This window comes from Enhydra lutris, unplaced genomic scaffold, assembly GCF_002288905.1.
Source record: "Enhydra lutris kenyoni isolate GAN:26980312 unplaced genomic scaffold, ASM228890v2 scaffoldscaffold17, whole genome shotgun sequence".
NCBI classification, from domain to species: Eukaryota; Metazoa; Chordata; class Mammalia; order Carnivora; family Mustelidae; genus Enhydra; species Enhydra lutris.
Window position 1 is genome coordinate 29171066 of NW_019154101.1, and position 72089 is coordinate 29243154.

The 72089-nt window shown below is 40.8% G+C and overlaps 1 protein-coding gene across 8 annotated transcripts; it reads left to right on the plus strand.

The window, feature by feature from the left end:
- The first annotated feature begins 25406 nt into the window (after nt 1–25406).
- On the plus strand, nt 25407–58841 carry LOC111147604 (MYB proto-oncogene, transcription factor). Of its 8 annotated transcripts, none has more exons than XM_022503748.1 (16): nt 25407–25615; nt 29959–30076; nt 31906–31977; nt 33505–33597; nt 33844–34064; nt 35794–36028; nt 37339–37419; nt 37890–37994; nt 39304–39558; nt 40465–40827; nt 42359–42501; nt 43722–43836; nt 43928–44053; nt 45265–45375; nt 47494–47601; nt 58166–58841. In XM_022503748.1, exons 1-16 carry the CDS (start codon nt 25593–25595, stop codon nt 58280–58282), a joined length of 2286 nt encoding a protein of 761 aa, XP_022359456.1. In that variant the 5' UTR covers nt 25407–25592; the 3' UTR covers nt 58283–58841. The 8 variants fall into 8 exon arrangements, with proteins under 8 accessions (XP_022359456.1, XP_022359459.1, XP_022359458.1 ...); XM_022503751.1 differs by having other exon boundaries at nt 39304–39510; XM_022503750.1 differs by having other exon boundaries at nt 37890–37985.
- The last annotated feature ends 13248 nt before the right edge of the window (nt 58842–72089 follow it).

Genomic DNA, 72089 nt, shown 5'->3' on the forward strand with positions numbered 1-72089 from the left:
CCCCAGGCGCCCCTGAGGTTACATTTTCACTGTTAAGGATAGCTGTGTCCTGGTTCTAGGACCTCTCATAACTAAAAGCTCAGAGCCCAACGTTAGTCATCAGTTTCAACTTTTGACCCCAAACTCACCCTGGACCCATGTAAACCAGAGACCCTACTTAAAGCTGTAATGGGAGGCCAAGAAAACACATCTTTGCCACAGTACTTAGAACCCAAGCCAGGACTGGCTGCCAGGAACATTAAACTCCATTAACAGTCAGACTTCTCCATACTCATGACCATGCATCATCAGAGTCCCGTTCCGGTACGCCTTAAAAGAAAGTGTTGCACTTTAATTTAGGTCCAGAATCTGGCAGTGTAGGCAGCTGTTGTGTACAACGCGTTGACCTTGCCCTGAAGCGCTGATAGAGAACAGAGATACTGTTCCTTCGAGTCCCTTCATTACCCCATCTCAGCGAGCAGAGAAGGGGTGAGTGTGGGTGCTCTGGGATAGGCAGCTGTGGCTAAAGCAATGCCCATAGCCATGGCTGTGAGGACAGGTAAACAGCAGGTTACAGCTTAACCACATCCTTCTGGCATGAGGTCACCCTGACTTGGCCCAGCTCTGCATACAACTAGGTAAAGGTCTAAGGATGTGTTCCGATTTGTTTATTCTACCTGTGCGTGTCAATTTATTTTTAGCGAGACTGAATCCTATTTAATGCTCAGACTGGGAAGTCAGTGACAGTCTTTTTAACAGTGCAGAAAGTTCCAGCCCAGTGCCCAATTTACACAATTACATCGGCAAACACATGTGGAGGTGGTGGTAATAGAGTTGTCCTATGGTTCATTTAATTCCTGAGTGCTTGATTAACTCCAATTGTAACTGCAAACAAGTATTGGATCTACTCCTGTGCACGCTATTTCTGTGAGAAGAGCTAACTCCAGAATTTGTTTTAAATTGTTTATAAAAGTCAAGGGTGCCTGAGTGGCCCAGTCGGTTTAAGGGTCTGACTCTTGGTTTCAATTCAGGTCATGATGTCAGGGTTGTGAGATCGAGCCCCAGATCTGGCTCTGCTCAGAGCGGAGTCTGCTCGAGATTGTCTCTCTCCCTCTGCGCCTCCAGCTTATGCCCTCTCTCTCGCTCTCTCTGTCTCAAGTAAATGATAAATAAAATCCTTAAATTTAAAGTAAGTTATTATGAATATTTTCAAGAAATTAAAATAAATCTAATCATCATGGCATTTTTCCTACATAAAACTGTTCTATTGTTCTCAGTTACATTTAAAATGGAGTCCAAACTTCCAAGATAAGGAATTAGAGAACTTTTATGAAATATCTCCAACCTGTCTGCCCCTCTTTATCTTTTACAATTCTCTACCATCTCAACAACACCCCCCAAACATCCGCCTGCTCTTGCTACCCAAAACCAACCAACTCTGGGGTGTATTATTTGCTACACAGATTGTTAGCGGGAGGCCTATCCTACAGACAGGTTTTGTTTGGGCCTTAGAGTGTTTAAAAAACTGTTTGTTTAGACATTTCACAGGATTTCTATCTTCTTGTGAAAAATGTAGGATTTGCCAACATTGTCCACATTTTTGTATGGCAGTGACTTGCTGACCTAAGTAATGGCTTTCTGCTTTAGACGTGGCATAAAGTCTCTATCTTTCCATAGTCCTCACCCCTTTCCAGTGAGTCACCCCTAGCCCACTCATTCATGTTCTTTATCTGCCTGGTCCCCACAGAGCCATACCCTTTTTACTTTATATTTCCATGTTTTTCCCTTATCCTTGTTCCTCTTTAGGAGATGTTCTCCTGTGTTTCTCTCTGGCAGACTTCTACAAGTCCCAACTTAGTATCTCCTCCACTGTAAAGTCTTTCATCTGTAATCCCTTATACACATTGCTCTCATAGGCCTGATCACAATGTGATAACGTTCATTACAAACATCAACCCCCTGACCACCTGTCCCTTCAAATCCAAGAACCAGGATCCATTCACTTCTTCATGGCCAGTATTTAGCACAGGTGCCAATGGATGAATAAGTATTCAAAAGAGTCATGACATGTTATAGGAAAGAGTGAACTGATTGCCATGACATTGGAGTAAAGAATGACTTCTTTCTGAGTCAGGCATCAGCTGTGTTGACAGCGGTTGAAAGTGGGGCAAAAAAGTAGGGTAGCAAGAAAGTTAAGAGCACAAGCAAAATCCTTACTTAAGAACAAATTCAGAAAGCAGGACACGATAATTGCCCATGCCTTGCAAATGCAGAAAGGTGATGAACAATAATCAGAGTAATAGTATAATTGAGGAAAATTGTAAAGGGCACATAAAGACCCCCAAATTATCTGTAATTATAGTCTCCAATCATGTTGTTCTTTCAGTTAAGAAAGGACAATTTCTGGAATTATTTATAAAACTATTTTTCTACATTATCAAGGTAAGAGGTTCTACCTTTCTAAATGTGTTATGGAAGAAAAGACAAAAACAAAGAGTAACTCATTTTTCTGAAACTTTCATTTAAAAAATGAAAAGAAAGGGGGGGAAATACTGAATTCGTTAACATCTTAAAGGTTTGAACAGTAGGTAGACCAGAGGTCAGCTCCATTTTTCCAAAGCAATATTTTCCATTACCTGGTCATTAGAGCTCTTGTGCTTGCATCTTAAATGAATTCTGGTAAGAAAAAAAAAATGGGGAAACAGTTGAGTAGTCATTGCCTGAATGAGCCATATGAAAAATAAAAATTATTTGTACACATCATAACAAGACTAATACCGTGTGCTAATGAATAGCCATAGTCTGGTTTGTGTAATGGAGTCTTCTTCATTAGTCTAAGCGAGACACATGCTCTCCTGTAGAATTCTAGAGCATTTCCTTTAGCTTCCAGCTCAAGTACTCTGACCAAAGTGTGCCTGCACACATTTGAAGTTATCTTTTCTATTATCTATTATTAGTCTACTCCTACTTCTTTTCCATTAGCTGCTTAAAAGGAAGAATGAAGCATGTAGTAATTGACCTAGAAAGAAGAGTTGCCAATTTTTTAAATGAAAGAAAGGAAGTGTAGTGTCTCTAAGGTGACAAGTTTATGTAGGAGTGTTACTCTGAATGACTTCAAGGAACCTCGTATTTTTCTGGTATAACACCAAGTTAGTGGCATGCTCCTACTGTTTAAAAAAGTGTTCTCTGTCTCTTACAAAATCCTGTTGAAGAAATAAAACATCCACTTCTAAGTATAAGATACTAATTTCAAGTCTCTTCTATGAAGTTACAAAACCCATGATGAAATAACAACCTCTTTAAACATGTGTTCAGTATCTCTGACTTCAGTTTATGCCGTTAGAAGGTCCCTGGCATCAGAGCTTCTGTTCTCAATCCCATGCCCCTCAAGCCCTGCCTTATAAGCAAATAAGGAGTAGAAATGTTAAGAGGGGAAGAACTGAAATGTCTTATTCTGTGAGGAAGAAATTATGCCTCCACGTTATCATTCTAAAACATCTATTATCTTGGTCAAATCCTTTCCTGTCACCAGCTTTCTAAATTAAATGTTTTATTTTACTTGAATGAACAGCAAAATGTGTCACCCTCACAGTCAATAAATACATTAAAAAAAAAAAAAAGAACTAGCTTCTTAAATTCATTTGCTTGATCCTAGGGAGCTAAATGACTTCCATTAGAAAACTGACTAAAATGTCACCAGAATATTTAAGACAAAATGACATTAGTTATAGTCTTGTTTTCTTCTATTTCTATTCTTTAGCCTAGGAGAAATTGACCTTTGACTTTTAAGAAAAATGCAAAGTTCATTATCTCTTTTTCAATTAGTCAGCATGAGATCTTGCCTATCATTTTTCATTGAAATAAACAACCTTCTGAGTCCAGCAGTGCCTACTATAATTCGAATTACTTAATTGAGCATATGTTTTTAAAAGAATGTTTTATTTAGTTTCTGTAACTTTATTCTATATTTGGGCTCATTATGTTTCCCGGTAACATGTGGTCTAAACCATTTTCAAATCATCCCATTTTTACACATCTATACTAAATATACAAAATATAGACTTAGGGAAATTAGGGATGAGAGCCATCTGAGACCTTTGGCTCTACTACTTGCTCTCTGTATGACCTTAAGCAAATTTCTTAACCTCCTTAACTCTTCATTTCTCCATCTCTAAAGGAGGACAATATCTCCATTCTAGTGTTGCTGTAAAGATTAGATGGAATGCTGTATGTCAAGCTGTTGGTCTAGTCCCTGGAACATAAAAGCATGGTCAGAAAGTAATAATGGTATTGTGATGATGATTAGAAAAAAGAGAAGAGAAGTGTCTGAGCTATTCCATACCCAGCCCATGTGTACCAGATAAAATTCATGAATTCTTTACAGAGGAAATGTTGGGAAAGAAATGGAATTTTTTAAGCTGTTCAAATGATATGGAGAGATGAGAGACAGTTTATGACAGGTTGTGGCAAAGTCACTGTGTCTTCCTTATTCTCTCACTCGTTCGTTAAATATTTACTGTGTTCCCAATATATGCCAGGCACTTTTCCAGGCAAAGGGAATACTGCTGTGAAGAAGTAAAACAAGCAAACAAACAAAGAAACAAGTCTTTCCCTCTTGAGCTTATATTCTAGTTCAAGAAGAGGCAATTACAAAGATAAATCTGAACATATTGTATATCAGATATATTTAACTGCTAAGGAGAAAAATTCAGCAAGCAAGGGACATTAGGAACTTGGGAATGGGGAACTGAAATATCATATTAGATGGAGTACACAGGAAAGTCTCACTGAGAAGAGAAATTTTGATGAAGACCTAAAGGAAGGGAAGGAGCAAGTCATATGGATGGAAGGAAGAATATCCAGACAGATGAAAAAGCAGGCCCTAAAGTGGGAGCACGCCTAGAATATTCTGGGATCAGCCAAGTGGTCACAGTGATTAGAGTGTCCTGAGCAAGAACAATAAGAAGATATGGTGACAAAGTTGGTACAGGAGGCAAGAAGGTGGTGAAATATACTTATGTCATTGTAGCATCTTGGGCTTTTACTCTAAATTGGAAAAACATCAGGTTTTAAGCAGAAGAGTAACATGGTCTGATTTATCTTTTAAAAGGATTTTTGGGGCATCTGCACCCTGATGTTTAAAGCAGCATTATCAACAATGGGCAAATTATTGGGGCACCTGGGTGGCTCAGATGGTTAAGCATCTGCCTTTGGCTCAGGTCATGATCGCAGAAGTCCTGCGATCAAGTCCCGTGTTGGGCTCTTTGCTCAGCGAGGAACCTGTTTCTCCCTTTGACTGCTTCTCATTCTGCTTGTGCACACGCTCTTGTTCTCTCTCTCTCTCTGACAGATAAATAAAAATCTTTTAAAAAATAGGCAAATTATGGAAAGAGCCCAAATGTCCATCGACTGATGAATGGATAAAGAAGATGTGGTACACACACACACACACACACACACACACACACACACAGGAATGTTACTCAGCCTTCAAAAAGAAGGAAATCCTGCCATTTACAAGGACATGAGCTAGAATCTATTATGCTAAGCAAAATAAGTCTGTCAGACAAAGACAAATACTATGTGATTTCACTCATCAAATATATGAACATAAAGGAAGAGAAAAGAGAGAGAGAGAAGCAAAGCTTAAGAGACACTTAATGATAGAGAACAAACTGAAGGTTGATGAAGGGCAGTGAGCAGGAAATGGGCTAGATGGGTATTAAGGAGGGTACTTGTGATGAGCAGTGGGTGTTCTGTGTAAGTGATGAATCACTAAACTCCACACCTGAAACCAATTTTACCATATATGTTAACTTACTAGAATTTAAATAAAAAATTGAAATTAAAAAATTGGTTTATCACTTAATAATTAAGCAGTGTATGAAAAATTCTCTCTCTAAGCCACAGAAATATATTAAAGGAATACTCAATACCTCAGGAAAAGAAAAAAAAAGAAGGATTGGGCTGTTGTACCCAAACTAGACTGAAGGCAGCCCATTAACATAGTATAATATTGTAGGTGACAGATGATATGACAGGGGCCATTAATAGAGCTATAGCAATGAGAATAGTGAGATGTGGTCACATTCTGGATATGTTTTACAGATAGAGCCAATAAGATTTCTTGAAGGATTATGAAGAGGGAAAACCTCCAACTTTTATAACTGGAAGAATGAAGCTGTCATTTAATGAGAAAGGAAAGACTTGGAAGGATCCAGATATGAGAACCAGGCATTTAGCTACATGAGTCTGGAGTTCAAGAGACAGATCCAGACTGGAGATAAAATTTCAGAATTATAATTATATAGAAGGTATTTGAAGCCATTTATGAGAAATTTTAAAGCAACAATGTAATAAACACTTAAAATAGACTTTGAATAAGCAAAACAGAGGATAGTGGAGGAAAAAAACCTATGAAAATGGAAGGGAATTTGGGTTTGCTGCAAGGGGCTTTGGGATCAAGGGAGCCATGCACAGCTCACTGTAACAGGAAACTGGTCGTCGGGGCAGGGCTGTGAACAAGATGAGCAATTCTGTCTCGTCTTTGCCCACCAGTGGGTCCTGATGATCTCACCTCACTGTCAGTTCTTACACCTCAGCCTACTTTCCACATTCAGTTAAGTGACACCTGTTTCATTTTAATCCTAACCCAATTTTCCTATTAAACAGATAACAACTCACCAAAAGACTTACTCTACACAGAAATAATGTAAGAAAAAGTTTAGAAAAGGAATGTTTATCCATTCACTTCATATGCAAAGAAAATGCCATGCTTAGACTGACATTTGGATGTGCTTAGTAGAAATCATCCCTGTTGGGAAAAAAGAAAAGAAAAGAAAAGAAATCATCCCTGTTGATTGCTTAAAGCAAGATCTGGGAATGGGCTATCCCTAATTCTCATATCTCGGCCTGTGACACCTTGAGTTCCTGGGCCTCTTCTGCCCATACTCTGCTCTTGGTATAATTCCTCCCACTACCCTAGTGACTCTCCTCTTGGCCTCTTCTCTTTCCTGTCCTGTACTCACTCTCTCTCTCTCTCTCTCTCTCTCTCTCTCTCTCTCTGAAAGCTGAACACCCTACACAACCCCACCCATGGGCAGGTGATGTGGACGTTTCTTATATTTCCATCTTCTGGTACTAAGTCAATCATACTTCACTGGGCATCTCCCATCTCTCCCATCTCTCATAAGCATTCCAAAGGCCCCCAAATGTTCTTTTCTCCTCAAACCTTGTCCTCCTTATCCAGAATCACCTCTCTCACAAGATGCACCATCCTTTATGAATTCTTTAGGCCAGAAACCTAGGAGCTACCTAGACCCCCTTCCCAACCCCCTTTTCAGCCCAACATTCAGTTAGTCTTGTTAATTCTATAATTTAAAGGTTACTTCCTTCCCCACACCACTTCTGTAATTCCTGCATACCTTTTTTTTACTAGAATACAGTATTCTATTTTGTTTTGTTTTTTCTAATGTTCAACTTTGTATCTAAATTCTAGTTAGTTAACATATGGTGTAATCTTAGTTTCAGGAGCAGAATTTAGTGATTCATCACTTACATATCACACCCAGGGCTCATCACAAGTGCCCTCTCAAAACTTATCTCCCATTTAGCCCATTCCCTGCCCACCTCCCTCTAGAAGCCCTCACTTTGTTCTCTATAGTTAAGAGTCTCTATGGTTTGCCTCCCTCTCTCTCTCTCTCTTTTTTTTTAGCTTCCCCTATGTTCATCTGTTTTGTTTCTTATATATGAGTGAAATCATGGTATTTGTCTTTCTCTGCCTGACTTATTTTGCTTAGCATAATACACTCCAGCTCTACCCATGTTGCTGCAAATGGCAAGATTTCATTCTTTTTGATGGCTGAACCGTATTCCATCATGTATATATTTATATCTATTCATCTCTATGCCACATCTTCTTTATCTATTCTGCATACTTTGATCATTGTAAGATTTAGCAATGATTTATCTCTATGCCTGCATCTCCGATTAGCCTGTGAATTACTCAAGGGAGGATACTGGATCTTGCTATGGAAAAGAATTGACTAATTGCACATTCGTCAGAGTGTGCCTAACTGGTAAGGGTAAAGCTAGAGACATCAGTGACTACAGCAAGCAGCAGTGAAAAGAAAGGGCCCGACATGACAGTAAAAAGTATTGCAAAGCTGATGTTCAATGGTGCCCCCTAGCATTGTGCATACCCAGCCTGCACAGCCACATGCAGATTAAACACACTTGATTATTACACTTGACTCATTCATGGGAATTCATTAAATGCCTGCTGTGTAACCAACACTGTATTAGGCCCCAGTGGGGCATAAAGAAGTACCAGACATAAGCTTCCTTCCTTCAAGAGGCTTCCATCCAACTGGAGAGAAGGGATGGATGCATGGTGCACAACAGTACAGAATTAACTGATTTACATGCATAGACTGTGTCCTGGAAGAGAAAGAAATTGAGGCTAATAGTGAAGGGCTTCATGCAGAAGGTGAACTCAAGAAGGACCTCCAAAATGGGTAAAATCCAGTAGAAAAGGAGACTGAAAAGGAAAAAAAGAACACACGCATAGGTTCTGGAATGTGTTCACAGGACACTCAGGAGACTGGCAGGGCCATGGGAGAGGCTTCCTGAGCTGAGACATTGGGAATGAGGCAGGGCAGGTAAAAGACTGAGAACAGGCAGAGGGTGAAAGTGCAGAGCATGTAAGAGTCACTCGTTGGAGCAAATTGTAATAAAATTTGACCCAATACACAACTTAAGGTTGATACTTCTTTTGGCTCCGTTGAATTTCCTTACGTCTTCTTACCCAAGAAGGACCAGGACATGGGTCCCCAGCAGGCCAAGGCAAAGGCAGGGAGAGGGCGGGCCCGGCGTCAATCCATGGAAACACAGCAGCTGATTAAGGAGGGGCATTATTTCGCTTTAAAAGCAGGCTCTTTCTTCCTCTCACGGACTAAAAGACTGATCACTTCAGTAGGAAAGGCAACATCAAAAGGAATTGAGCCCTGGGCAAACCAGAATTAGAACTACACAGTAGAACATCAATGACAGACTCTCCAAGGATGTGTTTCCCTACAGACGGAGCTCTGAGATCCTGATCCAGAGAAATGTCTTTGTGTATGAGTGTGATGGATGAAAACAGAAGATATCAGTTAAAGGACAAGAAAGGAAATGAAAAAGATGTGTGAGATCTGTCAACCTCTTCCCTAAGTACCCTTCCCATCCTCAGTGAGCGCAGGATGCGACCAACGTGACAGAAAACTCATCATGAAACTCGAGCCAGTGGCAGAACAGAATGAGCAATTTCATAGAACAACAACGGACATGAGGTCTGCAACTGAACTACAAAAGGAAGAAAAGTTAACTGTTAAACCTCTACCAGTTATGTTCTGCCTGGTTTGGGAACAACAAAATATAGAGGCCATGTCGTCTTAACTCTAATCCCCAGATGTAAATGTTTTCCTTTTCTAAGCTTGCTTAGAAAATGAACACGCTAGACTCCAGGAGACTTTTTTTCTGTAATTTGTTGTGCATTATCAGCTATTTACATAATTACTCTAATTAAGCTAGTTACAGCAGTTCCTGTAAATATGTGAAAGATCACTGAAACATGTAATTATGTCCTTATATCATTAATTAAACTGTATCAGCTGGGAAAATTACGGTAAATATGTCTGGAGGTGTGATTAGTCTGTGTAATGGAGACATAGAATTCTTTATTGAACTACAATAATGTGCTCTGCACCCATAATACATTTAAAACACCACTTGTGATGTTTAAAGTCTAGGATATCAGGCATAAAAGAAAAATGCATCTTTCATAGCTGTAATAGTTTGAAAAACTGATACAGGTTTTAGATTTCCTACATTACCAACTCAGGGAGAATGCAAATTGACAGGTGGGCCCTATGCCCCAGTGGTCATTCCTGGAATTGCAGCAGGAGCTGGTGGTGCCAGAGCCCTGAGCTCTTTTCCGGGAAGAGGGCCAGCCAAGGCCCCACCAAGACCCCGGTCCCCATGCTGCCTCCCATGCTGAACCAGCCCCCGTTTGTTCCCTCCTGGGTTCTCATGACCCTGCCAAACAACTTCTTTCCTTACCGTTTAGTACCCTCATTCAGTCATGAAAAACTGCAGATAGCTCTGCCAGGGGGTGGCAAACAATGACCATGGTAGCCCTTAGTGGTCCAAAGGATGGTTGCTGTGAAGGAAAAGGTAACTAGGACTAAAGAGATGAGGGGATCCCCAGAGCTTCAGAAAGACACACAGGAAACCCCCTCCCTCAGAAAATAACAAACAGAGAAAGCTTTCAGTTCTTCAAGTGCAAAAAATAAGAGCTTATGACTAGAATTCTGACTGGCTTCAGTTTAATGTTTATTTCTGGGGAGAGGAAAAGGTTAACTCGGTTCTTATACTCAAATGTTACACAAGGGCTCATCTTTTTTGGAAATCAAAAAAAGGCCCAATTCTTTGAAATAGAATTTTTTTTAAGTTTTGGAAGAAAGTACATGATTTTATTTTTAATGATTATAAAAATAATATTTCCACTTGTCTCTCATCTGTGTATGTAGCAGATGACATACTTGACTATAGTTCCACCAAATTCACACTTATGGACTGAACAGTTATTTAAAAACTAGATTTGGATTAGGATTTCTGCCTGCTTTCCAATCCATGCCCTGAGACAGAATTAAATTCATTCTATAAAACAACACATAATCAACTAGCTCACTTGTAGGGTCGGCCAATGACTTTGTGAATCAAATAACTGTGGAAATTCTCCCCTTAAAAATGAAATGAATATATTCATTATAATTTACATGGAGTTTAATGTGTCCCCTCAAGTCTACCCCCAGACCCAGGTCTGAACCCCAAAATAAATTTTGAATGTTTAGTATTTACTAGATTGCAAGTGTTCTCCATTAGGAGCTCTAAAGTAAGGTGAAAAAAAATCAACCAAAAACCTTTCATGAAAGAAAGTCATGGTTGATAAAAATATGTAAGACAGCATCCTGGTAGTATTTTAATATAAACACTGGTCAGGAAATTAGATTGTACACAAATACTATGCATACGGCTGGTTCCACTCCCCAACCCCTCCTTCCTTCAATGAATTTTCATACAGGCTCAGAATACTTTATACAGATAAGCTATCTGCCATCATACTCCTAAGGTAACGTTGTCTTTCCAATCATGCTGGACTGTCGTATGTGACCCCGAAGAGAAGCACCCTCCACAGATTTCTCAGTTGGTTCAGGGTTGTCAGCTTTCTGTCTTTGCCTCCGGGTTCACCTACCTTCAGATGACCCCAGTTTTCTCAAGGGGAAATATGTCTCCAAAGGCAGCTTCCTTTCCAAGTCAACCCCAGTCCAAACGGCAGGGCTGGGGAATGTGAAGAGAAAACAGGACATAGGCGAGATCTTGCTAGGTTTCTGGATCCCTAGGAGCACCATCCCCAAAGTTGTAACTTGCTAATCAGAACAGCTCAGCAGGAGGGATAGTGCGCCAACCCCAAAGACGAGACCAGAGTCCCCTAAAAATCCTTCTCTTCCTCCTGGTGACCGCCAAGCTATGATCTCATTGGAAAGCTCTCCGTTAAACTGTTTGGTGCTACTTCCAAAATCAAGGTCCTTTTAGAGTTCTACTGAGATGGAAAAGCAATGTGAAAATGGCATTTTCGTATTGACCCAAAGTTTTATTCCTTCTGGCAAGTAATTGCAGAAGCTAATCTCTTGGTCAGCCAAAGTAAATAAGCCTTTGGGATCACATGCTTGGACATGGAGTTCATCCCAGGATATGGAACAACACAGAGAGGTCCTAATACCATCAGTGGATTAATGCTCCTCACTTGGGTAAGTTGCTCTCACAAGGGGCATCGGCATGACTTCACAATGAGGAAAACAAGAATCCAATATGTAATTTTAAAGATGTCAATGATATCCCAAAAAAGCATATGTGTTTGAAGAAAATGGTTTTTAAATTTATTTTATTTTATTGTTTAATTTTTTTTTAAGATTTTATTTATTTAAGAGAGAGAGACAGAGAGAATGGACTGGAGGGAGAGAGGGAGGATCTGAAGCAGACTCCACACCGAGCACAGAGCCCAACACCAGGCTTGATCTCATGGTCCCAAGATCATCACGGGAGTCAAAACCAAGAGCCGGTCGCCCAACCGACGGTGCCACCCCAGACGTCCCTGAAGAAAATGTTTTTTAAAACATTTTACAATGTGCTATCATGTGCACATTCTGGTTACTACATTTATTGGAGGCAGACTAGGACCTAAGCAAACCCAAAAGGGCCAGGATACCTCTTAAGTTTCTTCCCACGTCCTCCCAGTGGGCTGCGCTCACTAGGATTTATTTCCTACTCAATGAGGCTTTCCACTCCAGTGTCTCACCTGGGCCTATTCTTTCCCAAACCCCCAAATCAAAAACAAAACCACACTACAGGGTACTAGTTATAAATGGATCAATATGCTTATTTAATTCAAGGCAATAGTTGGAAAAGGAGTCTGATAGCACCCCAGGATTACAATGTGCAGGTGGACGGGGAAAGCATCTGGACGGGCCAGTCGACTGAAAACACATTAGACTGGGCTCTACAGGGCAAAACCTCTCCAACATCTTCTCTGGTTGTTTTATAATTATGCATAACCTGAGCTCTCTCTCAGGAACATAATGCACATGGTATGATAATCACTGCGTGCTGGCCTTCCCTCGCTAAGCTCTGTCAGGGCAGAAACTTGTCCCATTCATCTTTGTCGCTAACGCTGAAGGACTTGCTGGTGGCCGCTCCCTGCTGCTGATGTTGTCCCTGCTGACAGTGAAGGAGGTCCTCAAGGCTTTCCCACTGTGCTGCCCTCTTGGCTGCCTGGGAAACAGCTGAGGTGAGGGTGAACAGTGGAGGCTGGCCTGCCTGGCACCCTGGAGAAGGAGCTAGGGCAATGGGGAGACTCTTTTCTGAAGAGGTGATGGACAGGGTGACCCCATCTACCACGGCCATCACAGAGTAAGCCCAACGTTTGCTGGCCTCCAATGAAGTGATAGGATGCTCTGTTTATTTGAACACAGCGTGGCTAACATGATACTCTGCTCGCTGTGAAACTTGAAAAATCTTTTCAATCCCTGAAGAAAAAATTGACAAATACGATTTATTTCTATACACAAAAGCAACATAAATTTTGTAAACCACACTATAAGAAATGCCTTACCTCCTTTTGGGAGCAAATATGGGCTCAAAAGGGTGTCTAAACTATGTGACCTATCAGAGCCTGGCCTTTCTGATTTTTGGAAGTAGCCGACTTCAGCGCTGGTCACCTCTGATGGTTTGAATGTTTACTGTTGATTCCCTTTCTTCTCTGAACATCATGTTATATATTCCATAAAGGACAAGCATGTAGATTTACATGAAACCTGACTGCAGTACTGCTGAAGCCCAGTTGTTTTCTTTAATGAGCATATGTCTAATCACTGCCAACTCATTCCTACAGCTCCAGGCTTGGCTCAAAGCCAGAAATGCCAGTAATTACCAACCTCAGAAGGTCATGTATTCCTTCTCTGGGAAATTATCTGGAGTAAATCCTTATTCAAAAATCTCTGTGGGGTTATTCTTCATTCTGTTTGCTGCAATGGGCTAACCCTTGGATAGGCCTAAAATTCCACAACCACTCTCAAAATGAGTTATATTCTCAGCTCACTCATTATTTCCAAAAATCATCATTGGATTATCTTATTCCATCAATTGAAAAGAAATGTAGGGACCTTACCTTTCTTACTGGGGGTGAGGGGAGGGAGGGCAGTGGAGTTAAAGTTTCTAGGAAAGCCCACAGTGTTGGGATCAAAAATGCTTGGGTTAAAATTCTGGCTCTGAACTTTAAAGGTCATGTAAATTTGCACATGTACTTAAACTCTAAACTGCTCTGTTTCTTTCTCAGTCAAACAGAGATCATATCACCTACCTGGCAAGGATGCTTTCGGAATTAAGTTAGCCTACAAAATGCCTGCCATATAGCAATTGCTTAATAAATGGTAGCTACTAGTGTAGTGTTTCAATTAAATGGTTGTGAACCATATTTGTGTTCTAAAAATAAGTTATCCAAAGTTTATGAAATACTTTGAAATATATTAACCACTTGATTCTCACTTTGATTCTGGAGGGTTGTGCATAAAATAGGTGTCATCTCCATTCTATAGATGAAGATACAGGCTTAAACATTAAGCATTTTGTCCAAACTTGTACAGTTTGTTTGGGAGTGTTGGGAAAACTCAGGGTCTCGAACTCTAAATCAGATATGTATTTCTGCCCTCCTGCTACCCTGCCTACTGTCCCTGACCCAGTCAGCCTATCAGTCTTTCAAGGTAAAATTTTAAGTATTTAAGTAAAAGTCTAATGTTGAATAATTAAATGGAACCTATTAGAAAAAGTGAAATCTGACCCTTAAGGAAACAATGAAAGCAAGTGTGAATAGTTTGAAGATAGCTTATTGATAAGTATTTGACCTTGAACAATTCCATGCTCCGTAGCCATTAGCTACATACAGCCATTGAGCAATTGAACTGTGTCTTATGTGAGCAAGAAGCTGCAGTTTAAATTTTAGTCGTTCTTCATTAATTTAATATTAAATTTAAAATCTAACTTTTGCTTCAGCTACTAAAAATTTTTTAAGTATGTTCGAAACAACTGGATATGTAAATTTACTTTTTGAGTTGTACATTTTATGAAATCTATAAACAGAACAAATATTTCTGATGAAAATTAGCATTTGAGTTGAGATGTGCTATAAATATAATATGCAAACCAGATTTCAAAGACTTAGTACCAAAACAGAATGCAAAATATCTTCTTAATAATTTTTAATACTGATTTATGCATTGAAATGATAGTATTTTGGATACATTAGGTTAAATAAGATACATTATTACAATTAAGGATATCAGTTTCTGTTTACTTTCTTAAAGCATAGCCACAAAAATTTTTTAAAGCAGATCCATGGCTGGCATTAAATTTTATTTGGTGGCAATGTTCCACAGGAAACCCAATTATCTATGTAGCTAGGGAAAATCACAGATAATATCACATTTCATTTTATTGATAAATTTTAATTGTTCACTGGCCTGAGTCTCAGTTTCTTAATTACTAAGATCTTTCAAGGTGCTCCTACTTCGGAGACAGCCAGAGAGAAGGCAGGAATTTTTTTGGTAGAGAGGCAAGCAAAGGACCCCCCCCCCAATCCTGAAATTGACATAACCACTGAATTAAAAACTATGTTGACTCGAATTCAGTGCCTCAAATAGTTACGGAATGTCTGTGAAATGAAAAGGACCTGTTACATAGAAGGTACTCGAACCCAAAACTGATCTCTGAGGTGCCTTTGTCTTAAACCACAACGTCAGCATCAGCATCACCTGATTCTGCCTATTAAAAACGCAGATTCCTGGATCCCAGCAAGGCCTCTTGAGTCGACTCTGAATGATGGTGATTTAGGAGTCTGCACACTGAAGGGCAGTTCTTAGGCTTCTAAACTGTGAGACCCACTGGTCCAGCGGACGAGGGAGAGACATGAAACCAAGTTCAAACCTCACATAAGCACTCTGCTAGAGGCCCTGAGACATTCGCAGCATTCCGTGGAAGATGTTCTCGAGCGGAAGGCCTCTAAACGGAGGCTGGAATGACAAGCAGGAATTAGTCACTATAAGAAGGAAGCAGGGAGAGGGCTAGCAGAGGATCAGAATGAGCAAGGTATTGGAACACAGATCCCACGGCACGTGGGGTGGCACAAGCAGTGGTCTCTGACTTGGGCTTCAACGTCGTAGGAGGCTGTGATTCCTCCCCTGTAGGCAGGTTGTGCTTTAGGGTGAAGGAGACACTGGCAGAGGCAGGGAGGCATGTGTCCTCTGAAAACACTTTCTAGATGACCCTGATAGTCTGGTCCACAAGCAGGATTTCAAGCCAAGGATCAGGTTGTCCAGGTCTCTGTTTACAAATTTGTCTGCCTGACAACTGTGAACAGAATGACTTTTAAGGAAGTTAACTAAGCTTCTGGGGTAGATAAACGTCTCGCCGGAAGTGGTGGTAGGAGGGATTCAAAGGGAGAGAAATCATTGGCTGTTAAAGACGTACACTTGGCAGGAATTTGTGCTTGACTGGATCTTGGGGCAGAGAAAATTTAGGGTGACTCCCAAGTCCCTGCTTTGACTCACTGAAAGGGCGGCTGTGCCATTTGCTGCGAGACGACACCAACAACCAGTCCGGGTCTAATTTCAAAACTTTGGCATGTTCTTCTGAATGAGTCATTCTATGCAAAACCTGTTGACGGTCTTCAAAAGGACACAATAAATCCATCACATGGCACAAGACTAGAGACCAGCACACAGGAACTGTATCGGGTTTTGCATGAAGAAAATCTGTTCCCATGCTACGTTTTCAAAGGAATCTATCTACTCTTTGGGATTTGAATCAACATTACCATCATGAACATTCTGAAATTCACAGACTTAAAAGTACCCCTAAATACATTGTAATGAGGGTTTTTTTTTAAATTTGAAACATTAGTAACACTTCCTTCATATATCCATATAAATCAAATTGTTAAATAAAAGTGCAGAAGTCTAAAGATTAAAAGTAAGTTCTTTCTCAAGGCAGTTTGCATATGTACTTGTTCTATGAAGATATCTTTAATTCTCAGGTATTTAAAAGAAAGAAAAAGCACCAACAGGGCTTTCAGAAAAGAAACTATATATAATCCTGACTAAAAAAGAAATTAAAACTTTTATAGGAGAACTTTGATGTACCTAATATTTTTCAACAAAATATTACCTTCATTACAAAAGTTCTCTCACTCAGGCTGACCCTAAAACAGGATCAGATGAGCTTCCCCACATTCCCAAAGAGCTATCACTTTGGAAGTTTTTCAGAAGTTTAATCCAAAGGATTAGAAGCAATTGGACAAATTTTTTCTAAAGGATATTTTCTTTACGAAAAGTAAAATGTTTTGCTTAACACAAATATTTAAACCAAATTAAGACAATTCCGAGAATGGCTTTTTTCATAGGCCAGTTAACTATTTTTATTTATTTCCTAGAACTAACAATGAAAAGTAAGTCAAAATATGTAATCCTCATAGATGACACAACATTGTAGTATTGGTTTTACACTTCTACAAATTTTTTATATTGCTAGCAATACATTTAAATGGGAAGAGAAGAGTAATGATATACTTTATCCTAACAGGTTGACATTGGAAATTATGTAGTCCACTTGATGTGATGGTAATAACAATAATAACTATCCTAAAGCTATTCCTTTCTTACTTCCTCCCTTCCTTCCTCACTTCCTCCCTCCCTTCCTTAGACTACGGGTTCGGATAAGGATAAGGCAGGGGAAGAGAGAGGAAGGACGCTCTTCAATTTATTATCTGTGTGGTCTTGGGTAAATCATTTCACCTCTCTCAACTTCAGTTACCCCGACCCCAAAATGGAAAAAGTAATATCTAGAGGGAAAACAAAAAAAAAAAACAAAAAACATAGGCAGAAAGACAAGAACTGCTATAAGGATTGAGTGAGGTAATATATGGCAAAGCCTGTTGCAAACTCTAAAACCCAAAGGTAAGGCATTTTTAAGTGTATTTTAAACACACACACACACAACAGCTCCGACTAATTCCTCACCAATTGTTATTGCACAAAACATTTATGTGCATATTTGCATGCAAGACCCAGTCCTAGAACTAAGCATATTGAAAGATAGAAGAGGGGCGGCTGGGTGACTCAGTGGGTTAAGCTTCTGCCTTTAGCTCAGGTCATGATCCCAGAGTCCTCGGATCAAGCCCTGCGTTGGGCTCCCTGCTCTGCGGGGAGTTTGCTTCTCCCTCTCCCTCTCACTCTGCCTGCCGCCCTGCCAACTTGAGCTCTCTCTATCAAATAAATAAATAAAATCTTAAAAAAAAAAAAAAGAAAGAATGAAAGAAGAAAAGAAAGATAGAAGATACTGTCTCTCTGCTCTAGCTGATAATCAAGACAAAAGATGAGATAAGGCACATTATAATAATTAAAGACAGAGATAAAGGAAGTAAATAACAAAGAAAGGTCATAGAGTCAGATGCTCAGTAAAAGGCAGGCAAGGTGGGCTTTAACAGGACTCACAGGTGGGAGCAGTGACTGTGGAGCAGGGAAGCCTAGGAGAACTTCAGAAGGCATTTTGGGCTTCAGTGGAGCCTGAAAGATGGGGGGCATTTAAGTAGCAAGGAGGAGCAAAGAAGGCATTGCAGGCGGGAGGCATGGTATAAGTAAAGACCCTGAGATTGCTGATGGCTTCTTGGGGAGGAAGCAGAATGAACCCGGCCTGGTAGAAGATAAGATTGGAAGGGAGCATGCGCTGTACAGCAGAAAGACATTGAGCCCGTGTCCCCCAGTAGAGCTCTCCAGGGTGCCTGTGGCCGCAGCCCACTTTGATTGGTCAGTACCTGAACCATCCCAGTTACTACATACCACCACCCCTGAGGGTAAGGCTGTGTAGGCACAGAGGCCAAAGCCAGCTCAAACCCGAAAATGCCAAGTTAAAGAGTTCGGATCTGATCTTCCCAACATTAGGGGCCAGTTAAGGATTTTTAACCAGATGACTAAACTGCCAAAAGGGGTTACAGTGAGCTTGTGTTGGCAGAGAGGTGATGATAGGTTGGGGAGAACGAGCTCAGAGGGGAGGACATTAGTGCGGGGGTGTTGTGCTAGTTTAGGGTGAAGCAATGATCGTCTGGAAGGAGGTGGTGATAATGGACATGGAAAAGAGGCCCCGAATGTGCAAGAATTCTCGAGCAAAGGCCCTCTCGTGTCTGCAAGCCCGTGCTCGCACGGGGGACACTGAGTAGATACTCTCCATGCGTTTACCAATAAAAAGGAACTGCAGAAACACTGTCCAGTAGATAGAGGTAAAATGGGCTGCCTAGGTATTTTAGGGAGAAACAGAGAATTAAGGGCTGGAAGCACCTTTAAAGCTCTCTACTATAATCTCCACATTTTGAAAGTCTGGAATATGGGGCTCAGAGGAGTTGTATCCTGCCTGTACTTTCAGAGAACGGGGCTTGGGATCTTGTAACTCAGTTACTCCAGTAAGCCTGTAGGTGTGACTGTTGTTGTTGTTGTTGTTAAAATCTCTATTAATAAAACTTGATATTTTGTCCACTGACTTTGAAATCTGCTATTTTACTTTTATAACATATGTGGGGGGAGCGTGGAGAGAGGAGGAGGAATTGGCTAGAACAGTTGTGAGAAGACACGAGAGAAAAATGACTTCTGTAAACAGGTTTTCAGGACTTTGTTTAAAACAGTATTTGACAGACAGAGAGTGCTCAGGTGCAGGAGCACAGAAGCAGGGGGAGGGGCAGGCAGAGAGAGAGAGGGAGAAGCAGGATCCCCAAGGAGCTTGTATCCAGGACCCTGGGATCACAACTTGAGCCGAAGGCAGACACTTAACCAACTGAGTCACCCAGGCACCCCTGGTTTTCAGGACGATTCTTCAAAGCTTTGGAAAGATAGGACTATCACTTGGGAAAAGGTGAGCAATTCCCTAAAGCAGATTTCCTAAAGCAGAAAGAGGTAAGGCCTTCAACCTCTCAGCAGCATTTTTCTTTTTCTTTTTTTTTTTTTTTTAAGGTTTTATTTATTTACTTGACAGACAGAGATCACAAGTAGGCAGAGAGGCAGGCAGAGAGAGAGAGAGGGAAGCAGGCTCCCTGCTGAGCAGAGAGCCTGCTGTGGGGCTCAATCCCAGGACCCTGAGACCATGACCTGAGCCGAAGGCAGAGGCTTTAACCACTGAGCCACCCAGGTACCCCTCAGCAGCATTTTTCAAACTATGGTTCAGTACCCATAACCAGGGCACAAAAACAAGGCAGGTTTCATTAACAAGATGTATTTAAAATAGGATGGAATAGAATCGGATGGATGGGATGGGATAGAATAGAACAGAATAGAATACCATAGGGACTCCTGGGTGGCTCAGTCAGTTAAGTGTCTGCCTTCAGCTCTGGTCGTAGTCCCAATGTCCTGGAATTGTGGCCCCAGAGTCCTGGAATTGTGGGCCCGGGGCCCTGGGATCGAGCCCCACATCAGGTTCCCTGCTCAGCAGGAAGCCTGCTTCTCCCTCTCCCTCTGCCTGACACTCTGCCTACTTGGGCTCTCTCTCTTTCTCTCTCTCAGCCAAGTAAATAAATTTAAAGAAAAAATAGAATAGAATAGACTGCACAGTTGGTAGTATGAGGTACTATTGTTTTACAAAACTTTTTTTAGCTCTAAGTGAGGGTGTGTGTGTGTATGTGTGTGTGTGTGCTGAGATGGGAGGTAAAATGGGTTTGCTATTAGGAGTCACTGTCAAATATGTTTGAACTGCCCAATAAATATTTTTTCTCAAAGTAAAACTTTTCAAAATCAATTGACAAAATATAGAATTCTATCAAAAGAAGAAAAGACAAAGGCATTTATGTATGCATGTCTAGAAAACTTTCTTTCCTCTCCAACAGGTCTCTTCACCTGGCCCCTACACTCAGTCTCAACCTCACTTTTTCAACTTCTTAAATATTCTCCAAAGGCTTTCCCTTGACCAACTCTATAACAAATGCGTATTAGCAAATCCACAATATAGGGCAACTATCGCCTTCATGCAGGTAGCTCTTAAATAGACTATTTCTCCAGCGTTGCCTTGGTAAATGTTTAACAACAGGTTTTCTGGAGGCTGGGGAGCCCTTATTTGTAGCTTTTGTTCACTTTTTGTGGTATAAATACTCCAACCATAGCCAACCCCAGCTACCCGCATGACTTGACTGAACACAAAATTGGGAAGATATGCACATTAGCACACCTTACATAGTATTTCCGTCATGCACATGTATTGGGGAAATTACCCCAAGAGCGGACATACTAATAAAATGTATTAAAAAGAAGGAGGAGGGGGCGCCTGGGTGGCTCAGTGGGTTAAGCCGCTGCCTTCGGCTCAGGTCATGATCTCAGAGTCCTGGGATCGAGCCCCGCATCGGGCTCTCTGCTCTCTAGGGGAGCCTGCTTCCTCCTCTCTCTCTGCCTGCTTGTGATCTCTCTGTCAAATAAATAAATAAAATCTTTAAAAAAAAAAAAAAAAAAAAGAAGGAGGAGATTATGACTTTTAAATATGTATTACCTTTAGGCATACAACATATTTAATTGTAGTTTTATAACATTTAATTTTTAATCATGTCTGTGTCTAACAACTGGCTCACAAAATTTTGCCTGGCCTCTCCAGCAGGCAAGGGTCCCACATTCTCTGCCACCTGCTGAAGAACTGTACCTGGATCACTTCCATAAGAAACCACAAACTTAACATACTGAAATCTAAACTCACTTTCCTCTTTGAATCTCCATAGCACACACTTCTCTTCCCCTCTTGACTTCCCTATTTCTATGAATGGTGCCTCCAATAGCCAGCCAATCAGTTGCTAAATCTTGAAGGTTCTGCCCAGCCAGTGTTCTTCTGATCTACCCCCTCCTTTTCATTGCAGTTAGGGTCACTGTCCTAGTCCAGACCAATTAACTGAACTCTTCCCCTTCATCTTCTTCTTCTGACTATGGTCCGTCTGACCATACCGTTAAATCAATCTTCCAAATGCACGGTCCTGAAAATGTAGCTCTTGCATTCAACACACCACACTCTAATCCTCTAATCCGGCCTTCAAAGCTCTCCTTGCCGCAGTCAATCTAGACAGCTCCTTGGTCCCTGGGCTTGGAATCTGCCTTGTAGGTCCTGACCCTGTGCTTCTGCTCACGGTTTTCTCATCCTCTGAAATACCCTTCCCTTATCATGGAAAAACTCATTGCTTTTAACCAAGACTCAGTTCAAATGGTGATGAAAACAGGCAGGTTGTTTGTCCAAGAAACATATAATCTGGAGGGTGGAAATCCCAAATGAGGTGCCAAACCCAGAAATCATTTAAAGATAAAAATGTATTTGGTCACTATCTAATATAGAGGCTCTATGAAATATATTGCACTAAAGTAGCAGTTCCCCCACTGTTATTACTAAAATGCTTGTTGTGAGCTGACATGAGGTTTATCTCAAACGTACGGATTCAATTCTATATGCTACAGTAGTCGTTCATTAACTGAAATGATCAAGAATCATGGGGAGTAACCATTTGGTGTTTACTGTGATTATTTCCCTTTAAAGAATGCTCTGAACTAAAATGTGTTGAAAAGGTGAGGAGAGGTGGATTGTAGAGACAGGGAGCCCCAAAGGGCCGGTCTGTCCCCAACACTGACAAGCCTCTCTTGTCTTTGGGACACTGACCACAGGTACTAAAGGCCCACCCCATGCTTGGGATTTTCAACAGTCAGAGCAAAAAAAAGATGACATTTGTACCTTTTAGGCATGTCTCTTCCTCTCAGCCATTCTCTGATGGTTAGCAATAAAACAAAATGCTTTAAATGCTTGCTTTCTCACGGAGGAGAATCCTAATGATGATCAGCGAGTGATGAGTGGTTCCTTTCAAATTCTAATCTGAGGCTGAAGTTTAGCAGTACAGGAAGAAAGAGTCGGCTGCCATAGTCCTGTGGTCACTGGCATCAACCTTCTCACAGAATTTAATTATTTTGGATTGGAGAGACTGAATCTTTAGCTAAGGAGAGGTGCAAGAGAATGAGGTGGGGGGAAGGTGGTGAGCAACAATTCGCAAAGGTGAAAGTGTATTGAACCCTCTTGTTGTCTCTCTCATAATGAGATTGTCAATGTGTTGTCTAGAAACCACGTCCATGAAAAGCACTTGGGTACTTATTTAAAATGCAGATTCCTAGGCCCTACCTCAGACCTACTGACTCATGGTCTCTAGGGGCACTGCCTGGGACTGTATACTTTTCACAGGAACACTCAGTGTTTGTGACACACACTGAAGACTGAAGACCACTGTTCTAGCGTTGGTAGACTCTGGCCTATAGGCTGGATACGGCCCTCGAGCTATACACGTTTTCTTACATTTTCGAAAAATTATTTAAAAAAAAAAGGAGGAGGAGGAAAAAAAAGAACACACAATATAGCCCACAAAGTCTAAAGCATTTACTATCTGGCCCTTTACAGAAAAGTTGCTGACCTCTGTCTGATGCAATGCAAATAAAAGTCTGTATGTGAATTTAGCCCTTTCCCAACCCAGCCCCAGCTAAAATAACTGATGAGGCAGATCTTTAAAAAAAAAAAAAAAGAAGAGTGATGAACTATATAAAGTTTTCATCTAAAAATACAGTTGTAATAGTTATAAGTGGAAGGGAAAATGTATAGTTGTAATAAACATTCTGTAACAGCTTTGAAAACATATTTTCATCTATACAAGAATTTATGGTAACTCCATTTGATTCTATCCTGCCATATGGTTATCAGGTGACAATATATCCCACATTAGCCTAGTAAGAATCATTGCACATATACTCTTTATTGGATTATGCTTATGTTACACATACAAGGAAAAATACAAAACTATATTCCAAAATGTCTGCCTGGGGAATGAAAATAAAATAAATCCCCAAGACACATAAAATGATTTACAAAGTGAATAAAGGGGATAAAACTGATTTTGATATCTTTCTACCTAAAAGGAGTTTAAGAATCATAGAGCAGTTGTACCTCCTAATTATCTTGAGAAAATGAACTCATTTTCGGAAGGGTTCTTATACTCTGTGCCAGAGAGGCTCAGTTTGGGAATCACCAGTTAGATTCATAAAGTAATCCCAAAGACGGAATGTAATTCCTTTTGGAGTAATTTCTACATGTTTGTTCTTTATTATTATTTATTTTATTTTTGACGTGGAGAAACTTTATTATAGAATCTACAAATAAATATTGGCTTTAAAAATATATTGACTCGCAAGTGACTTATCTCTCAGAATTGCAAACTGAAATACCTTACAATAATTTTTGTTTCAGGGGTGTTTTTTCCTCAGGAAGAAAGTAATGTTAAAGCCTTGCTAGCAACTAACACTTTTTGATAAGGACTTAAACTATATTACAATTTTTAAGAAACAAAGTTTAAAACACCAGATAAAGTCTTGAAACCTAGCATGCTTCACCATTTAATAAAATTATGACTCATTTCTGTAAGAAAATGCTTTTTTAGTAAGAAAAATGCTTTCTGAGCTAAGTTTAAACTGCCGGAGCACATGGGACACCCACAAACCCAGTCAGCAGAAGTCTCAACTTATAAGATTAAAGGGAAAATAAATTAAGTGTGTACAGAGAATGAAAAAAAAAAATCCCCAATGGTACAAGTCTATAAACGGAAGTAAAACTAAAACTCCCCTAAAATCCCCCAATTATCAATCCTTATAAATTCAGCACTTATCTTCTCCCTTTATTTCTTCAAGAGTCCCTAGTTAAATGAACACAAAAAGTCTTCGATGATTTTTATCTCGTAAAACAGAGTCCCCAAACTACGCTAAGCCTGGATACCGACCTCCGGATCACAAACCTCTTAACTTTCAAAACCCTGCCAGCACACGTGGGGTTTCCTTAGTTCAGTTTGGAACCCCGTGGATTTTGCAGGTGTGCGATCCAGGGCGCGCGCTGTAGGGGTGGTGCGGGGGCAGAGGTGTGCGGTGGGCGCCGCCCGGGCCGGGCAGGGTGGGTGAGGCCGGGCGTGTGCCCGGGTGAGAGTCAAGTGCTAGTGACCAAACGGCGGCGGCGCGTGGGCTGTGTTGGCTCCAGGATCTCGCAGAGGAGTGAAAGCTCCTCCCGGATGCCCCATAAGGAGCGGTGAGAACTGCAGCCCCACTTGCATTTAAGTGTCCTTTGTCACTAACAAGTTCAATTGGAGAGATTAAAAAAAAAAAAAAACAGCCCAGTGAAAACACAGGCTCCCGTCCCTTACTACTTCTCCCCACCCTCCACTTCATCTCCAGAGAGCTGAATCTTACACCCTGCCTAAAATCCAGTCCCCAATGCAGTACTTCCCCCCGCCCCTCCGGCCCTTGCCGCCCCCAGGACAGTGAGTCAGAGCCCGGCGAGCTCGGGGAGCTGGTGCCGGGGGCACGCCGAGCCGGGCGACGGTGGCGCGGCCGCCGAGAAGGGGACGCGGCCGCAGCGGGACGTGGCGCGAGCCCGCGCGGCCGCTGCTCGGGAGCGGGATTTGTGCAAGAAAAGGCGCCGCCACGGCCCCCGGCCGCCCCTCCCCAGCCCCGGGCTCCCCGCCTGCGCGCTGTTCGGGGCTCGCGGCGCGCGGGGCGCAGCGCGGCGGCGCGAGAGGCAAAGGGGAGCGGCGGCCGGGCAGGCGGGCGGCAGCCAAGGCGACCGCGGAGGCGGCGGGCAGGGCGCGTGCGCACTGCAGGGGCGCCAGATTTGGCGGGAGGGGGAGTGTCCAAAGCTCTTTGTTTGATGGCATCTCTGTTTACAGAGTTTACATTTTAATATCAACCTGTTTCCTCCTCCTCCTTCTCCTCCTCCTCCGCGACCTCCTCCTCCTCCTCCTGTTCTTTCTCCCGAGAAACTTCGCCCAGGCGGTGCGGAACGCCGCTGCGCAGCGGGGGAGGGACGCAGGCAGGCGGCGGGCAGCGGGAGGCGGTAGCCCCGTGCGGTTTCCGCGGCTCCCAGCTGAGCCCCGCGCCCGCCGCGCCATGGCCCGGAGACCCCGACACAGGTAACGGGGAGCCTGGACGGGCGGCCGCGGGCGGGGGCGCGCGGGGCACCAGGCGCTCGGGAAGCAGGTGGGCATGCATTCCCGGATCTTCTGCGGGGCTGTCAGATCCTGCGAGGACCTAGAGCCTCTGCCTCTGCAGCAGAAGCCGCGAGTGGAACTGATGAATGGAAGAGCCTATGCGGGAAATATAGCAGGACTTCAGGAAGCATGCCCTGGGGTTCATTTTGCAAGTTGCACGGGGAGACGTTTCTCCCTAGGGGGCAAAAAAGCAGCACCTTCCAGCCGGGGGCTGACAGGCACCCGCCAGCCCCGGGGAGCCCACTAGGTCCCCGGCTTGATGCCGCGGGCTTCGGCGAAGGAGTCGCAGCGTAATTGGTGGATGCTCTGCGATATGTTTGGACTTGGAAGCGCAGAGCATATGGCAGATATAGGGAAAATGCCGGATTGTTTAGTAGCTGCAGGTAGTTCCCTTAAATTTCATTCATTCCTTACCGAGGCGAAGAAGAACGGCCGCTGACAGGCGGCTGCCAGGAAGATTTTAGGGAGAAAAAGGGTCTCTACATTTGCAAATTGGTTTAAGCCCAGGTTTTGAAAGCTCTCATCATAGTACTCTGGGAGGCTTTTATTTCTTATGCAAGCACTTAACACGCACTCAACACGCGTCCGCGCCGCACATGTCCCTGCACTTGGGGAGGCTCGCCGGGATGATGGGCGAAATCCCCTCACGTTGTGGCCGCACGGAGGGGAAGAGGGAAGAGGACGAGGGAAAGATTCGTCCGAACTGTCAGTCGTGGGCACTCCCGCTTTCCCCTGGTCTCTGCACTTCCCGGACTGGACGCGCCGGAGTTCCCTGTGAGCCGCCGGGTGCCTGGACTAGCCCAGCGGCCGTCGCGGTTGCCACTCAACGGAAAAGGACAGAGGCAGGCAGCACCCAAGGCCGCTGCCGCGCAACCAGGACGCAATCCCCGCGGCGCTGGGGCAAGAGGTCCCGGCGCGGCGCGCACACGTGGACGCGGCTGAGTTGCCGCTCCTCCCCACGCCCTGCTCCAGCCGCCTTTGGTGGTCCGGGCAGAGGAAGGGTTGACGGGCCGACCCTCACTCAGAGGTTCTTGGTATAAGCTTCTGGAGGCAAAGCAAAGCCAACCTCTTTTCCTTCTGGTTGTTTGCTTTTCATGTACTTATTTGGTTTTGAACCGGCTGTCGCTTGTCCCCGCGCCGCGCTGGGAAGTTGCAAGGAGCGTGGGTGTGGGCTTGGGCCGTGCAGCAGCACCCTCGGGCCCCGCCTGGCCAGGCGGGGAGCAGCGCCTAGGCCGGGCTGGGCGCCCGAGAAAAAGGGAGGCGGCCTGGGGGGGCCCTGGGCAACCAACGCCTGCCCTGTGCCGGGCCACGCGGCACGGGGGCGCTGCCCCTGAAGTGGTTTCACCTTCGCCTTTGGGACTTAACAGCAGAGCAGCCGAGGGCACCCTTTTTTTTTTTTTTTTTTTTCCTTAGAGGAGAAACTGGGAGGAGGAGGAGAAGGAAGCTGGGAAGGGGTTTTGGGAGGAGGCGCGGTGCAGGCTTCGCGCCCCGAGATCTCTGCGGGCCGGGTGGGGCGGGGCCGCGCAGTTTCCTTGCAGCTCCCAGGTAGCGGGGAAGGGTGGCGGTCGGGAGGGGCGGGAGCCTTGAACCTGCCTCAGGGGGAAGAGAAACCCCGCTGCGGGCTCAAAGCCGTTTCTTGCTGGGCGAGCGTCACAGGGATTATTAACCAGGTCAGCGAAATGAGTCTGAACCCCTTTTCTAGAATCACAGTAGCGGCTACAAGGCACTTCCTCCCGCTCCCCTCCCTCTTCCCAACCCCCAACACCTCTTTTCTTTTTCGTTTCTTTGCACGGTTTGTTTCCTTGACAGAATGTAATATTCATAGTTGTACTCTTGTAACCACACCAGGTCTAGCAGGTGGGGAGTCGAGTGCATCAAGCTTGAAATCAACCTTTGAAAGTCCTCTAACTGTTGAGTCTGAGAGCTTGTCCGAACGGATGAAGGAAAAGTTATTTCAGGTCCTTGGTAGAAATTAGTCGTGCTATTTAGGCTACCGGGACAACTTGGAGCCAGGGCATCGCCTGCAAAGCTCAAAAGTTGGTGCGGGTGCCAAACCTGTTGATGGCCCCCGGAGGAGACTGGGAGCAGCCCTGGGCTCGCCCTGCTCCCCTTATGGTCTCTTCAGGACCTGCAGAAGTCCCACGCCACGTTTTCCCCCAAGACTCTGGTTTTGCACATCTCTGCTTCCGTGCTGAAATTTGAAAAAGACTTGAAGACGTGAAACCATCATTTATTAGCGCGGAAAAGTACCTTACTAATAAAATCCAAGCCCTTAGGTATAGGCGAGGAACTAAGGTCCTGAGAGAGAGGAAGTGATTTGTCCAAGTCATGCAGGGAAGTGGAGGCAAAATTAGGACGTGCACCTTTGCCTCCAGAACTTGTAGATCTGTTTGATGCCTATCCTTTCTCACCTGACGTTGACTGCCCCCTATGGGCGGCCGCATTTGTTGCTTGTTCCTGTGAGGTGAGCTGTTTCCAGGAGGAAGGTGCCCAATTACTAGTTTGGAAAATGTAGTTTCTCACTTCTGAAAATCTCCAGATCCAGCCAAACCTAAAACCTTAAAGTAAATTGAATCTGTGACTCCTTTTTCTGATTATTCTGCTCTTTTTGGTATTCCTGATATTTCATAAGGAGGCTTTCCAAGAAGCTCCCTGTGAACCTTTCCAAAGATGCTGACCTACAGAAATATACATGTATATATACACACATACATACATATACATATGTGTATATGTATAGATATATTTACAGGAATCGATTCTATCTATTAATCAGAAGTTGTTTAGAACCTCTCGTTGACAGTGGGGAACAGGATGAGACTCTTGTTTGAAGAATAGACACTAAATGAAAAATCATTGTAGCTTATAAGTACAGCTTAGTGATCTCTTTTGTGGTGGCATTTGAAGTTTGGATCACATGCTACTTGTCACCATGCAACCTGGACCTTCATTTTGTGCCCAAAATAATAGTTTTAAATTATAAGAACCTCAAATTCAGGATTTTTGGGAAATACTTCTGCTTGACTTGTAAGGGGTGAGTAATATATGTTTGTTAAGTTAGTTTGGGAAGACAAAACCTGATATAAATATAAATTTTCTTTTTGAAAATCATGATTGGCACTATGGTGTTGCTTTCTGTCACGATTTTTTACTGTACTCAGTTTGCTGGATTTCTCAATATTACAATGAAAAATTTTAGTGAAGTTTCTAAGATAGCATAATTTCAGATAGTTAAGGTGCATTTATATTAATATGATAGAATTTAAGATAGCATATCTTATACACGGCTGTATCATTACTGTCATCTATTTAGTATATGATTAATAAACACTTAGTGTAGAGTTACTTCAAAAGTCATCAGAATTCAGAATTTGGTCTACTAGGTAAAAGAAAAGGCTCTCTTCAAAATACTAATGCATTTTTTTTTAAACCCACCTGGGGGAATCCCTCAGTTTTGAATTAGGTGCATCTTAAGAGTTGTAAAATACCATTCAGTCAGGGAAAAAAAACAAAAAACAAAAAAGTAAGTAAGAGTGTGACTATCAAGTGGCCTAATTATTCATTTAGTTACTTAGGAAACTGAGTATTGTCATCGCAGCCACAAGTTGGACCAACTGGCCTGCAGTTTTGCTATTGGATATTAATGTTGTGTACAAAGCAGTCTGATCACTCGATGGCCTTATCCTTCCTTGGGTTTTTAAAATCCTCTCCTTTTACATTGTCTTAATCTTCTCATTCTGTAAGGGATAACTATGATTGTGTTGTCGGGTGTATCGCTTCTTGAATTCTTTCTCTGTCAATAAAACACCAGCCCCGTTGGAGTAACATAATTGAATTGCTTGTCTTGGAGAAATTTTATTCCAATGCTGTGATGTAAGCCAAAGATTTCGAGCATGTGCTTTTGTAAAGGACACAGGCTCCTGTTTCTTTTATTGTCCTCAACATTAAGTTTTCAACTTAAACCTTCATTGGTTGGAAGGTTGTGAAATGTGTAACTTGTCACTGGCCTAGGAGTCTCAGCAGGTTCAAACATGCAGAGCAATAAGCACGTGCCAGGTCCTTGGCCGTATCTGTGGATACCACTACCAGCAGAACCAGTGTACAATGCTACAGCAACAGAATGCAGAAAACAATCTTGTCGTGCAGGTTTTCCACATTTTATCTCCATAACCTTTGAAAAGACTGAGTCTTCGTGTAAATTTTGTAACCCAGTAGTTTAAGTCTTCCGGTTTCAGTCCACGTCTGCCCATTTTTTATTCCTGCAGCATATACAGTAGTGACGAGGACGATGAAGACATTGAGATGTGTGATCATGACTATGATGGGCTGCTGCCTAAGTCTGGAAAGCGCCACTTGGGGAAAACTAGGTGGACCAGGGAAGAGGTAACTAATTGTGTTATCAAAACATGGAAGTATATCAATTTATGAAAAAAAAAATGTTTCGGCTAAACGACAGGTACTCAAACTCATTAGCAGGCTCTTTGAAGTCTTAGCCTAGCCTGCCTGTGCAGCATGCTATCCTCTCACCACTTCCCCACGGGTATACTCTACCATCCACTTCCAGACTCTTCATAGTTCTTGAATGTCCCCTCCTTCCCACTTTAGATTTAATCTGTGGTTTTCTCTGTGCCTATTCTGTTCTTGTCCTTCTGCTGCACTGCTTCTTACTACTTCTTTATCACTTGTGAAGACATTGCCTTTTCTTTGAGGCCATCCCTGCATTCCCCAGGCAGGTGGGCTGTATCCTCCAAGCACTGGATACACATTCTTACTTATTAGTGCTGGAACATGCGTGCCTCCCTCAGTAGACTGACAACAGATCTGCTGAGAGCAGGGCTAAGTGTGTGTTCCTTTTTGTGTTCCCTGAGCCCAGAATCACTTGACGCAAAGGAAGATATTAACAAGTGTTCTCTGTACAAGTGAATGAATTGCTATTTCCCAAAACAAAACAAAAGTTTGAAACAAAATACTCACAGAACTCATCTTGTCATAATGGATTGATTAAACAGTTGTGATATGTAATATTTCACAGAGCCATATACATGAATGTCTATTCAGCTTTCAGTGATGGATGGATATATGTCTTCTTCCCACCTTCCTTTTTCTGCTAGCTTAGCAAAAGCTTGATCTTTGTACTTAAGGAACTAATACTTAAGGGGCAAAAATTATTCATGTATGGGGAAAATTGATTTCTTTAAAGTTTTCCAAATCAATTGCAACTGATTTTAGAGGATTTTATGTTAGAATAAATAATATTGACTCTTCTTCAGTTTCATTCCACCCTACTTCACTTAAACCAGAACCCCTCTTGATAGGCAAGTGGAATTGGCAGTGAGGTCCATAGGAAATGCTTAAGTTTATCTATGGAGTGATCTTAGAAGATCCTGGGAGGTACAGAAGTTTTGTTGTTAACACTGGTTTCCTAATTCCTGTGTCTGTGTCCTACAAGGACCCACGCTGTGTGTGAAAGTTATCTTTGCAGAAATGTGGCGGTTTTTTTTCACTTGAAGGGATGTGTTTAGAAAGACACTTGAGACCTGAAAGATTTCTTCCTGAGGTTTAGTATCTTCTGTGTTCTGATAAGTTTGGCCTCGTTTAAATTGTGACTAAATTGTGATGCAAAAATAAAATTATTTTCTTATATTATCCGTGACTTCAAATTTAATCTAAAAAGTGATCTTCCATTTTTTGCATGAAAGAGATTGAACTAGCTAAATGTTAAAATAAAACTTGAACTATTTCTTACTCAAGATGCTGTTTACTGTCATAATTAAATATCTGTTGACTCTAACATTGGAGTTCATTTTTTTTTCCCATCAAGCGAACTTTTAATAGTTTTCATATACTAAACATTCAGTGAGCCAGGCATTACACTAAATGTCTTCCATCGCTATTTCATGTAATCTCCCAAAATGCACATTGACATCAGCATTCCCACTGCATAGAAGATGATATTAAGGCCCAGAAAAATAAAATGATATACCCAAGCTCGTCTAACTATTCAATAGCTGAGTTGGGTTTCAGACTCTGGTGTGTCAGACTCTAAATAAATCTATGCTCTAACCAGTATATTACATTAATATCTGTTGTATTTGGGTATTTTTGAGGGTTTTTTTCTGGATTGGATTATTGGTTTGGTTCCCTTTTACTCTTAATTGAATAAAGTTATACTGTAAATGAGTGATATCCTAGATTAACTTTAAATGTCTTAGGATGAAAAGCTAAAGAAGCTGGTGGAACAGAATGGAACAGATGACTGGAAAGTTATTGCCAATTATCTCCCGGTAAGTCTGTAATCTTTTTCTTTCCGTAAAAGGAAATCTTCTCCCAACATTTATGTCCTGGGAAAAGACATTAAGATATTACACATTTGCTCATATATAAGAAGTAGGAGGAGAACGGCCTCATCCATAACTTATAGTTTATAGTTTCTATTGTAATGCATATAACTAGGGTTTCTAGAGAGATCGTAAAAGGATTTTTACAACATTTTTTTTAAACTTTGCCTCTTGTTTTATCTTTTTATGTATTAGAATAATATAAATTAGCATTCTGATGGTAGGATGACAAAATTCCTGATATTTTCTAGTTAGCTTCTTTAAATTTCCTATTTATTTAGATAGCCATATTTTTGGTACCCTGGCTGAAAATTTTGGTTTATCCTTTTTGACTTATCCCACTTCCCACCTCCTACTTCCAGGCAGTGACTGTGGAATCTGGAATTCCTTTGTCAGTCAGCCCCTTCTTTCCAACCTTCTTGCTGTTCCACAGGTTTGGCCCCCTTCCCTCTTCTCTGGACAATTACAGGGGCTTCCTAACTGGCTTCCCTACCTGTAGCCTTCCACTCTTCCATCCATCCCAAACATTGTTAGCTCATGGAGCTTCCTCGAATGCAGCTGTCCCTGAACTTTTCAAAATCCTCAGCAGTGACATAGAATCTCACAAATTAAGGGGCCCGGGTGCCTCGACCTGGCACCCGGGCCCCTTCCACACAGGCCCCATGACCTTCCACGTGGCCCCGACATACAGCTTGGGTTCTGTTTCCTACTTCCTCTATGGGAGCAGGTTTCACTGAATTCATTTCTGCTTTCCCTCCTTTGGGCTTTTGTCTCTGGTGATGTCTCCTCCTAGAATGTTCCAGCCATCTTTCCAAGTCCCTATCAAAAGCTTTTCCAGACTCTTCCTTAGGAAACATAATTTCTCCTCTTAAGGAGAAGCTTCTCTTCTCAGTCCAATATCCTTTTGCTTTGGTTTCTTCTTACCTGTGAATCAGATTCTGCCTTCTATTAGTTGATTATATACTTGTCTTTTTTTTCCTTATAAGATCACCCTCTTTTATAATACAGAGCCTCTATTTATCTTTGTGCTGTAATATTAAGACTCGAGGCCCTAAATTGAAGCACATCTCTTAGTTTGAATGGGAAGCAAACTTTAGTTATTTGGAGTGGGTTTCCATGAAAACCTGACCGTCACGTGAAATCACTAACAAGTCTTAGTCTTAGTCCACAGAGGTACTTCTACGGGCTGAGGATAAGGTAAGTTAAACTGACATCTGTACAAAATGATGGTTCTTCAGTTCATGTGGCAGGACTGTTTCACAAAGGAGGCAGAGCTTCTAATTTTAGATACAATTTTGATATATTCTTTGTATGTTCACTAGCTATAAGTAATGAGCAATCGGTAGGCTTTCCAAACAGGCCCTAAAATGTTCCTGAATGTGCGTATTGTCTATGTATGACTCATACCATGAGAAAGCCTTCATGTGCTTATCACATCATACCTATATGACAGCACATACTTTATTTGTCTAGAATCGAACAGATGTGCAGTGCCAGCACCGATGGCAGAAAGTTCTAAATCCTGAACTCATCAAGGGTCCTTGGACCAAAGAAGAAGATCAGAGAGTAAGTTCTTCCCTCATTGGTGTGTGAATCACAATTCTGACTATTCCCCAGACATCTTTATCGAATGTTTCCCAACTTGAGGAAACAGGTAAAATGTCAGGAAGCTGAGGACTCTATTCCCGTATTTCCAATGAATGAAAGCAGATTCTTAGACATTTTCTAAAGATCTTGTAACACTGAAGAATGATTACACTGAGTCAATACATAACATTAAAACATAGGTTATTTTTGTGTGTTTATCTGAAGGTGATAGAGCTTGTACAGAAATACGGTCCGAAACGTTGGTCTGTTATTGCCAAGCACTTAAAGGGGAGAATTGGAAAACAATGTAGGGAGAGGTGGCATAACCACTTGAATCCAGAAGTTAAGAAAACCTCCTGGACAGAAGAGGAAGACAGAATTATTTACCAGGCACACAAGAGACTGGGGAACAGATGGGCAGAAATCGCAAAGCTACTGCCTGGACGGTAATAATATGTCAAAAAATATATTGATTGGGAAGAATAAGGGAGTGGGTATTGAACATTTTGTTTTAAATGTATGGTGAGTGAATCACATTCCAATGATAATGTTTCATGAGATATGCCAGATCCATATGTTTTTAAATTGGAGGAGCTCTTAGCGTTTCTCTGGTCAAGTACTTCTAGAATCCACCCAGCAGTGCGCTCTGGGCCAAGTCACTGAACCTTCCTCAGCTTCGATCGCCCCACTGGCAAAATGAGTAATAGCCTCCTCCACAGGGCCAATGTTCGTATCAAATAAAATGGATGTCGAAGCACTCTGTAAACTATAAAACCTCTAAACACATAGAAGGAAACTGAGAATCGACATCTTGTCTCTGGTCTGAGTTCGTGCAGCTGGTGAAGTGACCAGAAGGAGCTCAGCTGTCATTTTGCTCTTATTAGCGTTCGTTTCATTATACCACATGGCTTCATTTTTCTTCCTTTGAAGAAGCAGAGCATTTCTAGAATTATCATACTGCTTCCAGGTTTTTAAATAATGCCAGTGTTATGCTTTCTTTAAATGGACAAGGCACAAAAATGACCTCATTATGAGGGATATCTATAGAAGCTCATTTTTGTCCCACTTACCCCACTGGAACACTTTATAAACACATTTTCTTTAATTTGGAAGATACCTTTCATTATAAATCTTATGTAAATAATGTAAGATAGAAAAAATTTAATAGATTTTATCCTTGAGCTTCAGGATTGGAGAAAGGGTCCTTTCAAAGAAGGCCATGGCTCTGATGGTTTAGGTAGTATTCTTGTGTGACCTTCCAGAGCTGTTCCTCCCTCATGGAGGGTTCAGGATCAGCTTAGAAAATCCAAGAGGCTGAAGAAAGGAGGGCTTTTGTCCCATTTGGCCTGAGAGGATATGCTGTTGATTCTTGTAAAAATTTAAGGGGCAATTGAACTTCCTCTTTCTTTAGCATACATTTCCCCACCCCCTTCAAGAGAGTAAAAGGGAGGCTTAAAACGGTTTTTGTTTTTGTTTTTGTCTTTTTTGAATTGAGAAACTGTTTTCCTGAGAATTGAAAGACTTTAGTAAAAATGCTTTGCAGTTGGAAAATACATTGGGACTTAGCATCTTTCCCTTCTGGATCCCATTTTCCATTCTCACCTCTGGTTAGAGAACGTTTAAGGTGGACTGCAAAAGGTGGGAGTTTCTTTTATTTCTTTTTTCCTTTTTTTACTCAAATTTTGGCCTAGTGCTTTCTGAGATAAAAAGCAGACAGTGATGGCGACATCGTTATCATTCACCAAACTTTACTGTGTGCCCATTGTGGTGGGTAGGCCCTGCTAAGCCACACTCAAAGGAGGAATTTTCTGTAACAGCTGTATCTCTAAGTTGTGTGTTATTGCCTCGTACCATGAACAGTCAGAATAAACACGAAGGGTGGTTGTACTTAAAATATTCTTTTATCAAGGAAACAAAGTGGTTAAAGAGTTTAAAGATTTCTAGAGGTCCACGTATGTTCCATACGGGATAATGAGAAAAATCTGTGGATTTTCAATTAGGTAATAGGGGAAGCATGACTTTTCAGAGGTCCAGAAGACTGAAACAGTTAAAACAGCAACAACCCCAAAAGACCAGAAGAAAAGGTCTCTGTTTGAAACAGTTTTCTGTCAATTAACTCTAATCTGAATTGAAATTTTTTTTTGTAAAATCCTTATGTGATCTATTTCTGTGCAGAACTGATAATGCTATCAAGAACCACTGGAATTCTACAATGCGTCGGAAGGTCGAGCAGGAAGGTTATCTGCAGGAGTCTTCTAAAGCCAGCCCACCAACAGTGGCCCCCAGTTTCCAGAAGAACAGCCATCTGATGGGTTTTGCTCATCCTCCACCGTCAGCTCATCTCCCACCGGCTGGCCAGCCCTCGGTGAACAATGACTATTCCTATTACCACATTTCTGAAGCACAAAATGTAAGCCATTTCTGAGAATTTAGTTTCCTGAGAGGGATCATCAGTGATTTTAGCTCCAGGTAGAAGGAATACCTCACACTTTTATACTTTTCAGAGAACTTCCACAAACATGACCCCCTTCGATCCCCACCTACAGCCTTTGAGGTAGATGTGGGGAAATGTTATTATCTGGGGGCACATCCCCTGATGCCAGGGTGTTCAGTGATCCACAAAGAGTCACCCAGCTCACAGGGCAAGACTGGAGGAGTCCAGGTTGTTGGATTTTAACTTAAATGTTTCAGATCAAATTAGCTTTTGCATGTAAATTTACTTAACAAGTTCTTGCTGAAGCAGAAGGAGGAAATGAAAATGTATTTCCCTCTTCCAAAATGAAAAGTGCATGTCATATTAAAGAGGAGATTGTTCGACACTAAAATTCAACAAGTTTGATTCTGTAAGTTTGATTCTGGTAGTGATCTAGCAGAAATGTCTTAATTTATTCCTTCCCGGCATGTTTACCTTCTTACTCTGAGTCAGGAGCAGGTTTGTGACACCATTTTCTGATTTCTCCTTTCATTCTCCTTTGGATCAGTGTGATTCCTTCCTAATTGCCAGGTATTTCTATTCAGGGAAGGAAATTTCCATAATGGTTGGGAAAAGAAAAATAAGGAGAAAGAAGATAATAAGATCAAAATTAATCTTACAACTAACAGTAATTAATCTTAAAATTAATCTTATAACTAACAGTAACAGATGGTGAAACTTAGCCAAGAATATGGAGCTCATATGCAAATTATATTCAAAATATATTCCTAAAGAGTTTTCTCTCTTCTCTATTCCATACATTTGACTACAGACTTACCAGAAAAGTCTCAGATGAATGAACTATCATAGGCAGTTCTGTGCTCTTTACTAAAACTCATAATTATTCCAAGAAAATTATTTCTATTATAAACAGCTAGAGCCATCAGTTTTTTCCCATTATGACTTCTTTCATACATTCATGAATAATTTTTAGGTTATGTTTTCATTGTGTTTCATTGTGCTTTACTCTAATTAAGGAATACTCATCAAGATCAATGAGAACTTTAAATCTCTTTATGTTGCTTCAACTACTTATTTAGCCATTTTTAAAGGCTTGACTAAATTTTCAAATTAGAGGGTTGGTTTTTTTTTTTCCTTTTTTTCCTCTGTGCCTGAATTTTATCAGTAGAGTTTTGTTTTGTTTTATTTTTCCTCAGTCCTAGAGCAAAACCTCAGGAAGCCAAGTCCCCTAATGCCTATGTGATCATGAATGACTCAGCCTTTGTTTGTCTGCCTTTTTGATCTAGGTCTCCAGTCATGTCCCGTATCCTGTAGCGTTACATGTAAATATAGTCAACGTCCCTCAGCCAGCGGCTGCAGCCATTCAGGTAAGATCATTTGAAGACCTTTTCCTCAAGAAACTCATGGGCTGTTCAAAACAAACTTTTAAAGACGTGCTTTATTTCTTTCATCTAAACACTTATTTTCACTTGACCAACTGAAGTGAAAGAGAGAGAGAAAAAAAGAGGGCATAGTGGAGAGGGGGGTGGAGTTCTGGCCAGCAAGCTACCAATCTTCACTTCTAGAGGAAACCTGCTCAGGAATTCTCTGGTTCTCTGACGTTCAGCTGAACCAGAACATCAGCAAGTGCCCACTCGAGACTCAGATCTCGCATCGCTCCCTTACATCTGGAAGAACCTTCCCAAAGCTTTGTACAGTGGCTGGATTCAGCTGGCGTTGGTCTCACGCTGAGGCTCACAGAGCCCAATGGTCCCTCACGACTGTGGGCCACAACCACTGTATCTACAGCTTCCAGTCAGGCCCTTGAATTTTATTCTCTCTTAACTTTTAATTTCAGAGACACTATAATGATGAAGACCCTGAGAAAGAAAAGCGAATAAAGGAATTAGAATTGCTCCTCATGTCAACTGAGAATGAGCTCAAAGGACAGCAGGCGCTACCGGTAAGAACAGAACCATGTGCTTCAATGGGGGACAGACAGCAGCGTCACCCCTGTGCCCTCTGTCTCTTTTCCCTTCTTTTCTAACTACTACATTAACCACGACTATAGATCCATTGATAGGTTTGAAGAGAAGTTGCTTGTGCTAAAATGCAGTTGGGATCCCAATGTATGTTGACCAAATTGAAGGTGGCCCTTTTGTGTGGCAGAGTCCACTTGTGGGTGCCACCATTGATTCTCTTGTTTTTTCAGGACTGTTATCCATTCAAAGACAGACTAACAGATATAAATGAATGAAAATCTGCCATTTTTTACAAAGCTCTGTCTCTGGTATCTATTCATTTGGCATTTTTCTTTTTCTATCATTTTTCTTAACCTAGATTTTCTTACTTTATCATTTCACATATGATCTGATGCCTGTTCCATATATCCATGGGAAGAAGATATGGATAAGCGCTCCATAAATAACAGGACTGCTCTCTTTTTTGCACGCATGAGAGCTGTGTGGACCGCTACTGATTTTTTTGGTGGGTGGGCTGTGAACTGAGAACGTGACATGTACTTTGTAACCTATGTAGTTAAACAACAAAGAGAATAAAAGAGATGTGATACCCAGTAGGAATTCATAGGAGTGGATTCCTTTGGGGTTAAATAGTAAGACGATTATGTGCATATGTTAGTTCAGCCACTTTTTAACTTTAGTTCTTGCATGTTAGTTCAACCACTTTTTAACTTTAGTTCGCGTTTTGCAATGTCTTTTGTTGCGTGGTCATGCTGAAAGGCGACTTCTGTTAGTACGCTCTTCTGCTTTCCTAACCACGTTGATCTGGCAGCCCTTCAGGGCCTCAGTGCAATTGGTAACATTCAGAAGGGAGAGAAACAACAAGAGTATATGCAGATAAAAGGAACTCTAACTCTTGAGTCTCCTGGCCTTTTTGTAGGTTAGCAGGACAATTCTTAGTTCGCAGCAACTATATGTGCCCTTTTGGAAGTTATGTTAAAGTAGATCTTGAAGGTGGCCTGTGTGAGACTTGTACTTTGTGACACAGTCCCTCTGTTTACAGTTTTAGCAAAATGATGACAGTGAGGGTGCTCATGGAGGCGACAGACCTTAACACTATTAAAAAGCAGGGTCTTGCATCGATAAAAGGAAACATCTTGACAACTGTTTCATAGGCGCAAGTTTTGGGTGATGCAACTACTTTTATCTTTCCTCCAACAGCATCTGATACCTTGTGCAACTTCATTGCTAAGTTCCTTCTCCCTTTCTTCTCCCCGCTCTTTCTTTGCCCCCCCCCCAACCCCGCCTTAGACCCAGAACCACACATGCAGCTATCCTGGGTGGCACAGCACCACCATCGCTGACCACACCAGACCTCATGGGGACAGTGCACCTGTTTCCTGTTTGGAAGAACACCACTCCACTCCATCTCTGCCTGTGGACCCCGGCTCCCTACCTGAAGAAAGTGCCTCCCCAGCAAGGTGCATGATCGTTCACCAAGGGACCATCCTGGATAACGTCAAGAACCTCTTAGAATTTGCAGAAACACTTCAATTTATAGATTCTGTAAGTAGAACTGTTAAGACAAGTTTATGTTTTTGCAGATGGATTAGGAAACCCATTTCTCAGGTGATTGCCATTTTCTGTTGCAAAGATCATGTTATTAGCATATATTAATGTAGAAGTATGATTTCGGTCTTTGCATCTATGGTTTTTCAGAGATCTGAATTCATAGACTACCCAGATAAAAGGTAGCTTTTCATGCATTTCCTTCAAAACGCATATTTTTTTACAATAGTAAAGTTAATGACCTATAAGTAGATCCTGGCTTATGAAATGAAGTTTGAGTTATTTGTAACTTATTTTACTTTGTTACTTCTTTGTGTTTCTCCAGAATTGTGCTTTGCTTTTGGATAGCACATTAAGAATTGTGTTTACTCAGAACTTAAAAGCAGCCTTTCTATGTATCTGAAGCAGGAAGGAGTTCACTGGTGGTACATGGCTCTCACCACAAAACATTGATTATTGATTCCCAGTCCCAGCTGGTTCACTAAGACAAACTATCTTTAGTGAAATACATGTGAGTGCAGCACCTAAAATGTAGACACTCAGTTCATTTCCTTTGTCACTAAAAAGCATACTTACGGCATGTCCACTTATCCATATCCATCATATCCACAATCCACCCTTGCCAAAATGCGCCATCTAGAACAGGTTTCCTTTTTGCTTTGGATTGCATGAAGTGAGAGAGTTTGGGGGGTTCCCTATGGCATGTCCGCAGGGACTAGCCTGCAGGCACCATGGGAGACCCACCGTGCATCGTCCCAGAACAATCATGAATCCTGAAGCCATTTCTCAAGAGGGCCAGGTGTTTTGTCCGCCGTCAGCATCTCTTCCTCAGTGCTGTTTCAGGTGGTGGCACGCAGCAGGCACACACCGTCTCAAAGTTCTGCACCTCCCACATTGTTTCAGGATTCTTCATCACGGTGTGATCTCAGCAGTTTTGAATTCTGTGAAGAACCAGAGTTTTCACCTAGCCAACAGCATGCAGGCAAAGCCCTACAGCTTCAGCAAAGAGAGGGCAGAGTGACTAGCCCTGCAGGAGAGCCTAGCACGAGGGCGCACAGACTCAAGTTGAACAAGGGTTCCCTTGACCCGCTCAAGCCCTCACCTCCTTCGAGGCACAGCACACTTCCACTGGTCATCCTACGAAAAAAGCGGGGCCAGGCTAGCCCCTTGGCCACTGGAGACTCTAGCTCCTTCGTATTTGCTGACGTCAGCAGCTCAACTCCCCAGCGTTCCCCTGTCAAAAGCCTACCCTTCTCCCCTTCACAGGTAGAGCATGGTTTCTGCACGGCTTTTACTAATTTTCAACAGCCACTCAAGCCTTAATAATCTGGAAACTAATCCTTTGGAACAAATGACTAATTACTATTGCCCTCACTGATTCTGTTCCATCGTTGACTCTGGCTGTTGCCACGTCATACTGCCTCCCATAGCTGGAGCCGTCTGTAGGCTGACTGCTGATTTTGTCATAATGCTCTCTTTCTTTCGGGGTGATTTGAAACACTGTTAGTTGCATGGGATGTGCTTTTATTTCCTCCAACGTTAGAGTTTAACATTTCTATCCCTTCCTTTTCTCCCAGCCCTTCCCCCTCCTTAAAAACTTTAGCAGATTTTCTGCCTGTTTGTTCACTTATTATTTTGTGATTCACTGACCCAGGGAGGAGGGAACCAAACTGGGTTTGGAGAGCATTTGGGTTGCAACCAGAAGCTTGAGAGTTTCTGATCCATACTTCAGTGGGAAAGTTTTGGGAAAGCATAAGGAACAAATGCTTAAGGAAAACAACTTATGTTTTAATTTTAATTTCTCAACGTTGGCTTTTTTAGGTTATGCCATACTATTTTATCAACATGGTTTTTGCCATGAATATTCTCATTGCATAGTGTTTTTTCAAGGCATGGAAATTATAATTCTTATCAGAGACTTGTAGTCCTTACTTGCTAAACTGATTGAAGTTATTAGATAATTTGGCACTTTAACACATTTTCCCAAGTATGTCTGTTGAGTTTATTTTAAGGAGAGCTTTAAGTATGAGCAAATGAAGCACCCACCCCCCAAATTATCTGTTATTTGTTTGTATCTTCCAAATTGTGTTCTGGAGAATATTAGTTCTGCAAGGCTTTAGTAGATGTTCCAGAAAAAATCTAAATATATAAGAATATAAGCTTGGGAAATACTATGTCACAGTTAAAATTGGTTTCTTTACTACAGGACCTCTCAGAGTTTTTAAAGACACTGATGCACTTTGTGAATATCCAGGAGGAGATTATGATATGTTTGTTTCCCAAACTTATTTTACCTTAGAACTTTTTGAGGAACACCTATGATTGCCCCAGAACAATGGCATTCTGAGAAACATATCTTATTATTCAAGAATTTTCCATATAATGCAAGACTTCCATCATAATAATTCATAGGTCATTAAAGAGAAAAAAAAAAACAGCATGAAAGAAAAACAATAATTACTTTCCAAAAAATCACTTTAAGGCTTATAATCTTAATAAAGTATGCAGCTCATTCTCTTTAATGACAAATAGTATTTATTAAGAATATTTTCATAGGATTTTGCGAGTTTTTCAGTAATGACCCTAGGTTTTATTGCTTGGAAATTACACTCCAAATTGCACTCCAACTGAAATAAAACAATACCCTGTCCAACACTATGTGCTTATTAATATCGTTATTATTTTACATAATGGGTCAGTAAAACATACTCGCTTGTTATCATGGTGTGATATTTAAGTCGGGCTGAATAAAGAATCACTGCTTACGTAATTTTTTTTTCTTTCTTCCCATATTTAGTTCTTAAACACTTCTGGTAACCATGAAAACTTAGACTTGGAAATGCCTTCTTTAACTTCCACACCTCTCAATGGTCACAAATTGACTGTTACAACACCATTTCATAGAGACCAGACTGTGAAAACTCAAAAGGAAAATACTATGTAAGTGCTTGGTTCAAGAATAAAATTATTTACTTTTATTTAATTAATGGAATATAGCCTCCAAATATCTGACCCATTTGTATGTATCTAATCATGGATATTCCCACATTGACTATATCTGTCCTAGGCACATTACAACTACCTAGGGGTTACCTAGTCAATAGGTAAATTAGATTACGTTTTGTAACTCACTTCAGAATGTCCTATTCAGGGATGCCTGGGTGGCTCAGTGGGTTAAAGCCTCTGCCTTCGGCTTGGGTCATGATCCCAGGGTCTTTGGACCGAGCCCCATATCGGGCTCGCTGCTCAGCAGGGAGCCTGCTTCCTCCTCTCTCTCTCTCTGCCTGCCTCTCTACCTACTTGTGATCTCTCTCCCTCTGTCAAATAAATAAATAAAATCTTTAAAAAAAGAAAAAAGTCCTATTCAGAAGGACTATGTAGGAGAGGTGAGATCATAGTTATATAACTTTTCCATTCAGTTGTTCCGTTTGCTCAGTAAGGCTTTTTCTTCTTCACTGAGGACAAGATTTTCAACCTTCTTTCCTCTCTGATTATAAAATTCAGAATAACAATGGTATGGTTCTTTACTTAGTTCATATTCTTTAATCTTATGTTTCCTTTTTGAAATTTATCTATAGATAGGACTTCTAAAATCCCCAGTAATATCATATGATCAGAAGCCAAGGAGTGATTAAGCAATGTTTATATTTTAAAAAAACCCTTCCCCAATTCAAAGAAATGGCAGAGAACATCAATATGAATTATAAGAAACCTTTAAAAAATGTTATCTTACAATTTCCACTTACAATAAGTACATTTTAAAAGGTTAACGTATGTTTTCTGTTTTGGGCCTGTGTTAATGAATAGATCAAATTGATTTGTAAATGACAACAGATCTTTATAAAGTTTTTAGTCATTATAAAAACCTAGGGTCACTGTGTCTCCAGAATGATGAAAGAAAGATGAAAAATAGTTTAATCCTCTTAAGAGTATCGTAATTTGAACTATTTGGTAATATGTGAGATATATATATATATATATATATATGTAATCTTTTTCTTAACAACACATAAATGATTAATTCACATACCCACTTGTATATCAATAACAGAGTTTATTCAGTACAAAAATATTGCATTTAATAGGCATTTAATAGGTAGAGTGATGGAAAGGACAAATGTTCTTCTATAACTGAACCAACACTTGTTTTCTTTTTAAAGTTTTAGAACTCCAGCTATCAAAAGGTCAATCCTAGAAAGCTCTCCAAGAACTCCTACACCATTCAAACACGCCCTGGCAGCTCAAGAAATTAAATATGGTCCTCTGAAGATGCTAGTAAGTCTGGGCCAAGTTCCCAAGGTTAGCCGGTTGATTAGCGCAGACAGAAATTGTCCTCTGATGCACACATACCCACTCTTCCTTTCAGCCTCAGACACCATCTCACCTAGTAGAAGACCTACAGGATGTGATCAAGCAGGAATCGGATGAACCTGGCATTGTTGCCGAGTTTCAAGAAAATGGACCCCCTTTGCTGAAAAAGATCAAACAAGAGGTAAGCGCGAGATCCTTTGGAGGGAGTAAGATGGGAATCCTGCTGCCTCTGCTCCTTGTGGCAGCCTTATATGTCTGGCGTCAGGACTGGGAATCAACAGCACTTTTTGTACAAGATTTTTCTACAAGATGCAGCTAAGAGGTACTGCCAGATTGTAGTAGGCATGGGACCGCTCATCTGGGAGGCCAAGCCACCTCTATCTACTTCGAGTTTGAACAAAAAATGTGTTAGGGAGGATAAAAAAAAGAGAGGAAAACATTTTACTGGACTTTGTCAGTTTGTTTTTTAAGTAGGCTTCATGCCTAGCATGGGGCCCAATGCAGGGCTTGAACTCACGACCTTGAGATCAAGGGATGGATGCTCAGTCAACTGAGCCATGCAGGCACTCCTTTTCTGTACATTTTTATCACTGATACACAAACACATAGATAATTAATACACATGACTTTTAATTTTCAGATGTCATGGAGAGTGAAATTTAAATTAAAATAATAGTATCTAATAGTGTCTAGTATAAAAGAAAAAGACACTAACTTGCAAGGATCAAAGTTTTAGTTTGGGGGGAGCTGGGTGGCTCAGATTGTTAAGCATCTGCCTTCAGCTCAGGTCATAGTCTCCAGGTCCCAGGATCAAGCCCTGAGTTAGGCTCCCAGCTCAGCAGGGAGTCTGCATCTCCCTCTCTCTCTCCCTCTCCCCCTGCTTGTACTTTCTCTCTCTCTCTCTCTCTCTCAAATGAATAAATAAAATCTTTTTAAAAAAGAAAAAGTTTAGTCTTGGGTGGCAAGAAGCATTTCTAACAGGTGGATATAGTGCCTCTGGAATTTTTTTTCATATAAGGATGAATGTTTGAGAGACTGACCAGAGATCGACTCATTGAGATAAGATTGACAAAATTATAAGAGATTTAAAGTGTACAACAGGATGATATGATATACACATACATTGTGGAAGGATTATCCCTCACTGAGTTAATGGGCACATCCAACACCTCACATGTTGACCTTTTGTTAGATTTTTTTTGTGAGAACGTTTAAGTTCTGCTCTCTTAGCCCATTTCAATTATACAGCTACTGACTACAGTCAACATGATATATATTAAATCCTCAGATATAGATCCTCAGATATTACTCATTTTATAGAAATTTACTCTCAAGTTTCAGCGTTCTGTGGGAAGTTCTAGAAACAATGAAGCACTTCCTGTTTGCTTTTAGGTGGAATCCCCAACGGATAAAGCAGGAAACTTCTTCTGCTCCAACCACTGGGAAGGGGAGAGCCTGAACACCCAGCTGTTCACACAGACATCGCCTGTGACAGACGTGCCAGTAAGTACTTGCCCATTTAGCAGATGTTGGTGCCCCACAGAATTCTCTGCATGGTGCATGAGGCTCCTGTGGTTTTAGCACTATTTAATGCATCCTATTTCTAAATGTTCTCTGTTGTATGACTATTTTCTCATGATTATTAATGTTGAATATAGAAATTTTTGCATATGTATTGGAAATGGATTCTTTCCCATGCAGATTTTTTCATTACTTGTATTCTTATGATTTGAGAGTCCCTGCCACTTAAAAAATCTTCTGCACCAAAATACATATTTCCATGAAAGCAGAACGTTAATTTTACATTTTCTTTTCAAGTGTTTGTCTTCTAAGGGTAGTATTTCCTCCTTGTTGCATTGCCTCCTGTTTGGTTTTAGGTAGCATTTAGCATGAGGTCAGTCCGTGTCTATAGCAGACGCCCTTTATTGTTCTTATTACTACATGACTTTGCTTGCCACCATTTTTTAAAAATAAACTTTATTTTTAAGAGTGGTTTTGGGTTCACAGCAAAGCTGTGAAGCTACCAAGATTTTCCACACACCCCTGCCCCCTTACCTGCATAGCCCTCCCCATTGCCGACAACCCCCACTAGAGTGGTACCTTTATTACTACTGATGAACCAACATCATTGGCCCTTCCTCCCCCAAAGTCTATATTAGGGTTTGTATTAGGGTTCACTGTTGGTGTTATACATTCAATGGGTTTGGACAAATTTATGACATGTATCCACGATTAGAATAGGATAGATACACAGTAGTTTCACTGTCCTAAAAATTCTCTGCGGTCTACCTATTCGTCCCTCCACCACCAACCCCTGCCCCTGCGAACCCCTGGCAACCGCTGATCTTTTGACTGTCTCTATAGTTTTGCTTTTTCCAAGACTTCGTATCGTTAAAATCATACACTGTGTAGCCTTTTCAGACAGGCTTCTTTCATTTAGTGATATGTACTTTGTTTCCTCCGTTTCCTGTCATGGCTTGATGGCTCCTTTCTTTTTAGCCCTCAGTTACCACCATCTTTAAAGTTTGGAGTTTGCAAATGGTTGTCCTTTATGGAGAATCAGAGCTAATAACAATTGTTAATCTTTATTCAGTATGTACTAAGGGGTAAGTGCCCTTCTAAGAGCTTCAGATGCATCACCTCATTGAAGCCTCACAACAGCCTTGCAAAGTTGGTAACATCATCTTTGCCATTATACCAACTGGGAAACAGGCACAAGGAGACTTGCTTAAGATTTTAGAGCAAATAAGTGGTGGTTAGGGATTAGAACTCAGAAAGTCTTGTTCTAAATTCCATGCTTTTAACCATTCTACTACACTGCCATTAATTTGTAGCTCTAAAATATTTTGGTACCAATATACAAAATAAAGAGTTCTCTAACTAGCGCTAAGTAAATCTTTCATTTTTATTTTTAGAAAATATTTATTTCTTTATTTTAGAAGAGCAAGAGCAGGAGGAAGGGCAGAGGGAGAGGCAGAGAGAATCCCAAGCAGACTCCCCAATGATTTCAGAGCCCAAATCAGGGCTTGATCTCACAACCCTGAGATCATGACTCGAGCTGAAATCAAGAGTCAGTTGCTTAGCCAACTGAGCCACCCAGGTGCCCCAGTCTTTCACTTTTTTTTTTTTCTTTTAAATTTGAGAGAGAGAGAGAGCGAGTGTGAGAGTGGAGAGGTCAGAGGGAGAGCAGACTCCCCACGGAGCAGGGAGCCTGATGTGGGACTTGATCCTGGGACTCCAGGATCGTGATCTGAGCTGAAGGGAGTTGCTTAACCAACTGAGCCCCCCAAGTGCCCCAGTCTTTTGTTTTAATTTAAAAGCATGGATTTACCAATGCCTTTAGCAGATTTTTAATTTTTTTTTGAGTGCCCACCTCCTGCCTAGAACTGTGTCAGACCCCAAAGCTTTTTGTTTTAGAAGTGTTTGCCACAGTGGGATTAGGGTTGGGGCGTAGCTAAGGTCTTCTCTAATCTCAGCAAGAAGAGAATTTCTGGCAGGTTCCTGCACTTGTTCCTGCTCATGTGTATCACTTCATATAATCTCCTCTCTAGAGTGTCAAAATTGTGTTAGCTCTCATATTTTCCAGGCTCATTTAAATTCCAAATTGTTCTTTCCCTTTAGAATATTCTCACAAGTTCCGTTTTAATGACGCCAGTATCAGAAGATGAAGACAATGTTCTCAAAGCATTTACAGTACCTAAAAACAGGTCCCTGGCGAGTCCCTTGCAGGTAAATACTTTTCCAACATTGGTGTCGTAAAAGCCATTCACCAAAACACTGTCATCTGGAGGGTTTTGGGGGGGGGTATTTTAAGACGTTAGTTATAGAGGAGTGATGCTTTTTAACTCTTGATGTCTAAATATCTAACACTCCTTATTGCCACTCACATGGGACACAGCACAAGCTTTTATTAGAACAGGTTTTCAAAGCGTGATGAAGTGAAACATTTCTTACTGTGACTGAGGGCAAGATCAGTGCTTACACGTGTCAATATCTTCCTCTTCTGCTCTTAAACATGTCATAAAAAGTTTATGGGTATAGTTCTTTTTTTATTTCAAAATTTTTTCCTTTTATGCTTAATTAGTAACCCATCAAAACTCAGGCACTATTTGGGTTTAAAATTAAGTTTGATATTAACTAGTTGGAAAATGATTACCATCTATTTGACTACCAGAATAAGAAAGTCAGCTGCCAGTGTTATGTGGCTAAGCCGTAGTTGACGGTCTGCTCCTGGGTTTTAATATCAAAAGAGATTTCCCTTATAACCCTGAAGTAGGTGTATGTTGATGAAATACAGCAAATGCCAAATTAATCCTGAGCCAAATGTAAAAAAGAATGCAAATTTACTCCCCTAAAGTATTTAAAGCAGTTCCCAACATTAAGTAGCCCAGCATCCAGCCACCTGCAGAGCCCTCCCCTCCATCCCTCTGATCTACCCTGAGGGAAACTTCACAAACCCTAAGATATATAGAAAACCTGGAGTCAGAAGTGGAAAGTGCTATTTGTACTGTGAGTTAATGGCACCAGAATAGGTTGGTGTACTTTGAGAACTTGTCTTTTTTTTTTTTTTTTTTTACTCTTAAGGGCTTCCCCATCATTGTGGTAGGTTTTCTCCCCCCAAATTGTGAGAATCTTAAAACTTCCCCTTTTCAAGGATTTGTGATATTTGATATTATTTTTTAAGTAATACAAATACGGCTAGAAGGGCTGTAGGCACATTTTGCTTCGTAATCAGATTGTTTTCCTGTGGCCTCTATCTGATCCAGCTGCTTTGGTGAGAGACTGACGGTTGACTGGAATATAGGACATAGAAGAGGGAAAGCCAGGGTGTGGGGGGCTTCTGGAGTATTCCTGAGTCAGTCAGGCCTGTGTGTCACCAAGAACTGGGACAGGAAGAAGAGAACAAGCTCCATTGAGGCCGAAGGGGGCCCAGAAAGCAGGTTAGAAGAATGTCAAGGCGAAGGTCAGCTCTTTCAAAATTTTACCTAGACTGATCCTGGCTCCAGAAAGGCAATACATTCTTTGTTTTTCTTTCCATCTTCCTTCCAAAATACTTGGCCCTAGGTTTCCAGAGCCTAGAATTTGACCATTGTTGTTAGTACAGTAAGCTAGAGTAAATCTTATATATATTTTATAACCTAGTCTGAGATTCAACCTATATTTACAGTAGTACAGAAAAAAGGCATTCTGAATTTCAGAGAGTGAACATGTAAGTATATTTGAGGACAGTTATCATGATGTGAGTAACTATCATTGGGTAAGTTGAAAACCCCAGGTTACTTTACTAAAATTGAATCCTAAAAGCTCTTGGGCCTAACTGAATAGTGTTTGGCCAAAACCATTAGGGCTGAACATGGAACTGATATAAAAGATATGTTATATAAAATTGGCAAGTTGTCAGTATTATAAAAAAGTAAGTTGTCATATTTTTTAATCTTACATGCTATTGTATTTTTAAAAAAATGATCAGTATGGAACTTTATCGTTAATGTATTTATATATTATTTAATGGAAATAGTAGTTATCTTTGAGACTCAAAATTAAGTAGAGCCCTGTTTCATTAATCTATATTTTCTGCCATATAAAGGAGTCATATTTGGCACTCTACAGATTCTAATATCTGTATAATGGGATTAAGCCATTCATATAGATCATGTAGTGAAGGCAGTATTTGTCAATTCCACTAAATGAAATAATTGAGATCTGGAAGTTAACTTTAGAGTCAATGTTTCTATCTGCACTATATGGTTTACTGATTCATATTGCTTAATATATCTTAATAACCTGCTGTAATAGATAACTAATTCATTTTAAGAAATACTCATTAAATGAATGAATAGTACACACCAAGAATTTCCATTGTTTTGTGTCTTGGAGCTCTAGCTTCTGATACCATAGAAATAGGCGATTTCAAAAATGTTTTAAACTTCTGTGATAAATATTGGGAAATTCATCAAATGAATCTCAATATTTAAGCATACATTGTTTCTATTTCGTGTAGTCCCAATTCAACAATATTTGCATAGGTTCTTATGCAATTTGATAATTTTGTTTGTTTAGGACATAATACTTTATCATATATGTCCATTGATAATTCAATTTGACTTAATTAGGCAGATTGCTCGTGAATAGCATTACTGAACAAATGCATTTCTTACATGCTCTGGCTTTTCAGCTTAGGAGTACTTGATATAACCTACAGCTTTTGTACTTAAAATAAATCACATATTGAATGGGATTTTAGCCAAATAGTCTTGATATTTTTATTGTAGTGTTTTTAATTAAAACAACTAGATATGATTCCTAAAAAAGTTGAAAATTTTGATACTTCTAAAATATAAAATATCTGCCACTTATATAGGGCAATTGATTGTCTATCCACCCAGTAGTCTAGGTAACTTAGACACAAGAACAGTTTATTAAAGACTACAGTAATTCTGTGTTCTCTCATTTCAGTTTTAATCATCCCTGGCTTAATTATGGCAATAACACTTTAGGCAGAGCAATTACTATTTTTGAGGCCAAAATACTGGACCTTTGTGGTTCTAGCTTCTAATGTACATAGAAATGCACATGTTTATACATAATTTTCTATAAGTTACATTTGATACTCTAAAACTAGAAATGCAAGAAGCTGTGTTTGACATTTTATTATGACAAGTTTCAAACATACATAGAATTATAGAAAATATTCTGATTTATATTTGACAATTATTAACATTTTTGCCATATTTACTGCATCTATTTTTTATCATGTGTTAAAATTCCAGACAATACAACATTTATTCATTTATGTACTTCCAGATGTATCTCTAAAAATGTTTTTTCATATGACCTAATACCGTCATCACACATTGTTATTTATGATAATTCCTTAATATTCTAATTCTGAGGCTGTATTTAGTTTCCCCCATTAATCCAAAAAAGACTCTTTTTATTTTTCTAATCAAAAATGAAACAGTTTCACACAGTGCATTTTGTTGTTAAGTCTTTTAAATCTCTTTTAATCTCTAGACCAATGTTGTCCAGTAGAACTCCTGCAGTGATGGAAATGCCCAATATGCTGTTGTCCAGTATGATAACCACTAGTCTTATGTGGCTAGAGCACTTGAAATGTGGCTAATGCCACTGAGGAACAGAATTTTTTTATTTCATTTAATTTATACTGCTATAACTTAATAGTCATATTTTTTTGCCCTCTTCCTGGAATTAACCAATTCCCCCAAGAGCTCTGATCCTTTCAGTGGAAAAAGGTGTGTAGAGACCAAAATCAGGGTGCTAAGTATGTCCATGTGTTATGTGGGTTGTCATTGAGAAGCAATGAATTTTAACAACTCAGAACTCCGAGTTACAATCCATAAACTATAATGCTTACATAGAGGCTATATTATCCATTAGGCACAAATAATGTTCTTTTTGTTTTTAAAATTATTTATGCTCAGCCTTCTTCCAAAAGGAATTTGTGGCAGCTGCACAATATTAAAATTGTTGAATTTTTTTTTTCTTTTTAAAGGTGCTTTAATTTTACATTGTACCAGTGAACAGGGACTCATAATAAAAATGTTCTGAGACATTTTTTATATTTGTGTCTCTTTCCTGTAGCCCAGAATATGTGAGATCTTCATGTTACACAATTATACCATGTTTTTCCCTCATTGTATGGGGGTAGAGGATGGAGTCTAGAAGGTTATAAAACTATCTAATTTGGGGAAATAAAATTTGGCTTAGAAAGCTTGCAGTTTGGGACACACACGCATGAACGCAAAGCTCCCTCCTCAAGGAGAAAAGAGCTACCTGTTTTCTTCAAAATGCTTTTAATTAGCTTTACATTTTGAAATAAATATATTATGCTAATAAACATTTCTTGAGGTAGACATTTTCATTGGCAGATCTGAAACTGTACTTAAGTTATAAGCCTTCTGAACTTCTGTATTTTTCTCTTAAATTATAATTTCCCTTTATTCCTATTTAAAACCCAAGTGTAAAAGATATGTTCATATGCTGTTTTACTCACTCACTTTCCGCTTTTTTTCTAACCACAGAATGACAGCTTTAAATTTTAATTTCCTGACTTGGCTTGTCATGGCCTTACTTTTGTAAAACAGTGAATTTAATTTAAGTGACTTTCTTGGGCCATTATTATTTAAACACATTTACACAGCATTGAGGAATCTTAAAATACTATTGCAAGTAGATGAGACTCACTTTTTCAGTTCCATGTATTTTTGATTGCTCCTATCTTTATATGAATTGTTAATGAATTTTTTTAAAAACAGGGCAAATCCTTTTTGTATGATCGGCATTGCTGAAGAGCACGATAAACTAGCATGCAGACAATAGGAACCTGGGGTCTGGTCTAGACTCCACCATTTTCTGATTATGTGATCCTAATTCATTAACCTCTTCAGACCAAAATGCTCTTGTCTATAACTTGAGGACTATAGTATGTCCTCCACTCATCATACAAGGTTGGTAGGACGATGAAATGGAGATAACTTTGCTTTCAAAATGACAGCACAACTGCCCGTGGACATTGGTGTTATCTATTATTAGGCAAAGGCTGTACACAGTCTCTGTCAGAAAGAGGCAAGGAGGCCTCCCTATGGCCGGGGCTTCTTGCCCTGTGGTGTACTATTTCCTCTAGCACATTCTTTCTCATTCCCGGTTCCACTCTTGCAGAACTATGTCAGTGGGTCACCCAAAGAGAGAGCTGACTCAACTGATTCCTGAAATAAAGGTAGTCAGAGCTACCTTTGGTACGATGGAGATGAAATAACTGATTAATTGGTTTTCTCTATTTTTCTGCTTCTTGTGTTGGCATGTCAACAGACATGGAAAACAATCTGTCTACACACGACATAGGTCTTTCTGGGTATTTCTTAATGTACTGTGATGTTGTTGACCTGCTCCTTTGGATACCTCTGTACTCATTTGGTTCTCCCTTGGGTCACTTTTTTCCACTTGCCCCAGCAAGTATTCACATAGTCGTTGGTAGTACTTCAGTGACCTGCTTTCTATATATGTTTTAAATTAAGCAAACTGGCCATATACAGCTTTTGGGTTGAACTAGAAAAGGCTGAATAAGGAGGGAAAAGGATATCAAGCTCAAATTCAGAATGCCCTGCCCCAGACATTACAAGACATGGATTTGTTTATTTGTTTGTTTTTGTTCACCTTAGTAAACACTATGATGCTAACTCTTCCTTGGGCCAGCAAAGATAGAATTGCTTTGGAGAAATTTGTCACTTGTCTTAATCTTAATAGTCTGAACTAATATGTGACACCCTAGCCTATAAATGTTTGCAAAATCTATAAACATGTAAGATGGAACGATACCCCTAAGACATGCAGGAAAAACTCCAAACTGGGAAAAATTATAGTTACATTAGCAACAGTTAACTTGGGTTTGGGTGGACAGTGGAGGCACAGGTGGATGGGGCAACTTCCAATCACTGCCTGGACCTTTAATTCCCTAACTTTTAAGGCTTTTTTTCTATGAGAAGTTAAAAACCCTGAAGTTGGGGTCATTTCACTGTTTTGTGCAGACACTGGGAGGCGTTCATGCGTGGGAGAAGTTGACCACTGACCTTACCTTAGTGACATTTCATCTCTGGTCCATCCCTGACTTTCAAGATTCAACAGTTTTCAAGATTTTTACATTATGTCTTATAATTGATACATCTTTAAATGATGCCCTTTGGGGAAGGAATTTTTGACTTTTAGAATTTTAGTCCAGAGCAAGTCTTTTCTTCAGATGGGTTAAATAGAATAATCGGATAATTCTTGTTCTTACTTGTTAGGACACCTGTTTATTATTTAAAAACAGAACGAAAGAAAAAACAGTACTGTCTCATGAGTTGCTTTGGTTTTACAAAATCATTTTTTTATGACTGGTGCAAATTTTTTATTAGGGCTCTGAATTGGAAAGCACGTAGCTTGCCAAGGTTTTTAAACATCAGCTATTGTGTGAAGTTGCAGTGTGAATATAATAATGTTCAACATGATGAAAAAACCTATATTCTAAAGGAAAACAAGAAGACAATCTAATTCTGACAGAAAACCACCTGTGGACATGGTCTTATCTCATTTTATTTCTTCTGTTTTCCACAAAGGATCCAAGTATTTATTTCAAGTGCCTTAGCAGGATATCCCAGTTAAAGCTTTGACAGTCTGTTTACAGTTCACTTCTGCCCCGAGGACAATTAAAGGCCCATCACAGGATAAACAAGGTGACTCTCAGGCAAGAGGAGGAGGATGTGTAGTAGGATTATTAATGTTGAAGTGAATTAGCATGTGAGTGACAGGTCTGCATTAACACGAGAATTCTTGTGCAGAAATCCATAATTCTAATCAATCCTTTAGTGTAAAGGAAGCTAAAATTCAAGACGGAATAAAGGAGGCACAAAGGTATATATGACAGCAGTAAAAAATATTCTTCTAGCATGAAGACATTTAATCCCCCTTTGTCAAAACTCTTCTGTTTGCTTGAAAAGTTGGCCAAGGGCCACAGGGCTTCAAGGTAGGGAGAGGGAAGGATGAGGTAAGGAGAGAGACGAAGCAAAAGAGGAGGCCACCGTAATTTCAACTGTTGGACCTGAGCACCTCTTCTCTTACCTGAGTACCGGTCCCTCTGCTCTTCCGTAACTCTCACCCTGTGGGTCTGTGTCTGCTCTAACCAGTTTTTTCATTCATTGTTGTAAGAAGTACTCACACCCACAGAAAAGGAGATGCCCGCTCATGGTGCCCATTGGCTTTTCTACACACAGTGGCTACTGGGTCCTGGTGTTTGTCTGCACCAGGAGAGTCATGTGTTCCAACCATCTTGCCCTCCCCGGGCTTTGAGCTACAGGGCTTATATGCCCTTGAGATGCTCCATTTTCTGGAATTCGATTTGTTTCTAGGAAAATTCTGTTTTGACTTAGGAAAAGCTGACTGAAAAGTTTCCTTAAAACACTAATTAAAAATATAGGGTACCTTTTTATTATTGATCTTGTTTTAAATATCTAATCCTGGAGAAAGAGCCAAACATGGATAAAGTGGTGAGCCATGTAGGGGAGCCAATAAGAACACAGTCAAATTTCAAGAAGATACATAATTTACATGTTTAGAAAAATTAAGTCTATATTTACTGAAGCACACCTAAGAAAAATTCTTTAAAAAATTTTTTTTTAAATTTAAATTCAATTAATTAACATATAATGGATGATTAATTTCAGAGATGGAGGTCAATGATTATTCAGTCTTGTATACTACCCATCACGTGTCCTCTTTAATGTTCATCACCCAGTTACCCCATCTCTGACAGACCCCTGCCCTCCAGCAACCCTCAGTTTATTTCCTATGATTAAGAGGCTTTTAGGGTTTGTTTCCCTCTCTGCTTTCATCTTTTATTTTTTCCTCTCTTCCCATACGATCCTCTGTTTTGTTCCTTAAATTCCACCTACGAGTGAGATCTTATGATAATTATCTTTCTCTGATTGACTCATTTTGCTTAGTATAATACCCTCCTGTTCCATCCACATCGTTTGAAATGGCAAGGTTTTTTTTTTGGATGGCTGAGTAGTATTAAGTAGAAAAATTATTCACCAGAGAAAAATAGAAACATTTGTCCCTGTTTCTCACTTTTCTCTCCAACCTCACCTTCATTCCCCCTTCCCCTCCATCTGTTTGTATGGATTCTCTCAAAATAGGTATTTTGGGGTTTTGTGTGTGTCTTATGTGATTTGGGATTTACATAGAAGATATTGGCATATGAAGGTATTTCCTTCTGTAGCCTCTTCACTCACTTGTTTTTAAGACCCATGCCCTTGGTTCTGAGCATTGCGCAATCCTTCATGCAGACGTCCGCCATATTTCCCTCTTCGGTCTGGAGTAGTGACAGGTCACACCATGGCAGTGACAACAGATGCTAACTCAGTCACTGAAACAGTAACATCAACTTTTCTTAATTGGGCTTCATGCCTCAATTTGGTGTTTCAGCATGGCACTGAACAATTTAGCAACAACATGTAAACAGCCGACTTAATTGAAATATGGAATTTGTACGGACAGATATACACCAGAGAAACATGTGTATTTAATCTGCTTATTTGAACCTGGAGAACCATCATTTATCCAGAACTGTTTCAAAGGAATTGGTGATTTTGTTTAGGAAAAGATTAAATGTGACCCAAGGCAGAAGTCAGCTCCAAACGAACACTTGTCATCCTTGTGATACACAACTGCAGGAAAATATTATGATAATCCATCTCGCTATATAGTATTTCAGTGTAGGTGCTGAGCTTCTGAGCCTTCAGAGCAAACGTGTGTAAACTTGGACGATGCCCTTTGCATTAGTGGTGAGACTGCGCGGCAGGTGGGGCAGAAGCCGGGAAACCAGTTTTGTGTCCTGTGCAAGCTCCCAAGTTAGAAACATGGCACCGTAAGCCTTCTGTCACTGACACTTTGTTCCAGCCACTAGGCTAGGAAACCCCATCACTGTACAAATGCCATGTTCATTCAGAATGTTTCCTCTTTGCTACAAAGCCTGATGATTTTGACCTTCACTCTGCCCCCCACCCCACCATCTAAACACTTCTTCCTGCAGTCCAAGACCTCACTGGACTGAACCCGCAATTTTCCACTGTTAAGGACGCTAATGGCAGGGGCGTCCTACACTCTCAAGGGCCTAGACTCAGCCCAGCTTCACTACTTCTTAGCTGGTTAACCTTGGGGATGTTGCCCACATTCTTTCTTCCTACACCATTGGCCGGTCTGCAAAACAGGGCCACCGATCCGCCCCTGTGCCTCTGGCAACCTGTGTGAGGATGACGTGCGTGAGATGAAAGACGGAAAACGCTTGGAAGCATGGCTGGCTCATGGTGACCCTTGCTAAATGTTGTCACCAAATCTGTCTGATCTTCCTCTCTTGCAGTCCCTCCCATAAGCAGTATACAAACTGCAGCTTCCTGGTTCTTTTGAGCTATTTCTCTACCCAGGGTACGTTCCTTTTTTCTCTCCTGCCCATCTTGTCCTTTCCCTGGCAGTGTCTCAGTGCACCATCTCCCCTTCACCTGGGCACGACCCCACAAACCTCCCATGGTGCCTCTTACCCCACCTGGTTCCCATGCATTCACTTTGTCCTCTACAGGACCTTGGAGGCTCTAAAAAGCAGAGGCGTTTTTTGGCTTCTTCTTTTGTCCCATGGAAAAATCCCTCTTGGGTGTCCATAGGGGGAAGAGTTGGGCTTTTACTAAACCACCGGTTTAGTTTTGAGCCACAGACCCCAAATCTGCTTGTGTTTCTGTGTCCCCCTTTACGGTGATGACTAGAGAGCTCAGGCACAGGCTTGAGGCTGACACCTAGCTGGCATACGGTATTTCATGACAAATGTTTTATGTACAAATATCACCCCATCGTCGTGTTATTTATTTTTTCTGTATTTCCCCATGACCCTGCCTCGGCTACTGTTTAATCCCTGTTATCTTATATTTATTTTGTGAGCATCATAAATCCTTTCAGGAACAAAGTAGAGCAAAACAGTATGTATTTCAGTTGGAAGCAATATGGAGGGAAGGCAAGGTCTCAGACTGTGCAGGAAACAAACCTGGGCCCAAAGCCACTCCGCTCCTCACCCTCGGAGCGGCTTTGGGCAGGTTATATCCACTCTCTGAGTTTCCATTTCCTGCCAGTTTGAAGAGAGAAAGAACCTCCCCCTCAGGGTGCTTGTGCTGTGTCAGTGAGATCTGTGATGTGTCGAACACCAGACCCGGATGTTGATGCTGCCTAGTAGATCTTTCAGCGTGTCTAGCCTGGTGAACAGAGATTTCTAAATTAATTGATATTTCACTGATAATACAATATACATACTATGTTTAGTAGTGAGTCGATTCCAGGACCTGTGGGAGCTTTTTCTCTCAGATAACTGAAGCCCTCACCAGTTTGCATAATGAGTAAACGCCCAGAGACATCTTAGGTATCTGGGAGGATTAGGCCCATTCCTGTCTCCAACTTTGCAAAAATCACCCTAATTGACAAAAGGCGCTCAAGGGCCAAGAAGCAACTGTAGCTTATGATATTGTCTGAAGTGGGGTTTCCTCTCTCTTAGCAATAAATGATTTCTGATCATTAATATCCCTTCAGAACACTGGAGTCCCCTAAGTCAGATTTTATCTGACAAAGGCTCCCTGGTATCTCCTCTTGCTGTCTGAGGGTCAGAATTCCATCAGCTGGCCTTGCTGGGACTGGGAATCCTCTGGGGCTGAAGTATGGGTCTCCTGTCTAACCTCGCCATTGGCCTCTTTCCCCCCATTAGCCTTGTGGTGGCGCCTGGGAAGCTGCCTCCTGTGGAAAGACGGAAGATCAGGTGACGGCTTCTGGTCAGGCTCGGAAGTATGTGAACGCCTTCTCAACCCGGACTCTGGTCATGTGAGACGTTTCTAGACAAGCATTATGGTTTTCAGAACACTTCAAGTTGACTTGGGATATGTCATTCCTTTACATGAGACTTTTCATGAATGGGAGAAGAGCCTATTTTTGTTGTGGTACAACAGTTGAGAGCAGCACCAAGTGCATTTAGGTGGATGAAATCTTCTGGGATTTCACCCCACAAAAAGGATTTTTTAAAAATAAATAAATAACAGTCTTACCTAAATTTTTAGGTAATGAATTATAGTCAGTTTAATATCTTAATGCAGATTTTTTTAAAACATAAAGTGATTTATCTGTTTTTTAGAGGACCAATGGACCAGTATTTTTTTTTCCTGTGATGAGGTTTTTGAAATTTTATACACACACACACAAAAAAGGTATTCTAATATATCACTTTTCTCAATCACTAAACACAATGCATTACTGTAAATGTTGGCTTAATACCATGGGATCTTTAATCAAGATTGTAAATGCTCATTTATGGTTAATAACATTGGAGGTACATTTATTGTACTAAACCATTTTATGAGTTTTTTTGTTAGCTTGCTTTAAAAATTATTACTGTATGAAATAGTTTTATAAAAAATTATATTTTTATTCAGTAATTTAATTTTGTAAATGCCAAATGAAAAAATGTGTTTTGCTGCTATGGTTTTAGCCTGTAGACATGCTGCTAGTATCAGAGGGGCAGTAGAGCTTTGGATGGAAAGAAAAGAAACTTGGTGTTAGGTAATTGACTATGCACTAGTATTTCAAACTTTTTTATTTTTTTTATATATATATATATGTGTGTGTATATATATATATATATATATATATATATATATATATGTACCTCCCCCCACCCCCATTGTAATACATTGGAAAACTTGTTTGGGAGATTTTGCATTTGTTGTTGTTACTGGTTTGGTTTTTTGTTTTTTTGTTTTGTTTTGTTTTGTTTTTTGTTTTTTGTTTTTTTTTTTTTTGTTATTGATGGTTTCTAAGAGCATGCATTGCACTTCTTTTTTTGGGAGATCTGTGTTGTTGATGTCCTGTGTTTTGTTATGAGTTTGCCCTCACTGTTCTTTAATTCAGGAGTTATGTGTTTGATTGGCGTCCCCTATGGTTTCTGAGCATATCGGCTCGGAACTGCCATACAGAGCCTTTGTTTGCAGCTGGAGTCAGGAAACTAGGGATGAAAGCCAGTGGCTGCCTTAAGAATATTTGGTGCCAGATGTCTGTCACTGAACTTGGAGATGACAGTGTACTTACTGCCTTGTAGAGAAATAAAGCTGTGTCCTTATTTTACTTACTTTTGGCATGTCTTTTGTGATTGTGGACGATAGTCATGCTTTTAAGAAAATGGAGTGAATTCAAAACATTTTCTTGTGTTAATAATTTGTGCACCACCTGAACTTCATGTGAAGAAGCCAAGAATCCTTACTTTAGAGAAAGAAGGACAAGGAAACCAAGTGCAGTAGTTGACAACATAATCACAAGCAGAGGGACAGCTGGGAGGAATCCTGCAGAATGTGTTAGGGTTCCAGCAGCATTTGAGCTGGGATAATGTGTACTGATACCACAGATGTGGGCAGGGAGAGGAGGACCACAAGGTTGGTGCCCAGAGAGGGAGAGTCATAGAAAGCAAGAGCCCTAGAGAGGAGCCGTGACCTTTGGGGACCTCACAGGGAGACAGACAAGGGTAATGCCTGACTTTACTTCCATCCTTCCCATCTCTGTCAGCGGCCCTCATTTGCAGAAGCAACCAAAAGCTAGAGGGCAAGGGAGCCCCTGGATGTAAGGCCAGTAAGCCTTTGAGGGCAGAGCCAGAGGACTTTTATCTGTTGGGACAAGAGTAGGGCATCCCAGCTAAGTCACACATGAAGTTCACCGCCCAGTATTGCAGATGGGTCTCTACTGCTCTCCATCTCTCGGGTCCCTGTTCTTTCCCTTGTGCTACCATAGACCTTTCCCACAACTTCCTTACAATTTGCTCTCGTCACTGTTGTCCAGCTCCAACTTGGCATTCTCACTTGGTGTGATGCACGTGGTGGTCTGAGAGCCAAGGATTTATGACCCCAATCATGAGTCTTTAGGACTGTCTAGGGAAATAAAGAAAGAATAAAAAGTGTTTAGTATTCTGCAGTTGCCTTTCTGAGAGGTAATAATACGTCATCCCAAAGAGTGTTATATTCATGAACTCTCAGAGCATGTTCTAGGTGCTGACTCTGCCCCTTACTAGCAGTTCAAACTTAGACAAGTCACGGGCCTTTCTGAGAACTTTTTCTTCATCTGTGCAATGAATTCATTCCCACAATGAAATCTTGTGACGTATCCCACTAGACAAATGGTCACTATTACATATGCTTTCCATGTAAGTAACACACGCCATGTCATGTGCCAAATGTTCATCTGACTGACGTGCCTTGTTGATTCCAGAGTTAAACATAGAGGTCATATTAAAACTCTTGGAATAAATTAATGGCAAGAGTGAATTTAGCATTATACAGAATCAAAATAAATATTTACTTTTCCAACAAGTATGTGACCTAATATAACACCCATTTCCTAAGCAACTCTAAGATATTTATTTGTCCTGGTCTTTTGTTTTTAGCCATCCTCCTCTCTATAGCAGAGCTTTAGGCAGTAAAACGGAAATGGCTCTCTTACTACACCAAGGAAACGTTGTCCTTTTGAGTTCCTGTGCATAAAGCTTTAGTCCACAAGTGCACATTGGGAAAACAGGAGAGATGTCGAGAAGATTCTGATTTGTCTCCCAGCTGATCATGGGATTAATAATTCAAGATGAGAAAGAAGTGTAGGGAGAAAATTTCTTTGTTTCTTTAGAAATTACAAAATGTTAGAACTGGAAGGGACTTGAGACATCATAAGGGGCTGCCCCTGTTTTGTCACTCTTAGAGCCCAAACAACAGGTCTGAATTGAATTCAGACTCTTCCCTTTACCAGCTCTATGCCTTTATATAAGTTTACTGAATCTGTCCAAGCTTCGCACTATTTATAGTATATTTTACTTATATTGGACATAAGGTCTATCTCAAGGTTGTTGGATATTTTGAAGATGATGTGACAAACTAAATGAATTCTTGCATCTCTGTAAAATGTTGTAGTGCCTACTGATCCGGTAAGTGGCTGTAATGACTTTTGATCAATCAGAGAAAGAAAAAAAAAATGTCTATTACCAACAATGGAGAATTGAATACCACTGAGACCCATGTCCCCGATTGTGTTGAACCTATCCTTTGTATGGCAACTGACTTTAAGTCTAAATGATATCTTCTCAAAATTTTCCTAACCATTCTAAGATCTCATTCTTTAATATATGTTTCCCCTTCTTGTACAAATGTTTGTGTGAAAAATGAGGCATATTTGCCCTCAAACTTATTGGTTTCTAATCTGAAAAAGAAAACCAGTAGATAAAATATGACGTACAGGTCTCTTACACCACACTTAAAATACTTACAAGCTTGTTGCTTGCTTTTCTTCTCTAACCTTTACTATTATACATTTTTTCCCTTTAGTTGCCATTTTTAGAAAGCAGAGTGAAAAGGAAGTCAGCTAAAATGCAAACCTCTTTTTAGGAGCACCTGGCTGGCTCAGTCGGTAGAGCATGAGATTCTTGATCTCAGGGTTGAGTTCAAGCCCTATGTTGGGTGTAGGGATTACTTAAAAATGAAATCTTTAAAAAAATAATAAAAAATAAAGTGCAAACCCCTTTTTAAAAATAAAATTACCCTGTATATAATTATATATAGTAACTTTGGGAACCACAGTAAGATGAAGCTAAACTATAAATCTTAAGGAAACTTAGTGTTTTGGTAATGAATAGGCAATAAATCTTTTTAATTGACAGTGCAAACATTCTTGATGTTAATATGGAAATTGGAGAGGTTGATATTTGCCTTATGGGACCGTGTTTATTCAATGAGCACCTATTGTAGTGCTAAGTGTTGCATTTGAAGTTGAGGTTAGAGCTCAGAACATTAGAGCTGAAAATCCCTGCTGGATGGGAGCTTACATTCCGGAGGGAGATAGAGATATGAGTCAGTGGATAATTACGGTAGAGTCATATGCGCAGTAAGAGAGACAAGAGAGCACCAGATCTATACTTAGAGGAGCAGCACAGCTTTCCCACAGAACTGGCATCTAGCCGGACAGACAGATAAAGCCGAGCTAGGGCAGGATCGGAGTTGGAGGGGACCTCGGGAGGAGGGAAACCTCTGAAATTTCCTGGAGAAAAACACCCAAATATAATGACTTGTCTTACTTCAAATTCATGATGACATACTGCAAAAGGGCACTCAGAGGCAGTTCCACTTGAGGATTTTCTCTAGTATATTCTTTGTCCTCGCTCAGGACATCAGTGAGAAAATAGAAGCATCCACTTCCCCACGCCCAAACCATCTGTAGACCGACCCACATGGCAAAGCTTTTTGCATTTCCTCTTAAAGAGGACAAGCACTCCCAGTGGCATTTTGGGGCCAGCCCTTCTCTTGGGCCTCTGCAAGTTTGTATCCTTATACCCTCCAGGGCCTCATCCTGCAGATAGAATCTTTCTCCTATATCATAAAGTCTTCCTCTCTCCTGAATCATTCTTATCATATTAATATGGTCTACATCTCCCGGCAGTAATATCATCATCATACAGGCCCATTTATCTGCCCTTCTCAGCAAAAGTACTTACGGGATCTGCTATAGTCACGGCCACCACTTCCTCATGTTGCCTTCTCCAGCAGTCCATGTTGCATGAACTTTCATTGCCCCCACTCCACCAGGCTTGCCCTTGTCAATGTCACCGACGGCCTCCATGTTGCCAAATCCTGCTCTCGCTTACAGGCCTCATGTTACTTGGGCTACTGGCAGCTTCAACGGAATTGATGCTCCCTCTTTCTTGAACCACTTTCTCCTCTAGGCTTTAGGGCACCTTTCTCCTGGTTTCCCTGCTTCCTCCCAGGTTTCCTCTAGTTAAAGACCAAATATTCAACTGAGTAAATTTAAAGTACTAATTGACTTTTTTCAAACAAATAGAAGGGAGCTCCCAGGAATTGTGCCAAATAGGAAGCTTTTCTAGGCAGAAATGGGCGGGGACTGCGTGGTGCCAGGACAAGGAAGTTATCACCAAAAATTGTTTCAGAGAAGGTCATCTTCCTTTAGGGGGAGGGGCGGGAGGTCTCCTCATGTAGATGATACAGATGACCTCACTGGTGCTGATCGAGAAATGCCAGACTGAGTGGTTTAAAATTCTACTCTGGGGGCAAGTGGACACTGCAATGAGGTTAACTATTAAGTCTTGGTGGGACTTAACACAAGTGGCTCCATTTTGGACCTGTCGTTTCTTTTTAACACAGTTTGATACTCTCCACCTCTTGACCTCCAAGTGGCTCTTTCCTCCTTCTTCTCCATCATCCCTCCCAAGGGACTTTATTACTGCTCATTCTTTAAGTATCATTTCTATCCTTAGCCCTGACCCCCCTTCCAGAACTTCAGACTTCTATACGCTCTTCCATGTTAACATCTTCCCCACATAAATGTTTTAAATTTACTATGAACGAAAGGAAGCTCATAATCACTCAATGTTTCTATTCTTCTCATTTGTAATCAGTCTCACTTGTAGCAATTAGGCCTCCTTCCTTCATTTCTCAAGCCAAAAATTTAAGTGTCATCCTTGGTTTCTCCCTTTACCTTGCAACCTTCCTTACACCCTACTGCTCAGAGGCACCTGAGCACTCTACCTCAAGAATATACCACCTTAAACGTGCCACACTTCTCCATGGTCAGTAAGGATATTAGTAGTAGTGAACCATTGTGTGTTAAGAGCTTTGATATGCTAGGGAAGAAGGGAGAGGAGGGGAGAGGCCCTGGCAGAGGGAAGAAGAATGGTGATGCCTGAGCGGTCAGAATGAGGGGAAATGAAAGGGAAACCTAGGGGCCCAGGAAAGACATGAGGCCAGCACGAAAAGCCTATTGCCACCCTCAAAGAGTTTGAACTGTGTCCTTAGAGATATGGGGAGTCACTGAATGTTGAATTCACCTGCGTTAGGAAGGGGAATAAAATGATTTATATCTGGCTTACATAAATAATTCTGTTCAAATCCCTTTTTTACAGATAGCATAAAATGAAAGCTCAGGTTAGCAGAGCCAAATGACCGCAGGAACTGAATTTTATACTTAGTTAATTGGGTTGTACACAGTACATTTCCTACTGTGTCTTAATTTCAAAGGAATGTGCTTTAATCCCAGAAAAATCTTATTGAAAGATAATTTTTGCTCTGAAGTTCATAAAGGCTATTTTCACATTTTATAGTATATAAAGTAATTAATATAGGAAATTTATTTGCATGAAACACTTTTCACCTTTAAGAGCAGTATATTTTCAACCAATAACCAATAATTTATCTAAAGCTTTCCTTGTCATTTTCAAAAGCCAAATCTTCCATTGAATTTTTAAAAATATGGTAGAATTCTTGCCCATTAAAGAATCCTGACTATATTTGTTAAAGACAGCTTACTTTTTTTTTTTTAAAGATTTTATTTATTTATTTGACAGGCAGAGATCACAAGTAGGCAGAGAGACAGGCAGAGAGGGGGAAGCAGGCTCCCTGCTGAGCAGAGAGCCCGACGTGGGGCTCCATCCCAGGACCCTGAGAACATGACCTGAGCCAAAGGCAAAGGCTTAAACCCACTGAGCCACCCAGGCGCCCCAAGACAGCTTACTTTCACATTTATTTTATTTTACTCTTTAATCTAGAATACAGTTACATAGTCCAGTGATTTTCAGACTTTTTTGGGCATCAGAAACATCAAGGAACTTGTTTAAAATGAAGATTTTGGCCTCACTGTCAGGGATTCTGATTAATAAGTCATGTGTTGACCTAGGAATGTTTTCACAAGCTTCCAGGTGATGCTAATGCAGGTGATCTGAGGGGACCACACTAGAAACGCTGCCTTAGGAAAAACCGTTGATTCCCACAAACCTCGTGGGCTTTCCTTTTTACAGTCCCCATAGATTTCAATTCCTGTGGAGCGTACAATTCTTCATTAAAATGTACATCGATCTATAGAACATTAGAAAAATATTAAGCCCACAACTAAAAATAGGGTTTCTTAAATCCAGAGAATCATCATATTACAGATATTGGTCATTAAGGGTAAACGTGGCTATCAGATCCATCTTTTGTTTGATTTTTTACAATATGTAGTGAAGGATAATTTTATAGTATGTCCGAATCTCTTTAATAATTTGGCTTTATTGCACATGATCTATCAAAAGGGAATTTATAGCTCAAGAAGTTCAGGTCATAAACAAAATACAAAAACGGCATTTCCATCCAAAAGTCCCTTGTTCTAAACCAGTCTCTAATCAACTTGCCAAATGCTTGTTCAAGTCACTTTACACCTCTATTCTTTGGGTTTTATATATTAAATGGAGGAAGTATTTAATCCCGTATATAGTTACAAAGCACACAAAGGTTGTCAGATCAAAGACAAATATAATTCAAAGAAAGTGACAGTAGCCCAAAGACACTGGAATACAGAGGATAGAATTATGAGATTTTCATGCTGGGAAGTATCCCCTGAAATGAACTTATAAGTTAACAAATTAGCCTGTGTTTGGGGGCAGATGTTAGAGACAGAGCTAGGATTTGTTTTCATTCACTCACTTTTCTAAAGAATGCAAATCCATCTGCCTATAACGTAGTGATCCCAAATACCTAATAATGGACAGGCTCCCTGCCTTCCCTTTTGTGGTTGGTTTCCAAGTCAGTGCCAGCAGTAACCCAGTGGACAGCCTGAAGCAGTGGGATGGTACTCAGCATTCACATGGCTGGACTTGGATCATAGCAAATACATTTCCCTCCCCAACTGCAAGTCTGCCAAAATGAGAAGACATTAGAAACCTGTATCCTGATTAGACATAGTGAATGGAAGGCAAAAATTAATGCCACTCCATCAGGAAATTCCACCAAATGACAATGAATGGGGCAGTAAGGAACACAGATATATGAGTCAAAGAAAATAGAAAACAACTGGTAAGAGATTTTTGGCCAAGAATCTAAATTATTTATTTATTCTACAAATATTGAGTACTTTTGATGCAATGCAGAATTCCGAAATTCTATAAATCTGATATATATATAATTTTCAAATTACTGACAGAGCAATATTGTCTTCATTACCCCTCATAAGTACTAAGAAAATGGTCTGTTTCAGATTTGCTGTTTTATTAGCCATATTTCTTTAAGACTAAATGTCCATTTTCACATTTTATCCTCTCTGACATCAGGTAAGTCTTTAACATAGCCTGATTTTTCTTATTTTGAAAATTGTTATGAAGCCCATAGGGCCTTATATTTGGTGCCCCCATAAAATAAAAGAGGAGCTTAGAACTTAGAAGCAGAAATCTCTGCAAGACTCCCTAACTTTTTAGGGGTACCTGGCTGCCTCAGTCAGGGGAGCATGTGACTCTGGATCTCGTGGATGGTGAGTTCAAACCCATGTTGGGCATAGAGCTTATTTAAAAAAAAAAATTCCCTAACTTCTTAGTTATGAATTTTTAGTAATGAAATCCACAGGTGTTCAGCCCCCACCAATTTTGTTCACTTTTCGCAAGCATATCCGAGCCACATGTTGAACTGTGGCTCATGGGTTAAAGCACGTCTAAACCACTGCAGGGTGGGAATCCCCTTTTATCTTCAGCGTCTAACCCAATGCCCGACATGTAAAAGGTGCTTACTACATATTTGGAAAATCCATGAAAAAATGTGAGTTAGCATCCCTGCATGGTCTCATGACCTACCCGTAAAAATGATCAAACGCTTCATCTCTCTGGGTCTGTGTTTGCTTAGTTATAAAACAAATATGAATAGCTCAGCTACAGACCCCTTCCCGCTCTAGCCATCTCTGAGTAAGCGAAGTCGTTAGATTAGGATACAGACACACACAGAATGACCATGTGAAAACACAGAAGAAGACAGCCACCTACAAATCAAGAAGAAAGGTCTTTGAAGAAATCAACCTTGCCAACACCTGGATCTCAGGCTTCCAGACTCCAGAATTATGAGAAAATAAATTGCTGGTGGTTAAGACACCACTCTTTGGCACTTTGATATGGTAGCTTTAGCAAACAATATAATAACATTTACTTATCCACATTGTATAAAAAGAGAAAAGGAGTTTCCATACTTTGGGGTTCCTCCCATCTCCATTCCCAAGCCTCAAAATTGCTGCTTAAATGGGAGTCTTTCTATTCCAAAGAACTCAACAATACTCTGTTGTGTCACCGAAAATCTACTTGATATATGGAAGCTCTGTGTATGTGTGTTTTATAGCTAATTTGTATAACTTTACTAGAATCAGCTAACCAGCTGTTTCATCATGCAAAAATCTTAAATCTACTCTAGCACTTGTATAAAAAATCCATATCATAGAACAAGAGTTATACAAATTATGACTCATGGCCAAATCTGGCCTACTGCCTGTTTTAGGAAATACACTTTATTGGAACACAGCCACGCCCTTTCTCAGACACTCATTATCTGTGGCTGGTTTCCCACTACAGTAGCCGAGCTGAGGAGTTGCAAGAGAGACCACATGGTCTTCAAAGTCTAAACTATTTATTATCAGGTCCTTTATGGGAAAAGTTTGTGACCCTAGTCCTTGAGGAAAAGTAATGGGAAATCACAGAAAAAGGGCACCTGGGCAGCTCAGTCAACTAAGTGTCCAGCTCTTGATTTCAACTCAGGTCATGATCTCATGGCTGTGAGGTTGAGCCCCACATTTGGCTCCAGGCTCAGCTAAGAGTCTGCTTGAGATTCTCCCTGTCCCTCTCCTGCCGCCTCCCACCCCCTCTCTCATTCTCTCTCTCTAAAATAATAAATCTTTTTTAAAAAAATATTTTATTTATTTATCTGACAGAGAGATTGAGAGAGCACTAGCAGGGGGGACAATGGGGAGAGAGAGGGAGAAGCAGACTCCCCGCCTGAGCAGGGAGCCAGATGCAGGGCTCTATCCCAGGACCATGGGATCATGACCCAAGCCAAAGGCAGATGCCCAACCATCTGAGCCACCCAGGTGCCCCAAAATAATAAATAAATATTAAGGGGAAAAAAAAGATCACAATAGCAGTTCTATTATGAGTAGTGAAGATAATGGATCCTACTTCAGTTAGACTGACTTTCTGATTTCTCCATTTCCTGGGCCCTTTTGCTGGCTGCTTGCCGTGACTGCTTTTGTTTGGGAGCGGAGAACATCGAGCAGGTTAAACCATATACAACAACCAACATCTGACAGATTTTGACCTACAAATATGGCAACTTCATGTGACTCAACCCTAATACTTCAGGCTCTTTCAGTGTGCTCGGTTTCAATTCCCCATGCCCTTTGTAGACTTCCAACTGCTTTAGTGGTTCTCAACTTTGGCTACATATTCAAATCACCTGGAGAGCTTTTAAAACACTAATGTCTAGGCCACACACACAGCCAGTTGAAGCAGACCCATCTGGGATGGTGGACGAACCCCAGGTGATTCTAAGGAGCCATCAGGCTTGAGTACCACTGAGCTATGAAGAGCTTCTGGCAATACCTAGGTGCTGGGTGTTATGGACACCTTTCACCTAGATAGAAGAACGTGGACAATTGTCGTGAATGAGAGCGATAACCTGCAAAACTAAGGCTGCCTCCATCACCTGAAGGGCTTTGTGAAATCACAGACTGAGGGGCCCACCCCCAGAGTTTCTGATTCTGTAGGCCTGGGGTAGGGCCCGAGAATTTGCATTTCTAACAAGGTCCCAGGTGATGTTGACCATGCTGGCTCATTGTCACCGTGAGAACCACTGTTCTATTAGTATCTTCCGTGGGCTCAGAGCCTCACTCAGAGTGAGGCTTTCATGAATGTTTGTTGAGCAGAAATGAGAGAACTGTGGCAAAAGGAAAAAGCTAGCGACTTCTTGATGCTAGACACTAGGGATATGGCAGTGAACAAGACAAACAGCCTGTCCTCACAGAATTTATACTCTAGGGAAAAACACAAAATTGCAGGGCTGACCAAAAAAAATACAAAAACACTAATTCAAAAAGATATATGCTGCCCTATGTTTACTGCAGCATTAATTTCAATAGCCACATTATGGAAGCAACTCAAGCTTCCATGGACTGATGAATGGCTAAAGATGTGGTGTGTATATACAATGGAACATTACCCTGTCATGAAAAGAGGGAAATCTCACTATTGGCAACAACATGGAGGGATCTAGAGAGTAGAATGCTAAGCAAAATAAGTCAGAGAAAGACAAATACCATATGATTTCATTCATATGTGGAATTTAAAAAATAAAACAAAGGAACAAAGAAAAGACAAGACAAACAGAAAGGCAGACACTTAACTATGGAGAACAAACTGATAGTTACCAGAGGGAGGTGGGTGGGGGGATGGGTGAAATAGGTGAAAAAAATGCCTCAAAAAAGAAAAGGAAAGGAAAGGAAAGAAAAAGAAGAAAGGAAAAGAAAAGAAAAGAAAAGAAAAAACCTTCAAGGGTGAATATAAATATTACAAAAGGAAAAGATGGAATACTATTGCAGCACATAGAACTCCCCTGACCTAATGGTTCCTGGCCCCCTGAGAAGCCCTTTTAAATCCTAGGTTGCTATGTTTTATCATCACTAGGTCAGCTGGAATCTAAGGACAGAATTTTGGGAAAATACATAGAGAGAGAGGGAGAGAGAAGGAGGGAGGGAGAGAATGGGAATGAAAGAAAGCTCGTCGATAGATAAAAAGAAGAGCAAAACATGTGTTTGACCAGAAGTCAGAACTGTGATCCTGCTTTGGTCTTATTACCGCCCCTATTAGTCAGCTTGGGCTGCCATAACAAAATACCACAAACCGGCTGGCTTACCAGAAATTTATTTTCTCACAATCTGGAGACTAGAGGTCTGAGATCAGGGTGCTACCATGGTCAGGTTCTGATGAACATTCTCTTCCTAGCTTGTAAATGGCCACCTTCACACTGTGTCCTTACATGGTCTTTGTGTGGTGTGCACATGTGAGGAGAGCAAGAGACTGACTCATCCTCTTCTTCCTCTTCTCATAAGGCTGCCAATCCCATCAAATTAGGACCCCATCCTTACCACCTCATTTAACCTTAATTACCTCCTAAAACCCCTATCTCCAAATACAGTCACAGTGAGGGTTAGGAATTCAATATAGGAAATTTGAGGGGACCCAATTTGGTCCTTAGCAACCATATAAACATAGGCTTATTTCATCAACTAAAAATTACATCACCTGGAATATAGCTAAGCTCCTAATTCTTAGCAGGAGGAAAGACATGGAGGTGTGATTGAAGATGATGTAGCTCGTTCCTTTGGTTCTCTCACATACATATGGCTTTAGGAATGCCGGGACATCTTAGAATGAGAGAAGGTCTCCATGTTCAGTTATCTGAGCTGCTCAAGACTGCAAAGACCAATGAAACATTCAGACCCAGGCCTTGTGGAGAGCAAGATGGCTGTCTGGGATATCACATAAGTTGTGATGGTCCACTGCCTCCAAGCCATCTTCCATTCCCATGGTTCAGTTGCTGTTCTCCTCGGACCACATTGGTTCTGCAGTGCTTCCCATGACATGTGTTCCCTCCAGCCCCTGTCCACCTCTCTTGCAATGGTTATAGCCTTATTTTATCTCCAGAATGAGTTAGGGTGACATGATGATTTTCATCCTGGACGTCACTTTTTAATCCTTTTCTACAGACTATTATCAGAAACTCTCATTTTTCAAGCCCAAATCCAAATAATTTTGTCCATAAGGAAACCCATGTATAATGTACTACTTCGGGGCATCCTGCTGGCTCAGTCAGTGGAGCAGGCAACTCTTGATCTCAGGGTTGTGAGTTTGACCCCCATGTGGGGGTGGAGTTTTCTTTAAAAAAAAAATAACAATAATGTACTACACCAATAATAGACTTAGGTGGAGTAGAATTTTTCCTTACTCTTCGTTCAGCAAGAGAGTTGCCTAAATTCCTCCAAAATTCCCTCGTCCATTCCTCTAAGTGTTCCCCTCTGAGTGCTTTCTGGGTAGGTGGAAACAGTGTGTAAACATTTGCTCATGCTCATCCCCAAACAGAGTGGTTGTGGTTTTAGCAGTGAGAGGAAGAGTCACTGGGGTTTTACTTACTGGAGAAACTCCCAGCAGCCAGTCAAGCAGCCATAGAATTTCCCCCACTCAATTTATAAAAAGCTAGTAGCATACATTGGAATTTGTGGGGTTCCCAATGCCATAAATTTCGAATCCATTTGCAATACTGGAATTTTCCTTTGGTTCAATACTTGTATCATGTAAGTGGAATAAGGCATGAAGAAGCATGCTCCCGGGACAGAAAATCAGTTATTGGGCTATGTGGACATTATGGTTTTAACACAATAGAAGAGTATTTCCTGGCCCTCTTGTTCCAGCCCCCCAAACACCTATTGACTGCTCTTCCTCCTAGTACCTTGGTATATCACTCTTCTGGAGTTGCCTTGTCTCTTCTCTCCATCACTGTACATGTTTTTTAGTTTTCTCTGCTCAAGGGGCTTTACCTTTTATCTTGGACATCTGGGCCCTTGGGCAGAGTCACAGGGTGCTCTGGTCTCCTGTGCCTTCTACATTCCATGATTCCATGATTCCTTTCCATGTCTTCTATTCTTGTTTATATCACTCTTGAGTGGGAAGTTTGAGGAGGAAAGAGGAAGAAAGAAGAAAGAAGGATAGAAGAAAGAAGAGAGAAAGAGAAAAAGACCAGCCCAAAATATGACTCAGAATTAGAGCTGCAGTA

What these genes read in the sequence shown, in the direction of transcription:
- LOC111147604 (XM_022503748.1), top strand. Translation starts at nt 25,593, where the DNA reads ATGGCCCGGAGACCCCGACACAG. An exon ending in GCCCGGAGACCCCGACACAG is followed by an intron (nt 25,616 to 29,958) that starts GTAACGGGGAGC and finishes TTATTCCTGCAG; the next exon opens with CATATACAGTAGTGACGAGG. An exon ending in TTATTGCCAATTATCTCCCG is followed by an intron (nt 31,978 to 33,504) that starts GTAAGTCTGTAA and finishes TTATTTGTCTAG; the next exon opens with AATCGAACAGATGTGCAGTG.